The 72,089-nt window shown below is 39.3% G+C and overlaps 3 protein-coding genes and 1 long non-coding RNA gene across 8 annotated transcripts; 3 read left to right on the forward strand and 1 right to left on the reverse strand.

Moving 5' to 3' along the window:
* Positions 1–224: 224 nt before the first annotated feature.
* Positions 225–10,559, forward strand: tgoln2 (trans-golgi network protein 2). Of its 5 annotated transcripts, none has more exons than XM_028577127.1 (4): positions 225–492; positions 5,570–6,325; positions 6,434–6,831; positions 8,769–8,911. In XM_028577127.1, the coding sequence occupies exons 1-4, from the start codon at positions 438–440 to the stop codon at positions 8,892–8,894; spliced, it is 1,335 nt and encodes a 444-aa protein (XP_028432928.1). In that variant the 5' UTR covers positions 225–437; the 3' UTR covers positions 8,895–8,911. The 5 variants fall into 5 exon arrangements, with proteins under 5 accessions (XP_028432928.1, XP_028432929.1, XP_028432927.1 ...); XM_028577128.1 differs by having other exon boundaries at positions 6,464–6,831; XM_028577126.1 differs by having other exon boundaries at positions 226–492; positions 5,570–6,196; positions 6,305–6,831.
* Positions 10,560–14,914: 4,355 nt separating this feature from the next.
* On the forward strand, positions 14,915–23,984 carry LOC114555761 (zinc finger protein 239-like). The gene is made up of 3 exons (XM_028578429.1): positions 14,915–15,217; positions 17,528–17,815; positions 19,312–23,984. Exons 1-3 carry the CDS (start codon positions 15,046–15,048, stop codon positions 20,430–20,432), a joined length of 1,581 nt encoding a protein of 526 aa, XP_028434230.1. The 5' UTR covers positions 14,915–15,045; the 3' UTR covers positions 20,433–23,984.
* Positions 23,985–24,783: 799 nt separating this feature from the next.
* zgc:153044 (dual specificity protein phosphatase 18) lies at positions 24,784–27,055 on the reverse strand. The gene has a single exon (XM_028578430.1). The coding sequence runs from the start codon at positions 26,890–26,892 to the stop codon at positions 26,347–26,349; it is 546 nt and encodes a 181-aa protein (XP_028434231.1). The 5' UTR covers positions 26,893–27,055; the 3' UTR covers positions 24,784–26,346.
* Positions 27,056–29,848: 2,793 nt separating this feature from the next.
* LOC114555901 (uncharacterized) lies at positions 29,849–37,801 on the forward strand. The gene is made up of 3 exons (XR_003692604.1): positions 29,849–30,331; positions 32,358–33,245; positions 35,854–37,801. It is a non-coding gene; the product is annotated as an uncharacterized LOC114555901 (long non-coding RNA).
* Positions 37,802–72,089: the final 34,288 nt, after the last annotated feature.

Raw genomic sequence — 72,089 nt, forward strand, 5'->3', positions numbered from 1 at the left:
TGTTTTATTCATAAATTTTTGAAATAACTTCAAAAATGAACAATAATTCGGAGGCCCCCCTGCATTGACTCTGAGGACCCCCTAGGGGCCCCGGACCCCCTGTTGAAGCTCCCTGGCTTAAAATACTGACTAAAGAGTTCAAATATGTGTAGCACACATCACCCACTGCCATGGAAACCATATACCTGCAATGTCAGCACACATCCTGTAGGCGACAGTAAACCGCAACGCTGCTTGTTCTTCTGCTGAAGAAAAGAAGAGCGGGATTGTTTTTACACGGAAGCAGGAACAGTTGTTGTCCAACACCTCCACCGCCATAGTCCAGCCCACACACACAGCCAACCTGTCGACCTGTCAACGCGTATTGTGGCGTGAGCTCAGAGAACAGACAGGTTAAATTAATTTGGTTTGTGTTTTTCTATCTCTGCGCGGACACGATGAGGACGGCTTTCCTGACACTCACATTATGTGTGTGTTTCTGCCTTGTCAGAGGTGAGTAGAGTTTAGTTTCATTTGGCTATTTACGTCTTCAGGATGCTATTCAGAGAAATGTTTGCGCCACTATAATCCTTGCTAGCCAATTAAGCTAACAATAGTTGACGCTGTTGCTGTATCACTGATGGTGCGTTCCTTTTGTTCTTGAAAGTTCTAAAATGGAACGCACTAAAAGCTTTTTTTGAGGAAGAAGATGAGCTAATGTCACTTTATGTATTAGTCTACCGGATATTGCTTGGCACCAAGAAATGTTTCCTATGAAGTTTAATGATTTGAAATGGCATCTATAGGTCTTGTGGATGGAATTAAGCTTGGCTGCTAAAAGTGGGCAATTTCAGTAATTAGCATAATAAGCTAATTAAGGGTAACGTTACACTACAAGTGAATAGGGAAAATATTTTAACTAAGAGATATGGACAAGCAACTTCGCCAGTTGATTACTGACTTTAGGACAATTGTTGTTTTGTATTACAGGTTTTTTGAAATTGTATGTTTGGATATGCAAATTATACATTATCTTGTTAAATGTGTGCTAATTTGCATACATTTTCAGTACGGTAATGTGAGCATTGGATTAAAGCCAGGTTAAAAACTCTTGTTTTAAGTTGTTGACATATTAGAGTCAAAAGTTAGAAAAAGCTCCAGGATTTCTATATACCCACTTAAAAATGCCCAATGAGACCTAACAACATACTTTTCATTATATTTTTGATACATTTTGAATCGTCATCCTTGCTTTTTTCTTAACATCTATAGGCTGAATAAAGCTATTTTTTTTTTTATTGTAAATTGGTGCATAAAAGTGTATCAGAATGCAGGAAATTAAAGTCGTTGATGCTTAAAACTTTGACCGGGGTTCTTAAACAGAGACCCTTGTTTGTTCCAAAACAATAATCAATCAATCAATCAATCAATCAACATTTATTTATATAGCACTTCACAACAACCAGCAGGTATCCAAAGTGCTTAACCTCAGAAACACACATCATACAATAGAAAGAATTAACATAGAAAACAGTAAAATCAGAAAAGGTTACAAAGAAACAAAATAATTAAATTGTCACGCCACTGCTACGTATTAAAGGCCAGACGAAACAGATAAGTTTTGAGTTTAGACCTTAAAAGAGCTACATCTGTGATAGTGCGAATATCAGGAGGGGGTAACTTGTTCCAGAGTCTCGGGCAGCAACTGCAAAAGCCTGATCACCCCACTGTTTATATCTTGACCTTGGCACTTCTAAAACTCGCTGATTTGAAGAACACAATGACCGGTTGTGCTCCCGCAATAATAATAATAAAGAATCATGTTAAACAATAACATAATAATAATACTTAGATCTGACAGGTTTTGTCAAAATGTAACTCAAAACTATCCAAGGCACAGAGTTGAGAAAGAGGGGTGAGAGAGATTAGCCTCCCTAACAATTAATTAGGCTACTTAACAAAGCCTCATAAAAAATAACTAGTAACTCACACACACAACTTCTGCACCAGTCTACTGATTTTTGTTGAACGATAAGCATGTTGATGATCTGTGGTCAGACGCGACCGCATCCTGGGTTTCGGCATGTCAGTTGATCATTTGATAAGCTGATATTTGAAATTGTGTAGAGGATATTATCAACTAAAGTGGTTCCTGCATTATAAGCTTATCCTGTGATATGTCTTGCAAAGACAAATCCTAGTTTTAAAAGCTTTATTAATTCAGTTTATATTTCTCTCAAACATATTCTTAACTAAAGCGGTGTTCACTCAAATTGGTATATAAACTGAATGATTCATTAAAAATAAACTGAGACCAGTTATAAAGTACTGGTTGTCTGGGTGTGTAATGAAGCTGCTGTGTTTAGCCTGTTGTGTGCTCTGTACTAAAGGAGAACTTAGCGACAGGATGCGTAAAATACTGTTTACACACCAGCCAGTGCAAATATCAGAGCTTTTGTCTTACACTATATCTATCTATCTATCTATCTATCTATATCTCTCTCATACACCTACATACACACACACACGCTGATGAAAATACACATTACAGATCAATGTGCATGTGACAAATCTCTTATTTGTGGCCACTTCATTAAGTAAACCTTTACACAAGGGCGTAGGGTTTGTTTCAACATCGGAGGGGACACATTGTAACCGGAAGGGGGGGTCCTCCTCCCCCTTCAAATTTTTGTTTCCAAGTCGGTTTCCTGTGCTGCGGAGGCTGCTTCCTCGGCCTAAATGTTCTGGCTTTTAGGGTATCACGATATTGACAAAATGTGATATTGTGATATCGATATTAATTTCGGTATTTTTAAACGTACAGAAGTTATGGGAAAAAGCATCATAATAGATTCATAACAAATTAAACAAGTTTTCTTACCACACAAGGTTTATTTTAACTGACGTTCATATTGGACTGGTCCAACATGAATATATAAATAAGGACCACGTCTACAGAACAGGACATGTTTTACTGGTTGCACAGTATCAAATATATAAACAAAGGACACAACTTTTCTTTCACTTCTCGTTCTGTTTAGTTGTCTCTATTTCTTCACTGTCTGTCACTCTGTTGAAATATGCAAACACGTGGTACGCTCCATAGGGTTTGTCTCATAGTGGTCCAGTGCGCTGACGTGCACTAATGTGCACGTGGCACGGTAACTGGCCGATGAAACACGATCATTACAGCGTTTCAAGCTCTAAATCAAACACAACTAAGCCACACAGCCAAGGACGGGACACAGTGCTCCAATATAAACTAAATATTACATACTTATTGCAACACTTTCAATATAATTGATTCATTGATTCAATATATTGAGTCGATATATCATGCACCCCTACTGGCTTTTATTTTCTAATAACTAATATAATCTAATCATGTAATGAAATCTTCTAGGCAAATTTAATCAAATGGAGGGAAGCTGAAGAGAAGAATACAGACGACATTACTAACAAAGTGGGACAGAACAATCAATGGTGATTTGTCTGTCGATTATTTCCTGGATTAATGGATTAGTTGTTTGGTCTCTAAAAATGGTTTCTAAAATGTCAGAAAATGGTGAAAAATGTGGATCAGAGTTTCCCAAAAAGCCCAAGATGACATCCTCAAATGTCTTGTTTTGTCCCCAACTCAAAGATATTCAGTTTACTGTCACAGAGGAGAGAAGAAACTAGAACAATATTCACATTTAACAAGCTGGAATCAGAGAAAGTTTTACTTTTCTTTCAGAAAAGAACGACTCAACATAGTTTGAGATTCATTTAATAGTTGACAACTAATCGAATAATCTTTGCAGCTCTAATTTATTCTCTTTTTTTTTTTTAAGTGAGTAAATGATTGTTAGCTTCAAAATGTTAAAATCTTTATCAATCTTTGCAGCTTTAGTGGTAACTGATATTCAAAGGTTTGCAGTGGAAACAAAGAAGGAACAGTAACGAATACAAGCAAGCAGCTGTGTCTAGATTCTTGGCATTTATTATAAGTAGGGCTGGGAACTGAATTCGAGGCACCGACCAAATTGCCTCCTTTGTTTCGAGTATCGCAAAATCCCTCGTCATTCAATAGCTAAGGAGTAAATCTGATCAGCGTCAGTGAGCCAATAAGCATGCAGCATGCTTCTACCAAGATCTAATAATGTCTGTGATTGGCTGTCTTACGTTACACGTAGTAGAGACTAGGCCTGGCAATCTCGATTCCTTTTTAAGGATTAACGTTATTCCGATTCACTCACTAAACTGATCCTGGTTGTGCACTTGAGTCACTTGAGTCAGTATTGATCTATAGGCGAGCTTGCAATGTTTTGGACGGTCTGCTCGACCTAATTGCATTGTAATATACTACATTTATACACCAAACCTACCGTAGGCCTAGCTAGCCTTCGTGCAGAACATTGTAAGTTATTTCAGAAGTGAAAGAATGGCTTTCGTTGTTGATTTGCTTTACCCTGAGCTCGAGGAGAGACTTCACTCGCTCGTCTGAATCAGATCCACTCCTGACAACGTAGCCGGCTGATTCGCGGGATTGACTGTCACGAGTCATCGATAACTCACGAGTTATCTGAGAGGCGAGCTTGCTAGGTTTCCGGCTCTGAGTCTGCGGGTCGGAAAGTTCCTTCAACCTGTCTCGGACAGTGTCTCTGCTCACTCGGGCGGTTGAGTTGACTTGTGGAGTTGTGGTTGCCTACGAAATTGTAAGTTATTAGGCAGCTAAGATGGCTAGGACTAGTAGTAGCTAATGTTGCAAGAGGTTTGTGTGTGGCGCTGTTATCATTTTACATTGAATTGCAGTAGGACTCAACTGATCCGGGTTAATGATACTAGAGACTTGCGACTTGTGAGTCAATTTAAAGAGTCGGGTTAAAGATCACAGTGAATCACGACTCAAACAGGTTTAGTAGAGACACGCAGGAAAAACTCTACGTTACACAGAGACGGGACTCGTGAACGAATGATGTTGATTTTTTTAATTATGGTCTCGTTGATTTTAAAATCGGCGATAAAGCAGGGGGTGTTTTAGGGCGTGGCTATGATGTGATTGCCAGTGAATGTGTGTAACAGAGTGTAAGGGCTCCTCCCTCTCGTCTTAAATCGTCACATCCCCAACCAGGATGGCTGCGCCCGTAACGGCTAATTCGACGACAGATGGGTGACGTCACACACATCAAGTAAAAAGACTGTTAGAATAATCTACCGTTATCAAAGTCACAGTATCGGTATTAGGGCTGCACAATTAATCATAATTTTATCCAAATCACAATACGGACTACTTGCAATATCCAAATCGCAGGGGGGAAATATCGCAAGGGATGGGCGCAATGTTTGTTAAAGGCATAACGTGTCAAACACTACTCTATTAAGTATTGTGGTGCTCCAGCCTACAAATTGTATCCTACAGACTAAAGAAAAAAATCATGGTTTTGTACAGATCCTTGAAAAGAAATCTATCTATCTCGATTAGGGCTGCATGATGCTAAGAAAAGATCCCAGCCCTAATTATAAGATGGCATTATATTCTCTGATTGTGTGTTATTGTCACTATGCCCTGTGTTCTGCTGGTTACATTTTATTTTGTCTTTATTTACAGGGGCTCCAGCTACTAATGAAACGGAAGGTAAACCTAATAAAGAAATGGAGAAAACTGCCAAACCGCCAACTCCTGAAGTCAAGAAAGGTCCGGGCGAAACTGGCAAACCAGAACCAAAAAAGATAACCGACAAACCAGAGCTGGAAGTCAGTAAGCAAAGGCTAACAAAGACACCAAGTCTGAAAAGTCCTGGGGAAGATAGGGGCAAAAAATCAAAAAATGTGAATAATCCGGTTTTGCCGGGCGATCGAAAAAGTCACTCTGACAAAGAGACGAAGGATGGGCCAATCAACGGTAAGGAGCCTGTAACACTGCCAGCCGGCGCAGGGGATGCAAAAGCAAAACCTCCAGCTCCCGCGGATAACAATACAATGAGGCCCGCAGAGTCGGGAGGGAAAGACAAAGAGCCAGAAAGAGACAACGCCAAGAAGGAGACAGGAGACAAAGGCAATGAGGGCAAGACTGAAGGAGACAAAGGCATTGAGGACAAGACGGCAGGAGACAAAGGCGTTGAGGACAAGACTGAAGGAGACAAAGGCGTTGAGGACAAGACGGTAGGAGACAAAGGCGTTGAGGACAAGATTGAAGGAGACAAAGGCAATGAGGACAAGACTGAAGGAGACAAAGGCAATGAGGACAAGACTGAAGGTGACAAAGGAAATGAGGACAAGACTGAAGCAGACAATGAGGACAAGACCGAAGCAGACAATGAGGACAAGACTGAAGGTGACAAAGGCAATGAGGACAAGACTGAAGGTGACAAAGGAAATGAGGACAAGACTGAAGCAGACAATGAGGACAAGACCGAAGCAGACAATGAGGACAAGACTGAAGGTGACAAAGGCAATGAGGACAAGACTGAAGGTGACAAAGGCAATGAGGGCAAGACTGAAGGAGACAAAGGCAATGAGGGCAAGACTGAAGGAGACAAAGGAAATGAGGACAAGACTGAAGCAGACAATGAGGACAAGACTGAAGCAGACAATGAGGACAAGACTGAAGGAGACAATGAGGACAAGACAGGAGACAATGCCAAGAAGGACGAGACGGAAGGAGACAAAGGCGACGAGAACAAGACGGAAGGAGACAACACCAAGGAGTACAACCTCAAAGAAGAGGAGCCCAGAAATGGAGAAGCAAGAGGGAGAAACCCGTATGGCCCTTTAGAGGACGAGGCAGAAAGCAGTCACTTCTTTGCCTATCTGGTCTGTACGGCGGTGCTGGTAGCAGTGCTTTACATCACTTACCACAACAAGCGCAAGGTACTGAAGCGTACTTCTGTGTTTCAACTAGAGCTGGGCAATATATCGATAATATTGTGTTACGAGACTAGATATCGTCTTAGATATAGATTTTGGATATGGTAATATCGTAATATGGCATAAGTGGTGTCTTTTCCTGGTTTTAAAGGTTGCATTACAGTAAAGTGGTGTCATTTTCTGAACTTAACAGACTATTCCAGCTGTTCTATTTGCCTTTACTCAGTCATTATATCCACATTACTGATGATTATTTATCAAAGACAGGGTTTCCTTTACCAGTTTGAAAATATACAGCTGCAACACATGTAAATGAAAGTTATCTGAAATAAATAGCCTAGGATATCTTAAAAAAATATCTATCTATCCATCAAAGATCCTTCACTTGTTTTCAACAACAATAACTGACTGATTTAAAAGAGAGAACACCGGATAGCTCAGTTGGTAAATATAGAGGTCCGACCAGCGGCCCTTTCCTACATGTCTACAAGCTTTCCTATCAAAATAAAGGCCTAAATCTTAAAATAAATAACAAAAACGGACCAAAAGACAGAGGGAGACATCGGGAGAGAGGGGGAGTATGATGGACTGAAGCGTATGCTACTCGCAGAGTGACGGCTGACTCATCATGAACGTGTCCAGCACGGGTCGAATGCACTTTGGCGAGTCAGCAGCGTTACACACGTCTTGTGTAGGCTATGAGATGTCTGTATCGTCACTGCGCTGCAGTAGTAATTTTTTTTGCTGAGCTAGATCTGTTGCAGCCTTTTGTTTTATATTCAGTCAGATAGACTCTGGGCCCTAACAAGCACATGCCAACGGAGAGGAACTATCTCAGACTAGCTGGACATTTTTAGGAAAAGTGCTGATTTCTTTTTCTTACTGAGAGAGATTAATCCTCTGTGCTGTCTCTAGTTTAATTAAAGCCCACACCGTCTGACGAAAAGTTTTTCTTTTAATAACTTTTCATCGTTAAGGTGTTGGGATGGTACAGACCAAGCTTGAAGTCCATCGGATGAAATCTCTAGGGGTTTGTTAAAGTATAGCACCTTGACTTTTAGGCCTACTTCCTGTTGCTACTAGGGGGAGCTATGACTTTAAGTAAATATCGGCCTTTATTTGTCCTCAGGGTTGGACTCTTATGAATCCTGATAAGTTTCGAGGTAATCGGACAACGTACACTCGAGTTACACCCACTTCCTGTTTCGGCGGCGAAACGCACAAAATGGCCGCCCTGCCACGGCCACGCCCTATGACGAAAAGTTTTTCTTTTAACAACTTTTCATCTTTAACGTCTTAAGATGGTACAGACCGAGTTTGAAGTTGATCGGATGAAATCTTTAGGAGGAGTTCGTTAAAGTACGACATGTGGAAATGGCCAAAATCGCACTAATTTCAAACTTTGAAATCAAAATGGCGGACTTCCTGTTGGGTTTAGGGTATGGCTCTAATGAAGTTTTTTGTACATCTTGACATGTTACATATGTGTACCAAGTTTCGTGAGTCTACGTTAAACGCACTGCAGGGGCTCAATTTTCCTAACTTTCTAGGTGGCGCTAGCGAGCCATTTTTGTGCGCCTATTCCCGAACACCTTTTAAAATACGTACATTTTCACCATACTTGATGCGGCCGCCAAATTTGGTGAGTTTTTGAATATGTTAAGCCCCTCAAAAAGCCAATTCATTTGACGGGAAAATAATAGAAAGAAAGAAACAATAATTCCTTCAGTTTCAATAGGGCCTTCGCCGCTGTCGGCGCTCGGGCCCTAATTATAACCAGATTTGTTTTGAAATCAGGCTTCATACGTGTGCGTGTCTCTCTCTCTGTCTCTCTGTCTCTCTGTCTGTGTGTGTGTGTCTTTGTGTGTGTGTGTGAGAGTGTCTCTGTGTTTTTATGAATAAAATAAAAAAATGTATCTTCCCCCCCCCCCCACCCCCAGATACTTGCTTTGCTTTTGGAGGGGAAGAAATCCAAATCTACGCGTCGACCTAAATCCACAGGATACCAGAAGCTGGAGCAGCATGTAAGCTGTTGGAATGAGGAACCACCCCCCCCCGTTTTATGAAATTAAAATACATTATTATTAAATATTTTGTGAGTTTTGAATGATCTCTTTTTCTTTCAGATGTAATCTCGACTCTCTCTCTCTCTCTCGAAGCCATTGAGCCTCGCGCTGCTGACCACACTGAGAGCTTGTGTGAGAAGAGAGTGAACGGATTCTGGCGTTAGATATTTCGGCGTTGATTTCACCCTTTTGCTAAACGGACATTCTTCTCTTTTCTTTTTTTTTTCTTTGTAAATATGTTTATTGCAGAACAACATTGGGTTCAGACTGCATTTGTCCATACAAGCAACATTTTTATTATTTTTTTTTTTAACATTTACAATAACAACAATAACAATAAGCAGCAACCAAGAACAATTGTAATTATTTGGCGGGTTCTGAAAACAATCATGTTGAAGCACCATAGCAAATATCAAGACTAAGAGACCAGAAAGTAATACCGGGAGTCGAGAGATTTAAAAAAAAAAAAAATCGCTAATGCCACATTATCAATATATGGGACCCTTCATCATTCCGTTACCTCCCTCAGACCCCTTAAGTGTTCCATGACCGGTCCCCACGCATTCTCCCTCCCTGCAATCATGAATCTGATTTTCTCTAAATGGAGGGAAATCATCTGACTTCCAAAATCTCAATACAAGTTTTTTAGCCAGTACCGTATTCTTCTCTTTTCTACCCGTAGATGCTTATCATATGACTATGCAGATGACACTGTTGCCTTATTGAGGGAACTAGTGAAATTCAGTGAAGGTAGAAAATAAGCATGCTGTTTTTGGCACTTGTCGTAATTCCACTTTTAAGGCAATCTTGTAATTAGACCTGACTAAGGTCCGGACTCAGGATATTTCAGTAGCAGATGAAAATAATATAAGCGTTGTTTGTACAGTACGTTTAGTGATTGCACTGCGCACTAAATAAGCCATCTGAATCTTTGTGTACAATTACTTTGAGGTTGTTTTAAAGATGAAATATATATCAAGGGTTTAGACGTACTAAAGTATCCCAGTGGGATATATAACCATATGGTGTTTGCCAGATGAATGTAACATTTTTCCAAATAAGATGCGAGCACAGTGCTCAACCACTTTAACGTGATGAATAAACCTCTGTGCTTGAAGCAATAGTTTTGGAAAAACTAGCTTACTTGCTGAGAGTTAGACGACAAGATCAAAACCACACTCAAAATTGGGCTGCAACTAACTGTTATTTTTCTCTATTTATCGTTCCGTCTATAAAATGTCGATCCCAGTTTCTCAAAGTCCAAGGTGATGTTTTTAAATGTCTTTTGTCCAAAACCCAAAGCTATTTAGTTTAATATGATATAAAATGGATACAAAAAATCTGGAAATCTCCATATTTGAGAGGCCTAAATAAAAAAAAATAAAAAAATGTTGGGCCATTTTTGCATGAAGAATTGCCTTAACAATTTATCGATTATCAAAATGGTTGCTGATTGTTTTTCTATCAATCGACTAACCGATTAGTCGACTAATCGTTGCTCCAGCCAGATGCAGGTTAACTTGACATAAGGGCTGGAGACAGGAAACCAGCTAGCCTGGCTCTGTGCAGAGATGATAAAACCGGCCTTTCAGCACCTTTCAAAGCTCACTAATTTAAACTCTTGTCTTTTAACTCTTAGGGAGAATGTTGAACTAGCCCCTCAAAGAGTAACTACACTTTTTTTCAACCTGGACCCTATTTTCCTACGTTTTTGTGTCTAAGTGACTGATGGGAACAACAATCTCATTGGTCCAGTATTAAGCGAGATCGCTGCAGTCGGCAGCGGCGAAACAAGCTACAATGTAAGTTAATAAGACAATTGTCCAGCTTGTAGTCTGACAACATTATGGAAAGGATCCCTACAGAGATAGACCTTTAAAATCTCTTTGAGACCTTTCTGTTTAACCAGAAACAGCTCTGAAGTTGCTAGCACTGAACCCACCACACTTAAAAAGCAATACTTTTAGCGTGTATAGAGCCAACATATTTTCACGTGTAAATCGGTAAACTATGTGTTTGTTTCAACCAAAACTAGAGTTGTGATGGTTAGAAAAGTGGAAAGACAACCCAAAACGGTTTTTCATAGTTTTATTTAGTTACTGTCGACTTTGAAGTGTGTTGTATGATGCTAAAATTACTGTTATTTCACATGGAGTCTGGGGGGTTTAGTGAACGTTACTTAGACACAAAAACATAGTAAAAAATAGGGTCCAGGTTGAAAAAACCCCGGTAGTTACCCTTTAAGAAACAACTGAGTGATGTTTAAACTGCCATCAGGGTGTTGGACACATGCAAACTCCTCGTCTGCAAATGTCTTCTTTTGTCCAAAGCCAAAAGATATTCAGTTGAATATGATAGGCCTACAATAAATAAAACAAAAAAGCAGGAAATCTCCAACTTTGAGCGGCTGAAAACAACATTCTCTGACATTTTTATATCAAAGAATTACCTCAATGATTATCAGAATAGTTGCAGATTATTTTCTATCGATCTACTATTCGTTGCAGCTCTCCTCTTAAATATTTCCGGTAAATATAACATTAGCCTACAGCCAGATGCTGGTAAACTTGGCATGAGGTCTGGACAACGGGAACCAGCTAGCCAGGTTCTGTCTAAAGGTGACTCTAATTAAAACTCTTCTCATCTAACTCTTAGGGCAAATGTTGAACTATAGCCCCTTTTTAATATAAACCTAAATGATGTAACTGCTGCCAGGGTGTTGGGACACACATTTATTGTAATTATCCAGACTGAATGGCATGACAAGCATTCTGAGTTAGGACTGGTGTTAAAATGTAGATTTTTCTGGAAACTTGTCAGTCTGGTACCTGTAGCTTCCTATTTTAAGATGAACATCTCTGACTTATCCACTTGTTGCTTTGCATTGAAACCTCAGTCTGAAATGTTACCCTAAAAACAGTTTTGTTATCGAAAGCTGCAGGGAAAAAAAAGTCTTTCTGGGGAGATGTTGACCACTAATACGTCAGATTTAATCTCTGACTTTAGATTAGATTTGTGCCAAATTGTGAAAGATTTTACTGTGATTCAATGTGCGATTCTTGTATTGTGCCTGTTTCTTTAACTAACATAGTAGTTTTACTGTGTGGTAATTGGAATATAATATAATGGAAAGCCATTTCTGTAAAAACGAAAAATAAATAGAACCCAGTTGTTTCTTGGACGAAATTAAAGTCCATATAAAAAACGCAGCATTTTTATAATTAATTTGTTCCGTTCATAAGTGAAACAAGTCATCCTTTGTAGTCAGCATGCAATCTGCATGTTTTATACACTCATACGTATTTATTTCAGTTTTTTAGGAATGGCTATCCATATAAAAAAAAAAAAAAAAAAAAAAAACTGCTGTCCTTCATGTGTCTCATTGCACAAACATGCATCTTCTGAATCGACTGAGGTGAATATTGATTTTAAAATAAAAGCTTTTTGTTTTGTACTTTCTATCAAATTAGTTTTTCGATTGCCTTCAGTGTCACAGCTGCTTTAGTTCCAGGGCCAGTCGTATACAACAGGGTTTCCGCGGGGACTTAAAAAGTCTAAAATTTCAAAAATCTAAATGTTAGGCCTTAAAAAGACTTACATTCGCAATAATTGTGTTCTAGGTCTTAAAGCTATAGCGCGTAGTTTCATGAGGAATTCTAAGTAATGACAACAACACTGTCGGCGTGTCCACATGATAAAAGCCTTCCGTGATTGCACACATACCCCCCCCCACCCCTCCTCCACGCAGCTGCTAGTAGCCAAGGAGGACACGGAGGATTAAAATAACACGATTGACTCTTCAGAAGAGGTCATTATCTTCACTGGAGCTTCTGCGCGGGAAAGTCGCCGGACGCCACAATCTTCTGAACATGGTCCTACTGAGAGATCCAGAGAGAGTTGTGTGGAGCTGATAGTCTTAATCAGATTTGTAGCAACTCATTTGGCAACGGCTTGAATGTAACCGACGTTCATTAATATCAAAAAGTTACGCACTAAAGCTTTAAATCACTTTAAACGGGTCTAAACTTTTTCATTGAAATGCTCCCGCGGCACTGTACAATGTTTATTTTCAGTTCCGTGGTGTTGTAGTTCTTTCCGTCGCTAGTCCAAATATAATTCGTGGTTATTGGTCCCCTAATACTGTATCTGAAGTCTCTTTTATATAGACCTTAGTGGTCCCCTAATACTGTATCTGAAGTCTCTTTTATATTGACCTTAGTGGTCTCCTAATACTGTATCTGAAGTCTCTTTATATAGACCTTAGTGGTCCCTAATACTGTATCTGAAGTCTCTTTTATATAGACCTTAGTGGTCCCCTAATACTGTATCTGAAGTCTCTTTTATATAGACCTTAGTGGTCCCCTAATACTGTATCTGAAGTATCTTTTACAAAGACCTTAGTGGTCCCCTAATACTGTATCTGAAGTCTCTTTTATATAGACCTTAGTGGTCCCCTAATACTGTATCTGAAGTCTCTTTTATATAGACCTTAGTGGTCCCCTAATACTGTATCTGAAGTCTCTTTTATATAGACCTTAGTGGTCCCCTAATACTGTATCTGAAGTCTCTTTCCTGAAATTCAGCCTTGGTGCAGAATTCCATCCACTAGAGCCAGTCCCATTATGAGCTTTCCTTAGGATGTGCCATTTCTGTGTCTGTAGCTGTTTAGGAGCAGAGAGGGGGGTGCAAGGTGGAGGATGGGGGTGTGGTCTTGACCAACTGCCACTTTTCTCGTTTGAAAGCCATGATGTCTCTCTCTTTCTCTCTCATGGGTTGGCCAAATTCTCTGGGTGGGCAAAGCAGAGAAAGGGGAGGTAACCTTGCTTGTTATGACCTCATAAGGAGAAGATTCCAGATCGGCCAATCTGAGCTTTCATTTCCTCAAAGGCAGAGCAGGATACCCAGGGCTCGGTTTACACCTATCACCATTTCTAGCCACTGGGGGACCATAGGCAGGCTGGGGGAACTCATATTAATGTTAAAAAACCTCATAAAGTGAAATTTTCATGCCATGGGACCTTTATGAATGAAACTTAAGACCTATACCACAACATAAAAGTGCAATGAAATTCAGAGACACAAAAGTACTTGCAAAGTATATAAATGTATTCAAATTGTACATACACAGCAAATTCTATTTGGACTATCGAAGGGAAGAACTACAACACCAGAGAATTTAAAAAAACATTTCAATGAGCATTGGAAGCGTTACATGGACCTAGGAAAATGAAGACCCCTTAAAATTATTTAAGACCTAGAACACAATACTTAAGCAAATTTAGGACTTTTTAAGCCCCCCGGAAACAATGATTACACATCCATGATCTACACAAGCAAATTCACGGCCCTCTGCCAAGTAAACCCCCGCCGCTTTACAGTTTTAGAATACTAATATTGCCCCTCCTGCTATTATATTGAGACCAAAAAGATTGATTTGCACACGTTTGATCACCGCATTCTCCTCTGTTTATTATACAGTCATGTTGATTATACTATATTATACCAAAAGAAAATACACACTATAATGATTTAAATGATTACGTGGAAATAATTTTTTTTCTTTTATCATTTTTAGTTCAAAGTCTTTACAGTCAAAAAACATCTATGATCCAGTCAAGGGCGTAACTTTGAGTTCAACATTGGGGGCGGGGGGTTGAGATCTCCAACTAGGGAGGTCCCGGGACATGTATGCATGTATTGAAACAAAAGTGACAAAAATATCGAAAAAATTAGGAAAGAAAAAAAAAAAAAAAAAAAAAAAAAGAAAATAAGGGGCAACAACTTTGGAGGGAAAAAAACGTTGAAAAATTGTCCCTAAAAAATTTCAAAAAAGCAACAAAATGTCAGAAAAAGCAACCAAAAATTTAAAACGCGAAAAAAACATAAAAAGGAGCAAAAACTTCAGAGAAAACCCAGTTTAGTTCACCGCCAAGCACATCCTTACTGCTGATGTTAAACACACCCGATTGAATAAAAAACCATCAGTTGAAAGCGGAAGAGTTCTTACTTCCACCGTCGGAGTTTAGTCAGTGTGACACCCAGCGGAAGTAAACAACAGCAGCGCCCGTACCGTCATGCCGTACCGTACCGTAGCGTTAGCTGCATGTTGCTGTTGATTAAGCTGGGGTCTTTCAGCTGGAACTAAGCAACGATGTCTTCGGTTGAGAGTTTGAGAGAGTTTGTCACCGAGAGACTGACTGCTGCTGCTAAAGAAATATTCACAGCTGTTGGAAAAACTATCGTCGAGTACGAGGAAGAGCTCGCTCGGCAGCGCAGACTGTTGGATGTCGTTTGGAAACCAGAAATCAAGTTACACAGGATAGGTGAGTTTACACGCTAATTATTTTAATGACGGTTATTAACCACAGGTGTGTACGGAGTCCCTGTTGTGCCAACAGGTGATTAGTGTCTGCAGGAGCGCCCTGATTGTAACCATCCTCCTACATTGGAAATTACTTGTTGACTTAGGGTCAAATTGACCCGTTTTCAAATTCTGTCTTATATCAGAAAATATGGGACGTAGAAATAAGTGCTGAAAATGTGTAGAAGAAAAATTTAACAATTTAAAAAAGGCGTCGAAAAATAGATAAGTGAAGTGATATCCCACCCAGAACCTTTTAACTGTTGATAATATACCTTTTTAAACGAGCAATACAACCCATAAAATGCACTTTTCCACTTGTCAAAAGGTGATTGCAGCTCCTACCTTGTGTTTGAAAGGTTGTTCTGTCTCACAATGAGCTGATTTATGAATATATATATATATATATATATATTATATTATATTATATTACCCTCCTGGCTACAAGCCTTTGTTGTGTAGAACACTGAATCCCAACCAAGGGTTAGTTACGCTGTTACCAGGGGGTTTGTGGAAAGATCATAGAGCAGGTTAACTCATTTGATTTAAAAAAAATAAATACAAAATTAGTTATGATTTTGATTGAAGATTCCAGCTGTAACATGTAAATAATAGAGGTTGCAGTTATGTAGGAGTGAATGAAGACTAGTAAGCAAGCGAGCACAGAAGTTTAGCTAAAAATAATGAATAAATGGTGGAAATAAATAGCTGGTGATAAGTAGTACCAAATAGTTCTAATGAGTAGCTAAAAGAAATGGAGAAAGGGTTATAATAGTAACCTGAAAATCGACTCTCTCCCACATCTACTCCAACAGAGTGGCAAAGAGGCCCGATCCATTGCAGCTGACCCTAGGCGCGCCCCCCCCCCTTGTCCTGCCAGTTTGTTACTCCCCTCAGGCTGTAGGTACTCCATGCCCAGATGCAGGTCCAATAGACTCAGAAACTCTTTGATCCTCCATTTTACACAATTTGCCAGAACTGTTTTAAATGTATGGGTTTTATTTGCTATTGTGGTTTAGATACTGTGAGTATTTCATGTTTTGCTGTATTGTTGTGTGTCTTGTCTTTATGCCTGTCTGCTGGCTATACAAACAATTGCCCCCTCGGGGACAATACAGTTACTTTGACCTGAAAGTACTGCATAAGCATCTTAAATGTTTAGCTGAAAGAATGGATTAATGGCTAAAACATTCAGCCTCACTTTAGGTAGATATAGTAGTAGGACAAAGTTTGACAAAATAGCAATATCCACTTTTATATAATGAATAATTACACATTGGGATGGATAGATAGATAGATAGATAGATAGATAGATAGATAGCCCTTTTATTGTCAACAGCATCCTCAGTGTATACTTTGGGAATTGATGAAGGGGTACGTGAGCTCATCTGACAGGACTGTGGGGGGGGACCTCAGACCTAAAAGGTTGGGAAACGGTGGTGAAGAGTTTTAAACACGTAATCCTTTTGTTCATTAACCCTGACGACAGTGGTTCCCAAACTGGAGGGCCCCAAGTTATAACCCATCAACAACTGGTCCTTATGTTTAATAAATACATATCCATTCAGTTATAGGTCTTAGGTCCAACTAATCGTTGACCGTAAAAACATCGGGGTAGACAGAACCTGTTGTGCGTTTTCATGATTGGTTCAGGAGATGTGATGCAAAATACATCATTTGGTCACAGCGAAAAAGATAAATGGCCGCCACAAAGCATTTTAGCGATGGCGCCATTTCTGAAAATGTTCAGGGCCCCAAACTGTACAAGTGTACCATATCAATACTTTTATGAAAAAGTGAACATATCACCTGGACTATTCACTTTATCCCTGTACTGTGTGGGACAAAGCTGTTTAACATATCAGATTAAAATTTTTGATTTTATAATATTTATAATTTTACAATAATTAAAGCCTCTGTCCTGTTTGACAGGTCCTGAAACATCCCCTGCTTAATCTTTTATTTTACATAAAATAAATGGGACCAAACTAGCGATTAAGACCATAAAGTAATTATGATAATGTTTACTGAGTAATACATTAAGTGAGAAGTAGGGTCATTTTCTCATAGACTTCTATAAAACAGACTTGTTTTTGGAGCCTGCTGGAAGTTGGAGAGAATGCAGCTTTAAGGAGCTTCAGCATTGGCTTCATTTTTCTGACCTGGAAGCTCTGTCCATTATTTTTTACAGTCTATGGTCTTAGGAACAAGTCTTGTGGTCTTTTCTACAATAACCGTAGTATCCTATTTCTTTTGTTGTCTGTCCCTGCAGAGCTCCCACAGCAACAGGTCTGTAAGGAGGAGGAGGTTCTTTCTGACCAGCAGCTCAACATGCCAGTTATAACCTCTGTGGTATCAGAAGCAAACGGTGACCACCAGTTCCTCTCTCGCAACTCTCATGAAGCGGAGAGCCGAGATCAGAAAGGAGGCGAGCATGGAGACTCAGGATCAACCAGAAATGCAGAGCCAGAACCAAAGAAGAGACGACGCAAGAGCAGAAGTCACAGCAACAACGTGGACAACAGTAACGTGTCAGAGATTCACCCTAATACTCAAACAGGTAAAAAGTCGTCCATATGTAACACATGTGGGAAAGACTTACAAGTATAATTCAGGTTTGAAGAAACACCTGAGAATCCACACCGGTGAGAAGTCATATTCTTGCAAAATATGTGTAAAAGATTTCAGCCAAAATAGTGGCTTGTTGGTCCAATTGAGAACCCACACAGGTGAGAAGCTGTACATTTACAAGAACTTTTATACTTTGATATTCTGTGCTATACACTTCTCTACACTGTTCTGGTAATTGCTCAGAAACCCCCTGTATATTGTAAATATATCAAGGAAAGCCTTCTAAATCTTCTGAATGCCCCAGGTCTCTGGTTTGTTTTACCTGTGGGTAAATGCGGACCTCCGGGGAACTGCTGTTCATCAGCATGTACGAAAGTACATAGATAGAAAATCTGCAAACTTCTCCTTAAATTAACATTACCAGCTAATGCTAGCACTGGCTAGTTTGGTTGGCACGGTGCTACCGATTTCTGAACAAGACATACTTTTTCGGAGACAAAAATGTTTCCAATTAACTTTTGATGAAGTGAAAACCCAGTGAGAGGGTCAAAGTTTAAGTTGAAAACACGGACAGCACCCAAAAACAAGGTCCGGTCTATTTTAATGTACACAGTGCCATGGTTAGCATCGCTAAGCGTGCATTCAGATTACCTGTGCCCGCCGTCATACGGTGCAGCCAAAACACGGGTCTTTCCAATAACTTTTAATGATGATGCGGTGGGGGCCGCAGTGGGGAAGACGGGGGAAAAAACGCGGCGGGGTTTGGTGGAAAGTTGAGACCAACTCAACTTTTAGAGAAATGCGACCCCCGCGTCACGCCGCGGTGGCATATCATGTAAGCGGAGATCAGACTTGTCAGTCCGTTTTTGAGGCAGTGTGAGAACAGGAAACAACACTGCCTCTATCGCTGCCACAAGAAAGTTTTGAAACACTATGAGGGTCAAAAAACCCAAATCCAAGCACTGAACTGCCGAGGAGTTTGTGCGGCAGCTGACTGTTTGCCATACAACGAAGCACAGCCCGTCCTTCTCTTTCTTTCTCTGTGAAATGAAGCTGCATTGTGCGGTCTAGTCTAAACAGGTGGCTGCGTAGCCAGGCCCCAAATCATCCCCTGCTTTATTGTCTATTTCTAAATAAATAGGACCCCTAATTTACTAAATGAACCTCATGCTGCTGTATTGACGAATACTTGAAACTAGCGATTAACACCATAAACTCATTATGAAAAGGTTGTAAATTAAGTGTGAGGTAGGGTCATTTTCTCTTATGCTCTTCTAGATCAGACTTCTTTTTGGAGCCAGTGGAGTCGCCCCCTGCTGGAAGTAGGATAGAATGCAGCTTTAATGAGCTTCAGCATTGGCTTCACTTTTTAGCCGCCCGAAATTCCGTTCATCATTTCTACAGTCTATGGTCTCATAGGCTATGTTCTGTTCTTTTCTCCAATAACCGTAGTATCCTATTTCTTTTTGTTGTCTGTCCCTCCAGAGCTCCCACAGCAACCTGTCTGTAAGGAGGAGGAGGAGGTTCTCTCTGACCAGCAGCTCTGTATTCAGGAGAGGAACTCCCGTCTGGACCAAGAGGACCCAGAGCCCCCACAGATTAAAGAGGAACAGGAGGAACTGTGCACCAGTCAGGAGGGAGAGCAGCTTGTACTGAAGCAGGAGACGGATACCTTTATGTTGACTCCTACTCATGAAGAAAGGAACCACAGTGAAGGTCAGACTCTGAACTTCAATCCTGATGATGGCACTCTAAGTACAGCGGAGAAAGAGTCTGTAGCCAACATGCCAGTTATAACCTCTGTGGAATCTGAAGTAAACGGTGACCACCAGCTCCTCTCTCATGAAGCAGAGAGCCGAGATCAGAAAGGAGACAAGCGTGGAGACTCAGGATCAACTAGAAATGCAGAGCCAGAACCAAAGAAGAGACGACGCAAGAGCAGAAGTCACAGCAACAACGTAGACAACGGTAACGTGTCAGAGATTCACCCTAATACTCAAACAGGTAAAAAGTCGTCCATATGTGACCCATGTGGGAAAGACTTAAAGTTTAAATCCGCATTGCAGAGACACCGGAGAGTCCACACCGGTGAGAAGCCTTATTCTTGTAAAACGTGTGGGAAAGATTTCGGAAAAAATAGCGAGTTGTTGGTCCACGTGAGAAGAGCCCACACAGGTGAGAAGCCGTACGTTTGCAAGACCTGCGGGAAAAGATTCTGTGACGCTTCGGACTTATTAAAGCATACGAGAACTCACACAGGTGAGAAGCTATATTCTTGCAAAACCTGCGGAAAAGAGTTTGGATATAATAGTAACTTGTTGGCTCACACGAGAAGAGCCCACACAGGTGAGAAGCCGTACGTTTGCAAGACCTGCAGGAAAAGATTCTGCGTCGCTTCGGACTTATTAAAGCATATGAGAACCCACACAGGTGAGAAGCCGTATGTTTGCAAAACATGTGGAAAAGAGTTTGGGCAAAATAGTAACTTGTCGGTCCACATAAGAAGAGCCCACACAGGTGAGAAGCCGTACGTTTGCAAGACCTGCAGGAAAAGATTCTGTGACGGTTCAGACTTATTAAGGCATATGAGAACCCACAGAGGATAGAATCTAAATCTAAAATCGATCACTGTTTTTGACAATAAAGTTCTAGTGGTTCATTGTCAAAACTGACCAGAACCCTCAGACGTGAGGAGCAACATTTTTGCAGCAGTTGTGGGAAAAGTTACCTGAAGCTCAACATAGACAGGAGAAACCATGGAGCTGAAACTGTGGCAGAGACGTGTTTAACTGAATGAAATACTTTTGCAGTAGTGACGCGGGGGCGCGGCGCTGCAGCCACCTGGGCTCGTGCTACTATTGCTTTTGTTAAGTGTTTTCGTTCTAAGTGTTTCCTTTTCTCTCACAAATGCGCTTTGTTTTGTTTGTTAGCAATACAAACGTGTGCTTGTGACGGCATTGCAAACTGAGACAACTCATCTGCCAGCTATTGCGGGCAAACAATAGCCTCGAACAATAATAATAAGTTTATTTGATATATAGCACCTTTCACAGACAGAATCACAAAGTGCTTCACATGATAAAAATGTGTACAAAACATAGTAAATTATACAACAATAAAGATAAAAGACTAAAAAACAGTCATTAAAAGACAACATTTTACATAAATGAATCAAAAGCAAATTTAAACAAGTGCGTCTTCAGCTGCTTTTTAAAAGCTTCAACAGAGACTGCAGAACGTAAGGCGATAGGAAGCGCATTCCACAGGTTTGGAGCCACCGCTTCAAAGGAACGGTCACCTCTAGTCTTTAAACGGGTGCGTGGGACAACCAGTAATCCCTGGTTAGAAGACCAGAGGGGCCAATTTGTAGTGTATGAATGGAGCAGGTCCGAGATATACGCTGGAGCCTGACCGTGCAAAGCTTTATAAGTCAGAACCAACCACCAATGGCATCAAGCATACACTTGGCTGGTCTGCTGCTGGCTCTGATGATCATTAGTGATCTTTTTAGTTCCATGCCCCGCAACACAGTGGGAATATGGACTACGATATACACTGTTGTCTCTCCGGTCATTCCAATCTACACCCCAGGATCATCTGCCGTCTGTCATCCGATCCACACAGCCGCGGCGAAAGCGAGGAAAACGTCCGGCAAGAGGAGCGGAGGAGGCTCGTGCATCTATGTAAGAGACAAATGGTGCAGACAGTATACAGTAAGAGACAGCACATGCAGTCCGGATATAGAACTGCTCTGTCTATCCTTGAGACCACACTACCTCCCAAGGGAGTTTGGCAGTGTTATTATAGTTGCTGTTTATGTCGTCCCCCCCCCACTCCTTATTACTGAAACAATAACTGATTATATAAAATTTTGCTCTGACAATGTGGTAGATAAGAAAAATGTTATTGTTTACCCCAACAATAAAACTTACATTACAAAATAGATTAAAAACTGCATAAATCGGAAAAAGCAAGCCTTTAGAAACAAAGATAAGACAGCATTGTTAGTTGTTCAGAAAAGCTCAAACAGCTTCTCAGAAATACAAGAGAACAACATAGGCAAACCATGGAAAACTGTACAAACATCCAATACTAAAAAACTGTGGGCTACTATGAAATCAGTCACTAACATGAACCCTCCAAAACAAACAAAACGACACGCACACTGTCCCAGCTTTATGGAAGAAATCCATTGTAACACCAGTCCCTAAAAAGCCCTCCGCCTCAGTGAGTACTGACTTTCGTCCCATAGCTTTGACCCCTATTGTAATGAAATGCCTTGAGAAAATTGTAGTGTCCCAGCTTAAGGCAGAGGTTGAGCCGGTGTTGGACACGTGGCTATTTGCTAAAGCCTATTCTAGAATATTATTTGTTGATTTTAGTTCAGCATTTAATACTGTGCAACCCTATCTGCTTTTAAAGAAATTGAATAATATTAACCCTGCCCTGATTAAATGGTTTTATTCTTTTTTGACTAATAGGACACAACAGGTGAAAGTTAGCTGCACGCTGTCAGAGGTTAAACATAGCAATATGGGGGTACCACAAGGTTCTGTGGTATCACATACTTTTTACATTGTATACCAATGACTGTAGGACAGTACACCCAAATAACAATATTATAAAATTTGCAGATGATACTGCAATTTTGAGCCTTCTTCAGAAGGACATAAATCCGTCTGTGTACCATGATGAGATAGACACATTTATTAAGTGGTGTGACACCAATCATCTTATCTTAAATGTCACAAAAACACAGGAGATGATCCTTGACCCAAGTCAAGTGGACCATGAGCCGGTTGTCATAAGAAATCAGAAAATGATCCAGGTTGTGTCTTACAAATACTTAGGTGTCCACATAGACAATCTTCTCTGCTGGAAAACACACACTGACCATCTGTGTAATAAATTGCAGCAGAGATTATACTTTTTAAGGCGACTGAGACTGTATGGAGTAAGCAGCCAGATCATGCTCATGTTCTACAGGGCAATTCTGGAGAGCATTATTAGATCTGGAATTACAGCATGGTTTGGCAACTTAACAGTGCAGCTAAAAAGCAGGATGGTCAGTACCCACAAGGCAGCTATGAGGATAATAGGGAGGAAAGAGAACAAGCCCATACAGAGCCTGTATGAGCAAGCTGTCAGAAAACAAGCTGAAAGAATCACCGCAGACTCACTACATTCTCTCTTCCCTGAATATGAACTTCTGCCATCAGGCAGAAGAAGCATATATAATATCCTATCATATCATATATAATATCCTATCATATCATAATATCCTTCACTGGTCTCCGTCCAGAGACACGGGATCTGTTGGTCCACTTTATATACTGTCTATGCTTTAAAGCAGCGACTCAGACAGCCAGCTCGCCTCTTTGATGAAACTACAGCGGTGCATACTGGGGAGAAACTGAAACTAAAGTATCAATCTTATTACCCTGGTACTGATCAATATCAATACCAACGTTGGTATCGATATTAACAATATTTGGATCGATCCGCCCACCACTACTCTATATCAATGACGCTCCACTTCTGGGACTGCTCCGGTGCCGCCGGATGTCGCTTTTTTTATGCCGGGTGTTTGTTACCTTCTTCTTTCTTTGTGTTGGCTTTTTACAGTATAAGAAGTCCTATTGAAAAGGTAAAACTGCTTTTGGCCCTTTTTGTACACTACCTTTTTTTCTGACGAGATTCTGGCCAAACGTGCATTTTTGTTTGATAAATGATTGATTCAGTTGTATCATCAAAATGAAAGTTATAGGTTATTTGTTAAAGAAAGATCATATTCTTGAGTGTCTCATTGACCAGTGCGTATTTAAAACATGTAAAGCTAATCCTCTGTGATCCATCCCACGTTCTGACTGTTACCATCAGGCAGACGATACACCGCTCAGCGGTTCAAATTGAATCGGTTTAAGAACTCCTTTGTTTCTGTATCGGTCGGAATTTTAAACAGGAGCCTGACATAAGCAGAGGTTAGAGGCTGTACTGCAGTACAAAACCACAAACTGATTAATGCATGTGTATTTTTGTATTTGTATATTTTGCTGCTGTTGTGTGCCCATGTGTGATGATGGTTTAAGTCAAATTCAATAAAGTTTCCAGTTAATTCCAATTTATTGTAAAGAATAAAATGACAACAGTTCTAAGTGTTCAAACGCTACCTCATTTACACTTTGAGAACTCAGCAGAACAACATCCAGCTGAACTAAACGCATTGTGACAAAATGGGAAAAGTTAGCTTGATATACAGTACACTGAGAAATGGTCTAAATACTGTATACCTGCATTTGAGTAGAGCTAATACAAGCACACACACACCGGCTCGAAGCACACACCAACGCACAAGTATAAACTTCAGGCCACTCACGTAGGCCATGGCGAAAGCTCTGCGTGGAGCCTCCGACCAACCATAAATCACACTTTACTGTTAACGGGAAATAAAGGATTAGTACGACAAGCAGTGTTGTCAGATAAAGATTACGTTTCCAAGGCAAAGACACAGAAAACCGCTCAAATTTCTTGGCAGAAAACTGACCAATCTGGAAACACTGACTTGTTGCATCGTTCCTGCAGCCTGCCGATTCAGACACTTTGCTTTGTTCATCACCACATTTAAAATGTTACCCGCAGTGGTGTAGTCTACGTGATACGCAGGTATACCCACTAAGAAAGTTCCAGGATTTCCACATACCCACTTAAATTACAATACAATACATTAGACTACACCACTGGTTACCCACCAAATGCCCTGGTTAACACTATAGTTAATACTGACGCAACAACTCTTAGAAAATAGCATTTACTGTTGTAACTGGCCGAGGTGGAGCTAGTTCATCTACTTTAGTGAATATATTCCAGTGGTTCCCAACCTGGGGCTCAGGCCCCTCCAAAGGGTCACAAGATAAATCTAACAGGTTGTGAGATGATTAATGCAGGAAAGAAGAATAAACTCAAATTTGTTTTTAATAATAATAATTATAATAAAAAACAGATTTATACAGCGCTTGTCAAAGACACTACATAGTATACAAATAAAAACAAGCAGTAAACATTTGTATAAAGACAAGAGTAAAATTGCGAGATGTAGGTTTTGCGAGAGGTAGGTTTTGAGGGCCTTTGTTTTTTTCTACTCTGTGCTTTTTGTAAAGTATTGGATAGCTTTACCTTTTTGAAACTATCTTAAGAAGTCTAGTGGATATCACTCTTTTGGCTAACAACTTATAGAAATGTGACAAGGGGCCGCAACTAGTAACTTGTAACGGGCCACAAGTTTTGGTGCTGTCCTCGACTTAAGAAATTCTTACTCGATTAACCCCCGGATTTTCCACTGGGTACGCGTCTGTGCTGCGTTCCGGTTTTTTTCCGTCCTCCGCCATCGATCGATATCGAGGCATTGGGTCGAAAATATTGTGGCATTTGATTTTCTCCGTATCCCCCAGCCCTACCTGGCGCATCTCTTTAGCGGCGTGGAGAGCCGCTTCACACACTGTGTGGAATATCAAGTGTTGACTTGAATGCTCGTGGAACGTAGCGCAGAAAATAGGGGTAACGCTCTTTTTTTTGTTGACTAATCAATTAGCTAATTCAATCGAGAGATCAATGAAGAATTATGCAAAAGCTCCACTTCTGTCAGTCTTGTGTTTTACCAGAGATGTGCTTTTAGGTCACTTGGAAATAAGTAATTCAGTATGAACCAAAAAGATAAAAATAAATAAATAAAATAAAAAAAATCAAATAAGACCCAAACGACAGATTAGTTGACTAATCGGCATTGTATTTCATAAAGCGTATATATTTTGTATTGTGTTTTTAATGTAGGCTAAACTATCTTAAACTAGTAGCTGTCAGATAAATGTAGCGGAGTACAGAGTATATTATTTCTTCATGTAACTTTTTAGTAAGCACATTACACGGCGTAAAATATAAAATTATTTACGCCTTTATATTTCTCTACATGACTATACACAGGGACTATACAGTAGTAGGGTTTCCCGATGGCCCGAGGCAAGTAAATATAACATCATATTATCATATCACATCATCGTATGATAAATGAAGTTCTCATTCTCTTGTCCCATCTGAGAATGCTTGTTGAATGATTTCAATGTGCCATCAAAAATTGGAGTTGGTGCTTGACACTTTTGACGTTTTGTTAAACTTGTTTTGTATAACTTTGATGCATAAAACGCTTTAACGTTTTTGACTTTTAATATGCCTTTTTTTCAGGTTTGTTTTTGTTTACTATATTGACGTTTTTGGCCCTTTTGACAATTTTTAAACGTTCTTTTCAATTATTATTTTTTTTCCTTCTTCGAAAAAGACCATTTGTATAGGGGCTGGTAAAAGTTATCTTTGTGCAAGTTTTTTCACTTGCCCGACCGGACAAGTTTAAAAAAATTAAAAATAAAAAACGTAACGTTGACCCCTGACAGCACTATCCCTGTACATGCAACACACAAAACAGCATATTAATGCCCATAAATAGCTTCACACAGCAATGTAGTGGCTTCTTCACAGTGGCATCATATTCCTGGTTTCGTGTTCATAAATGTCTGGCAGCTCTCCCATGGAGGAGGACACCATTCGGACAGAGGTGCACCCACGGAGCTCCATCTCGTACCGGATGAGCTGTTTCCAGAAGCCGTTGTTCGGCCTCACCACGGGCCGAGAAGTCCTCACCCACCGGTGGGCTTCCAGGAGAGACACGCCGCGGTGCTTCATCAGGTAGGCCATGCACAGCGAGGCGGAGCGGCTCACTCCCGCGTTGCAGTGCACCAAAGTGCGGCCACCGCGGTCCGCAGTCTGCTGGATTTTATCCGCGACTTCGTCGAAGTGCTCGCTGAGAGGAGACACCGGGGAGTCGGCGAGCGGGATGTGGATGTACTCTACCCCGGGATGAAGAGGGCGGCGGCTCTTGGTCTCGGTCACGTTTACGATGCACGCTATCTTGCACCGAGCCACCTGGGAGGCATCATTAGCCGCTCTGCCATTACTGAGATAAAGATGGTCGGTGACTCGGCACAGGCCTGACAGACCTGCGAGACCCGACTGATGCATACACGACGAGAAATGTACCACTGCAACAGAGACGTCTTACCGAAATCTTGTGAGTACCACAGTTAAACCTCCGCGGGACAAGCTAATGAAGACAACGCAGGAAGCCAATTTTCCTTTCCTTGGATGGGGAAAGAATGTCCCGCCCTTCTCCGCCTCTGATTGGCTAATTCTCGTTACCTTCGTTGGTTGGATTGGTTAGGTTTAGGCATGAGGAGTGTGATTGGTTAGGGTTAGTGTAAATACCGGTGTAAACCAATCAGAGGCAGAGTGGGGCGGGACATTCCTTCGCCACCCTGGTGTGGTGTGAACCCACACGCACACGCTGTTGCTGTCGCCTCCTTCTGGATGGAGGTTTCAAATGTAGACATGCCAGACAGTTTATTTTAGTTTTTTTTTACTTATTATAATGAAAAACTAAAACCAAAAAGATCTTCGTATTATATATCAGCCTACTTTACAATTTTAAAGGTCCAATATGTAATATTTGTACTGTAATAAATCCAAAAATGACACCAATGCCTCATCATATATTAAGGAAACATGTTAAACTGAAATACTATCTTTTCTGACAACAATGCTAATGTCAGTATTTTTTCTTTTTGAAATTTACATTCTGTGACGGAATTTATGTTTATGTTTTGATCTGTGTGTTGTTATCAAGGGGGTAAGCTTCGCTTCAGAACTCGAACCTCCGATGGCGCCATTTTGTTGCTACAAAGCGATCACCTCCTGTTAGCATTCCACTGACCGCCATTTTTTTATTACGTCACTTGACAGCGAATAACTTTACATCTGAAGCGTTTAAAGACTATATTTGTCCGTTGTTTATTTCTAAAGAAACACAACAATGTATAAAAGGCTCCATTACCTTGTACCTCACGTTATGGCTCCGTAGCAGACGTTTTTGTAAAAATAGGCTAACGATTGTGTCATAACCAAGTGACTTACTGTCGCACAGTAGAGGAATTACCGTATAGTACAGGAGAAGCTCACAGGCAGTTTCGACTTACATTAGCTGTTTAGTTTTAATTACTAATGTTAACTAGCATGTTAGTTAGTAATAATTAGCTTGTGCTTATGTTATCTCCTTACATATACCTACACTCTCGGTCTCTGTAAGACTGGGAATGATTGAGATTTCTCTTGGCACAGCTACCAGAAGACTTCACACTTTCAGACACGTGGCTCACGTCACATATACGTTGTCTCTGTCAGTTGGAGGCTGCGCAGTAAAGCAAGAGATCACTGGAAAAGTGCTTCTAATATCCTTCACTGGTCTCCGTCCAGAGCAACGGGGTCTATTGGTCCATTATATATATGTCAATGGTTGTTATCAACGGCCCAGTTTGACAGCCAGGCCGGGTTGCCAGATATACCTGTAAAAACGTAAACCCAGCGCGCTACAGCTGTAACGGTAGTACAGCCATGAAAGCAGCAAACAAACAAACAGGATCAACGGAGATAGATTCTACATGACATAAAAAAAGAAAACAGCATGTTTCTAAAAGTTGCGTGACCAGAGACGTAACAACCCCCTGGTAAATATTGGAGATGTATTTGAAAGATGGAGACAGCTTAGATCCCAAAAGGACGCAGAGTTGGCTTATTTCCTCCTGAACAGGTAAGCATTAGCTTCAGGCTAATTTATCACAGCTACTAGGGACGGGCATTTTTTGTCATTTCAACATTTGTGTACTCACATTGAATTATATAGCTAGAGTACCCGAGTTGAAAACAATTGAGACACAGCCAGTAAAGTGATAATAATTTTAAGCCGAAAAAGTGTGTCTGTCAGTTGGTTACAGAGCTCCGCGTGAGCATGGGCTTTTATGACTGTCAATATAGCCAGCATCTACCATTAGCTACTCCGCTGTGCTGTGGAGTAATGTCTGGCTATGTGAGAAAAGCGTCTAGCAACATTGTTGTGAATGCTGCGTTCTCAGCCTGGCAACCCCCGTGAACTTCGAGTCTGGGCAGGGGCGGGCGGGGGAGACGACTCTCCAGTATTTTGAATTGGTAGTGCAGTAACTATTGTAACCCCTAGCTGCCAGTATTACATACAATATTAGATATTGCACCTTTTAAGACGTAAAGTTCCACGCAATAATGTCAAAATGTATTGTTATAACGTGAATCACACCTTACATGGTGATACTTATAAATAGTAGACTACATTGTAGCCTAATAAGGAGACCATTTTCTATAACTTGTTAAGTTTGTGTGTTGTGATTACGTTAAAAAATAACTTGTTAGAACGTATAAAATGTCTAAAACTGTTCACGTAATAACGTGATAGCCTAAGTCTACTGATGTTGGTAACACTTTACAATAAGGTACACAAAAAATAGGTAGTTAATGATTAGTTACTGTTTTTTGAAAGGGTAACGAATGACTAGTTATTGTATTTCTGAAGGGTAGTTAGGCCTACCATTTGTTACCCTTTCACAGTAGCCTAGGCCTATTTACGTTTTTTTGAAAGGGTATCCTAATGATTCATTAGTTACTAATTTTAAGAAGGGTAGTTACTGTTTTTCAGAAGGGTAACAAATGGTAGGCTAGTTACTGTTTTTTGAAAGGGTAACGAATGATTAGTTAGGCCTACTGTTTTTCAGAAGGGTAGTTAGCCTAGGCCTACTGCTTTTTGAAAGAGTAGGCTAACTAGGCTAATCATTCGTTACCCTTTCAAAAAACAGTAGCCTAACTACCCTTCTGAAAAACGGTAACTAATCATTCATTACTCTTTCAAAAAACAGTAACTAGTCATTCATTACTCTTTCAAAAAACAGTAAATAATCATTAACTACCTATTTTTTATGTATCTTATTGTAAAGTGTTACCCTGATATTCTTCCATGTCCCTTTAAGCTTTAAGTCAACTGAAAGCAGAATAGCCTACTAGCCTACTTTTGCTCTGAGGTGGTTGCTGTGTTTCTGCTCGTGCCTGCAGGCAGTCCTCGGTTGCCCGGGAAACACAGATGGTGGATGAAGGGCGCGCATACAAAGGACCGTAAACCTGTAGCGGCAGCTGGAGACCGAGCCCACCGATTAATTCAGCTGTGTGCTGCTCCAGCTTAGTCAAAGGCGTCTCTGTTCTCTTTCAATACCTACTTCATTTTCTCTTTGCACTGCGCAGCTTTCGGCTCCACTTGAGCCTGTTTTCCGTGCACCGGTCTCCCGTCAGTGCGCAGCTGTTGTCGGCACTCCCACATCTGCTTGTCTCGGTCTCGGCAGCCATGTAGACGTGCACGTCCAAGGGGGCGACGGCCAGCACTTTTACTGCGGGCTAATCACTGCTCACACACGGCGTGGAACCGGTTTACAGCGTCGGCAGCTTGTCCCGAGAATGGAAGAAGGTAAAAGGAGGAAAAAGAGGAAGGAGAAGTGATCTTTTTGCGCCGTTGGATGCTCAGCATGGCGCATATGTGGAACCTGGAAATCTGGTAGGAACAAAAATATTCTGGTTTATTTTTTGTTCCGTTTTTACAACCAACTCTTTTATTTGGCTTATCAAATTTAAATCGTATTAATCTGTTGTTAGATTATATAGACATGGAGTCATGTACTGCCCTGCGGAGGAGGGCCTACTGTAGTCTGTCTGTCTTTCATCAACCTAACAGCCCTGCAGGGTTAATAGATATTAAAATATGCTTATTTATAGAAAAGATGGTTGTGGTAGACAAATGCCAGATTAGATTGAAGATTTATATAATCACGGACAATATGTTGCTGCATGCAGTGCTACTGTATAGAGCTGCAAAGATTAATTGATTAGTTGTCAACTATTAAATGAATCGGCAACTTGTTCAATAATCGATTAATCGGTTTTTTTTCTCTCTGAAAATTCTCTGATTCCAGCTCATTGAATGTGAATATTGTTGTAGTGTCTTCTCTCCAAAGATATTCAGTTTACTGTCATGACAGTAAACTGAATATGTTTGTGGAGAAAACAAGACATTTGAGGACGTTATCTTGGGCTTTTTGGGGAAAAACTGATCCACATTTTTCACCATTGTCTGACATTTTATAGACCAAAAAACTAAATAATTTATGGAGAAAATAATCGACAGATTAATCAACAATGAAAATAATCGTTAGTTGAAGCCCTACTACAGTATACAGTGTGGTATACACTAGCTATGTTTCCATCCACACGTTTTTATGCAAATTAAGTGATGTGAAAAATTTGCATATGGAAATTAAATTAAATGAATGAAAAATGGCTTATGGAAACAGTAAAATTCGATTGAATTTCATGAATAATCGACCCAAAGTTTATACGTGAGGTCTCATCGGATTTTCTCTTGATCTATATACGGCTTATGCGATAAACGCTAACGGGAACGTTATTTGACGAATAAATAATGAATTGCAATAACGTTTTAGGTCATTTTATGGTTAAACAGATGCACCTGTACAGGTCAGAAGTGGCAAAGACCGCACGCCCAATGCGCACTACCCGGGAGTGCCGAAGCAAATGTGCCTTAAGATGCACGACCGTCTACTACAGCCTGAAGTACGATTGATAGCCAGCCCTTTCTATAAATGGATAAACTCCAATTTAGGCAGAAACCTCGAGTGTGAGGAAAAACTTCCTTTTAGGGAGAAACCTGGGACAGACCCAGGCTCTTGGTGGCAACAGTGCCTGTTGGGGTGGAACTATGACTAGAAATAGTAGTTGTAGTAGTTCATGGCGTATATAGCAGGGCACTGCCGGGTGTTACAGGGTGTAGCAGGCGTAGCAGGACATAGCAGGGCACAACTACACATATCCTATACAAGTAAGATTCCCCCACCTTCTGGAGCCCACTTTAATTCAATTCAATTACATTTTATTTATAGTATCAAATCATAACAAGAGTTATGTCAAGACACTTCACAGATAGAGTAGGTCTAGACCACACTCTATAATTTACAAAGCCCCAACAATTCTAATAATTCCCCCAAGAGCAAGCAGTGCGACAGTGGCGAGGAAAAACTCCCTATTGGGAAGAAACTTTGGACAGACCCAGGCTCTTGGTAGGAGGTGTCTGACCGTGCCGGTTGGGGATGTGATGAACAGTGGCAATAATAGTCACTTTAAAGATAATGAATAGTGACTAAAAAATGGTAGTCGTAGTAGTTCATGTCATATCAGTGCGCTGAAGGTTGTTACAGGATGTGACGCGGCACAGCAGAGCATGGATGGACGTAGCAGGAAGCTAACCCCTGTATAAAACGCAGACCTGAGTGGTCCCATACAGCAGTAGTCAATGTGCTGCATACAATAATAAATATGTTGAATACATATCAATTATTACAGAGCTTTACTTTTTGTAGCTATATGTACGAATGGTTCATGAGAACAGCCTGAGCTTTTAGGGAAATATGAAGCAAAGTGAAATCAACAAAACAAAATGAATGCAGAAACACAGTGACTCTGATGTAAAATGTTCCACACATTTATTCTGTATGTTTTTATTGTTTCAGGTAACCTCGCGTCGGTGTTTCCGGGTTCATCTACAGCGCTGCGGACATGTCGCCGGTCGGATCCAGCATCCAGATGGGAAGCAGCAGCAGGACAGGTTAAGTGTACAGGCTGTTTATTAGCTTTATTCAAATAATGGAGCATAGCTTTTAACGGCACACAATATCAGATGGAGAATTGAATAGCTTTACTGAGTCAGTTAGTTCACGTAAACTGACACAACTAGACCCCCATTTGATAGGATTTCGTCCCCCGGCGTCCCCCATCTGATAGAATTTGTGCTTTTAAATGTATTATTAAAGAAAAGGTATAAAACCCATGACCAACAGAAAAGAGCTGTAACGATAAGTGGACAAATCGGTTAGTCGGTCAATAGAAAAATAAACAACCAACTATTTAGATAGTCGATTAATCGTTAAAGTCATTTTTCATGCAAACATGGCAGTTCCACTATTTCCTTACATTTTATAGACTTAACGAGTACGAGTTACTCATGGATGGATTCACAGTTAGAATAAATAATGCCCCTTTAGCTGTGCACCCCCTGGAACCTCCCTCAAGGACTTTGGGAACCACCGAGTTAGATATCTGATACTGGGACTTCTATCTGTTAGCAGTGGCTGTATATCATTGTTTTGAAATGTGTCTTCAAGCCAAGCAGCGCTAAGGAGAAACAATAAAACCCAAGAAGCAGTTATCCCTGGGGGGAGCTTGGGAGGGACGGTTCGGTTGTATCCCCACTTTTTTTTCCTGCTGCTTTGTGTTGTGTGTTCCTCTCCAGTTCCACTGATGAGGAAGCAGACGGGGACGGGGGGGAGGGCACGCGCCGGCTGGACCTCCGGAGCGTCACCGCGACTCCATCGCGCCCCGCTGTGCCGCCTCACACACTGGTACAGGATCTGTCAGTAGATTTACACCGCTGGGACTTCTCACTCCCCTCATAGTAGGGCTGGGAAATTTTTTTTACGATTTCTTTTTAATCCAAATGCAGTATAAATAATTTGGATGTTTAACAATCTTTGTTGCACACTGCACAGTGACTTTTCACTTAGAGTAAGGGTTTGCCTTTGCAATTTTGTTTATGTTGATGCACTTTAATTAAATACAATAAGTATATATATTTAAAATATATTTACAGTTCGCAGTTATTTTGTTTTAAATGGAAGGGGGGGAAAATCAAATCGTAAATAATCGTAAATAGTTTTTTATAAAAAAATCGCAGATTTTTTTAGGGAAACAAATCGCCCAGCTCTACCTCATATTCACTTTACACTCTGCCCTGTGACTGGTTATATCGGCCTAGATGAATATAAACTGCAGAGGCAATTTTTACGGACTCTTATCTTGCCTGTTGCCCACACACAGGATGTGTCCCTCCCCACCCCCACCCCCACCCCCACCCCACCTGTGAATGTGTGTTAAGCCTCTGTGCTGGCTTAGAGTGCAGATAAACGGGGAGCAGATAGAACATGGGAGATTAGTTGAGTGTTAAATCGCTGCCATATTTTACACCGTATGCTGCTATCCCTCTCCGGGATTATGGTTGAGAGGGGGAGATAAAAAACCCACCTGAAAGTGGATCCCAAGACCAAATTAGATTTACCATTGTTGATGAAATATTACGCGGGATTATCCTGGAAAGAAAATGCTTGTTAGACCAGGACAAAAAAAATATGTCTTGTAAAAGAGGCCAACGGAAATGTGTTCAAGGTGCTGGAATTCAACAAGTCCTCCAAAACCATACGACGATATCGACCGTTTTGTTCCTGCCTTCCAATACGACCCAGAGGAGCGTTTCATAAACTAGCGCCCCTACCTAACCCGAACCCTCTAAACCAGAGACCAGTCATGGTTTTTAACACCTCTTTAACGTTTATCGCATATTGGTTAGGTTTAGACCCCAAAACGACTTAGTGAAGATGGTTTGGCTAAAAGTGCCTTGGTTGTTTGACCCATCCATCACCCCAAACTACCTCCTACTACATGAAAATTTGGCGCTCCAACCCGGTTTTGTTCCATTGTCCGCCATGCGTCGTACCACGCAGGGAGATTGCAGTAGCGGAGCGTTTTGCCTGCCCGATTGAGCACAAGCTCTTCCATTCCCTTCCCGGCCAGTTGAATGCCCTGAAAATAGACCTGGTACGTCTATTTCTTGAGTGGCGGCAGCGCTAGGGCTGGGACTGAATGAAATACTATTTAGGCACCAACCGAATTGCTGCTAAAGTATAAAACATCGAAAAATGCCTCATCATTCAATACCCAGTGTCAGTACCAAAGGAGTAAATCTCATCAGCGTCAGTGGGCCAATAAGCATGCAGCATGCTTCTACCAAGATCTAATGATGCTGCTGATTGGCTGTCTAACGTTACACGTCTTAGAGACACGCAGGAAAAACTCTACGTTACACAGAGACGGTGTCATGAAGAGGAGCTGAAAAATAAAAAAAAAGATTTGGGCCATAATGTAATTTCTTTTTGTTAAAATGGATTTTATAAAAATGGTATTGAAAAAAGTATTGTTTAGTAAACGGTATCAAAGTCACGTGATTTGTATCGGTAGCGGTATCGAACATTTTGGAACGATCCCCAGCCCTATGCTGCACAGGCACGCCCGCTGGGATTTAGCATAGACAGTATATAATGGACCACCAGATCCCGTGTCTCTGGTCTGAGACCAGTGAAGGATATCAGAAGGCACTTTTCCGGTGCTGGCTGAGCGTTACTGAGCAGCCTCCAACTGAGAGAGACGACGTAAATGTGACGTAAGCAACGTGTCTGAAAGTGTGAAGTCTTCTGGTAGCTGTGCCGAGAGAAATCTCAATCATCCCCAATCTTACAGAGACGGAGAGTGTAGATATATGTAAGGAGACAACATGGACACAGGCTAATTATTGATCACTAACATGCTAGTTAACATTAGTAATTAAACCTAAACAGCTCATGTAAGTCCAAACTGCCTGTGAGCTTCTCCTGTACTATACGGTAATTCCTCTACTGTGTGACAGTAAGTCTCGTGGTTATGACCCAATCGTTAGCCTATTTTTATAAACACGTCTGCTACGGAGCCATAACGTGAGGTACGAGGTAATGGAGCCTTTTATACATTTTCATGTTTCTTTAGAACTAAACAATGGACAAATAGAGTCTTTAAATGCTTCAGATGTAAAGTTATTTGCTGTCAAAGTGACATCAAAATGAATGCTAGTCAGTGGAATGCTAGGTGATCGCTTTGTAGCATCAAAATGGCGCCATAGGAGGTTCGAGTTCTGAAGCGAAGTACCCACTTCGGATTTAGGGCTTATACTTCATCGCTTTACTTCCTGCTTTGCTACCCTCATAATTTGTGCGGCCACTAGAGGGCGCCGCCACTATGAACGTAAATATACTGTAAGTTGCAATTGCTGCTTCAACAACCGACTTATGCGGGTGTTTTTTGGGGCTGAGGTCAGTCTCTAGGAACCATACTAATCATGAAATCTTTTCTGTATTTCTCCCTCAGTCATTGCTCCTGCAGTGATGGATGCCCGGCGCCATCACTGCTGTCCTGCGCCTTCAGAAGGAAGACGATCACCGTCAACGCGTTTCCCACGCCGAGAGACGACTTCTGCTGCTGCTGTGCGTCCGCAAAAATGGCTTAGAAGAGTTCAGAACGCCACCACTGCTTTGCAGTCAGTGTCCGCAAGATCCGATTTAGCAGGAAGGTATTTCACGTGTTTTTTTTTCGAGTCCAAAATAATCTGCTGCAGCGTTCCTTCCCGTTTCTCTCGACTGCGCGTGTTTTCCCGGCCGGCTGTGAGCAACAGGCTGCCGATATAGCTGCATCCACCCCCACTCTCACGTTTTGTCTATTGGCTGATGAGAAACACGGACACTGCAGCTGTCAAACACCTCCTCGTGCTTGTTTTCTTCAGCTGACCTGTCGAACACTTTGGCCACTTCTCCCTGTATGAGACGGTCTTTTACCTGGGTTTGTAGAGGACTTGGGTGCACATATTTTGCGGAGGGTTTTGGGGTCCTCCCTCAAGAAAATGTTACAAAAACCATATGCAGTTTCACATCATTTAAGACCATTATTGTAACCATATCTGGGTCTAAAACGTTGGAAAAGCTAGAGCAGATAATAAAAAAAACAACACTCAAAAAGCCTGCTAAATAGAAAAGTAATTTAGTTCGTGCTCACATTGATTTTACATTCATTCGGCTTAGGTGGTGCCCAAAACGGCTCGGTTCCTGCGTCAAAGCCTTATTCTGGTCTGGAAAACCCTGGTATCGGACATGTGAATTCACTCAAAAGTTGTGTTTTTTAACGTGTGTTAGTGTCTCACTGAAGCTAGCATGCATCTTGCCCAGATCCAGAACTGGGACACTCTGATATTCAAAGCCTGTGAGATCTGCTTACGTGTGTGAGAACGAGTAGTTTTTACACATGGTGACAATGTGTGATTCACATAGTATGTTCTTGGTCTTGAAAACGTCTTCATTTGGGTGTGTGATACCAACTACCTTTAATACGCACTCTTATGTATTTTTACTGTAGCGTGTGGGCGTGTGTGTGTGTGCGTGTGTATGTGTGTGTCGGTGTAAGTGCACGTTTGTGTGCATGTGCTCTATTTGTGTGTGTGTGTGTGTGTTTGTTCCTGTGTGTGTGTGTGTGTGTGTGTGTGTCTGATTAAACACATTTGTAATAGGCCTGAAGCTTCTAGCTGCTTTTCAATGGTTTTGTCATCGCTGCACAGTTTTTCAAATGCCTGAATCTCTTTCTTTTAGTGCACTGGATGTACCGGGGATAAAAAAAAAAAAAAAAAAAAAAAAAATGAGCAAAAGATTTTTAGCATTTGTTACAACCTCATTGAAGTCCCAGTTAGGTGGGGGCTCTTGCGATTTAGATGAGCACAAGAATGTCGCTGGAAATGAATGGTGTGTGGCTTTCTAAATGATCCCTGCTGGCGCTAATTAAACTGCCCCGATGCCAACAGCCCCATCATCTGATACTTCAGCAAATTACAGCAAATGCTAATAATTATGTGCAAATAGCTTCTTTTTTTTTTTTTTTTTTTTTTACCCAGGTCTGGATTCTACTAACAGTATCTGACTAATATCTAACAATACTAATGTCTGCTAACAGTGGGATGATTACTAACCTGTACTCTGAATGCTCATTGGCTGGCTTTTTTTCTATCTATCTAACCCCCCCCCCCCCTGACTAACATTCTGCTTTATTTGATGCCCCCGCAGTCTGACACACACACTCCTCTCTCATGATCCTGCAATCCTTCGGCTAGAAATCACAAACTCAGATGGATTAACAGGGTTCAACGTTTTATGTGTCCGGTCTGGCAAGTGAAAATAAATTCTACTCGCCAGAAGTCCATTTTTTACTGGCACCTAGTTTTTGAAAAAAACGTTGCAGAAAACCTCCGCCAAAAACATTGAAACAAAACATCAAAACGGTGTTAAATTTTTTTATTTTAAATTAAAAAAAGCTATTTAAAAAAACAATATTTAAAAAAATATCAGAAGTGTCAAAGACCACTGTAAAAAAGCATAATAAAAAACATCAAAGTTAAAAAAAAAAAAGAGTCAAAAACATTGAAATAATCAAATTCATTAAAGTGCCCATATTATGAAAATAATCACTTTTTCTGTGATTTGGGGTGTTATTTTGTGTCTCTGGTGCTTCCACACGCATACAAACTTGGAAAAAAAACCATCCATGCTGTTTTGAGTGAGATATGGTTATGGTGTCCTGCCTTCAGCGCTAGCATGCTAGCTCGTTCTCAATGGCAAAATACTGCTACAACACACACACATTCACCCTAATCTACAAAATAAATTGTATAGAACTACTTCCATGTAGGGTGTTTTTTGAAAATTAGACCATGTAAACCTATTCTGATACAATCTCAAATTACAATCATGAACCTGAAAATGAGCATAATATGAGCACTTTAAAAGCGTAAGAATATATATATATATATATATATATATATATATATATATATATATATATATACAAATATTATAAACATCAAAAACGTCACAAGCACCAACTCAATTCTTGATTGGCCAATGGCCCAATCAAATAATTCGACAAGAGTTCTCTGAAGTGGGAAAGTGAACGATACCATCATTGATGATACAACGACACCCGAATCGGCAACTGGGTTGTTATATTTACTTACCCGCCATGCCGTTTTACTCGCCCCGGGCCGTCGGGCAACCCTTACTGTTGAACCCTGATTTAATAACGAAGAAAAAAAAATCAATAAAAAGTGAGCACGTGGAGAAGGGTTTCAGGACTTGGGAGGGGAAATGTTATTAACCACTAGATGGAAACAGGAGCACAAACAGCTGGGTTGACCACACACACTTTAGAAGAATCCTCCCTCCTGATCTGATCCCAAACGGTACCGCCGCACTGTGTCCCACTTCACAGGCCCAAATTCCCATCTTGAGAGAGCGTCATGTCTGCGTGACTCTGCCTGCGCGCTGTGTGGTCAACCCTCGCAGGTGAGTGCCTGGCTTGTTGTTGTCACCACACGCCAAGCATAACCGCAGCTACACTAACTCCTCATGGTGTGGATACTAACAGCTGGGAGGCTCTTACTAACATCTGTGTTCTTTCTGACTGAAACATCCGGACGTCTGTAATGCAATGATCAAGTCTCTTTGTTCATCTTTGATTAAATCAAAGCATGCCTCATGGTACAAGTGATGCTTATTAAATGACATGGAAGCTTTTATGCAAAATATCTTGCTGTTCCATGACTGGATGCTTTTTAGCGAAGGGAACCAGGTCCTATGAGCTCCAATAGAAATCCTCATAAATAGGCACGTTTTGTTCTTTCCACAAGCTACTAACATCTAAAGTTAAAGTACTAACCAAAGAGCTTTAATTAGCTCTCTGCAAACTAACAAACTAACCCACTAATAAACTAATAATCTAACAATAACTAACTAAAATCACTAACTGTGTGCTGAGTGTCAGAATTAGGGAAGCACCCTGATTTTGAGGAGTCTCATCACTTATTGAATGTACTAACAGAATTAAGTTTGTAAGAGTCTAAGTGTGTGTGTGTGTGTGTGTGTGTGTGTGTGTGTGTGTGTGTGTGTGTGTGTGACAGGGAGCGAGACAGAGAGCACAACAGTGTGTGTGTGTGTGTGTGTGTGTGTGTGTGTGTGTGTGTGTGTGTTGTGTGTGAGAGAGAGAGAGCGCACAACTGTGTGTGTGTGTGAGAGAGAGAAAGAGAGAGAGCATGGGTGTGTGTGTGTGTGTGTGTTCTCATACAATAATTTAACATATCGATATATATATATATATATATATATATATATATATATATATATATATATATATTAGAGCACTTTTTAGCCAAATGTATCCACAATTACTCTTTCATACCTCTAAAACAAAGAAGAATAATGCATATAAAGAAAAATAAACTCAATGTACACTAATAACTATTTTTGTGCATTCATACATGACTTTATCACTTTACTACAAACTTTTGTAATAGACATATAAATAAAAGATGTTTTTTTTATTGTATTGTCGCTTTTCTCATTTATTTAAATGACAAATTGCAACCTACAGAGTCCAATACTGTATATAAGATTTCTTTCAGACAAGCATTCAAACAACAGCGGAAGGAACAGCAGAGTTGTGTCCAGGAACATGTTTTCTGAACCAAGCCAGGGAATTACAAGGTATTTAATTTCTATGCCAACTCCAGGAGTGAACATCATTAAAAAGTCATAGTATAGCATGTCGAGAAATCTCCTAACAAGTCATAGTATAGCATGTCGAAAAAAATCTCGTTAAAAAGTCATAGTATAGTATGTCGAAAGAAGTTCTAAAAACGTCATATTATAGTATGTCCAAAAAGTCAAAAAAATAAAAAAGTGATAGCATAGTATGTCTAAAAAGTCATAATTTAGTCTATCAAGAGAAGATCTTAGCATGTTACATCTTCCTTAGACAAACATTGCTAGCTCTTGATGGGAACCACACTCCAACCCTCATGTTCCCTAACCCATCGTCTAACAACTGAGCTAGAGTACACACAGATACACAGATACACAGAGAGTAAAAAGTCATATTTCAGTATGTTGAAAAAAGTCATAGTATAGTATGTCAAAAAAAGTCATAGTATAGTATTGCAAAAAGAAGTAAAAAAAAAAGTCATAGTATAGCATGTCGAAAAAAAGTACAAAAAGTCATAGTATAGTATGTCGAAAAATCTCATAAAAAAGTCATAGTATAGCATGATCGAAAAATCTCATAAAAAAATCATAGTAGAGCATGTTGAAAAAAATCATATGAAAGTCATAGTTTAGTATATAGAAAGAAGACCATTACATTATAGGACTTCCTCTGGACAACTGACTTCAAATCTCATAAAAGTCATAGTATAGCATGTCGAAAAAAGTAAAAAAAAAAGTCATAGGACTTACAGCGTAAAAAGTCATATTTCAGTATGTCTACAGAAGACAAGTCATAGTATAGTTTGTCACAAAAATCACCATAGTAAGTCACAAAGTCATAAAAAAGTATGTATGTTATTATGATATGTCGAAAAAGTTACATTATAGTATGTCACAAAAAGTAATAATAAAAGTCTTAGTATAGTATACCTTGACTTACAATATAGTTAACTCTTGATGGGAATCATACAAACAACCTCAGACTGCCCAACCAGTCAGCTAACAGCTGTAGTATAACTATAACTAAAGTACAGTACAGTTTATAAAATCAAAGGTCATAGTATAGTATGGTAAGGTCCATCTCTGTAGGCATTTGTTTGTCTTTTACTTGTCATTTTAATAATTATTTTAGAGTTCTAGTGTATTTTTCACCCTTGTAAAGCACTTTGCATTGCTTTGTGTCTGAATGCTGCTATATAGAGAAGATTGAATGCCTTGCATGAAATACACAAACAAAAATCAGTTTTGAGTTGACTGTGTGGATTCAGAGATGACCGGTTGGGGAACATGAGGTTGGGAGGATGATTTAGTATTTGAGTATTTGAAGTCAATTGTTGATCTTCTTTCAACATATTATACTATGACTTTTTATGAGAATTTTTGACATACTAAACTATGACTTTTTCATGAGATTTTTCGACATACTATACTATGACTTTTTATGACGTACTATACTATGACTTTTTTCGACATACTGAAATATGACTTTTTACTCTATCCGTGTACGTTGTACTCTAGCTCAGTTGTTAGATGATGGATTAGGGAACATGAGGTTTGGAGTGTGGTTCCCATCAAGAGCTAGCAATGTATTTAAAGTCAATTGTCCAGAGGAAGATGTAACATGCTAAGATCTTCTCTTGATAGACTAAATTATGACTTTTTCGACATACTATGCTATCACTTTTTTATTTTTTTACTTTTTTGACATCCTATACTATGACTTTTTTGTGACTTTTTTCGACATACTATATTATGACTTTTTTGACATGCTATACTATGACATATTTTCAACATACTATACTATGACTTTTTTATGAGATTTTTCGACATACTATACTATGACTTTTTCAACATACTATACTATGACTTTTTTCAACATACTATACTATAACATATTTTCGACATACTATATTATGACTTTTTTCAACATACTATAATATATTTTCGACATACTATACTATGATTTTTTTGACATATTATACTATGACTTTTTTATGAGGTTTTTTGACATACTATACTATGACTTTTTTATGAGTCTTTTTTGACATACTATACTATGACTTTTTTGACATACTATATTATGACTTTTTTTGACATACTATACTATGACTTTTTTCAACATACTATACTATGACACATTTTCAACATACTATACTATGACTATTTTCGACATGCTATACTGTTTTTTTTTTTTTTTTTTAAAGATTATTTTTTGGGGTCTTTTTCCCTTTATTATGAAGTGACAGTGGATAGACTTGAAGGGGGTGAGAGATGAGGGATGACATGCAGCAAAGGGCAGCAGGTCAGATTTGAACCTGTGCTGCTGCAGAACTCAGCCAACATGGGGCGAACGCTCTTACTGGGTGAGCTAGAGGCTGCCCCATACTATGATTTTATTATGAGATTTTTCGACCTACTATACTATGACTTTTTTGTGACTTTTTTCGACATGCTATACTATGACTTTTTTATGAGATTTTTCGACATCCTATACTATGACTTTTTTCAACATACTATAACATATTTTCAACATACTATACTATGACTATTTTCGACATACAATACTAAAATGTTTTTCAACATACTATACTATGACTTTTTTGTGACTTTTTTTGACATCCTATACTATGACTTTTTTCGACATGCCATACTATGACTTTTTTCAACATACTATAACATATTTTCGACATACTATACTATGACTATTTTCGACATACAATACTAAAACGTTTTTCAACATACTATACTATGATTTTTTTCAACATACTATAACATATTTTTGACATACTATACTATGACTTTTTTATGAGTTTTTTTACAGACTATACTATGACTTTTTTAGGAGTTTTTTTGACATACTATAATATGACTTTTTCAACATACTATATTATGACTTTTTTTGACATACTATACTATGACATATTTTCAACATACTACACTATGACTTTTTTCAACATACTATAACATATTTTTGACATACTATACTATGACTATTTTCGACAAACAACACAATCGTTTTTCAACATACTATACTATGACTTTTTTGTGAATTTTTTCGACATACTATACTATGACTTTTTTCAACATACTATACTATAACATATTTTCGACATACTATACTATGACTTTTTTCAACGTACTATAACATATTTTCGACATACTATACTATGACTTTTTTATGAGTTTTTTTGACATACTATAATATGACTTTTTCAACATACTATACTATGACATATTTTCAACATACTATACTATGACTATTTTCGACATACAATACTAAAATGTTTTTCAACATACTATACTATGACTTTTTTGTGACTTTTTTTTGACATCCTATACTATGACTTTTTTCAACATACTATAACATATTTTCGACATACTATACTATGACTTTTTTATGAGTTTTTTTGACATACTATAATATGACTTTTTCAACATACTATATTATGACTTTTTTTGACATACTATACTATGACTTTTTTCAACATACTATACTATGACACATTTTCAACATACTATACTATGATTTTTTTATGAGTTTTTTTGACATACTATACTATGACTTTTTTCCACATGCCATACTATGACTTTTTTCAACATACTATAACATATTTTCGACATACTATACTATGATTTTTTTTTGACATACTATACTATGACTTTTTTATGAGTTTTTTTGACATACTATACTATGACTTTTTCGACATACTATATTATGACTTTTTTTGACATACTATACTATGACTTTTTTCAACATACTATACTATGACATATTTTCAACATACTATACTATGACTATTTTCGACATGCTATACTGTGATTTTTTTTTTTTTTTTTTTTGAAGATTATTTTTTGGGGTCTTTTTCCCTTTATTATGAAGTGACAGTGGATAGACTTGAAGGGGGTGAGAGATGAGGGATGACATGCAGCAAAGGGCAGCAGGTCAGATTTGAACCTGTGCTGCTGCAGAACTCAGCCAACATGGGGGGCTTAACGCCTTACTGGGTGAGCTAGAGGCTGCCCCATACTATGATTTTTTTATGAGATTTTTCGACCTACTATACTATGACTTTTTTGTGACTTTTTTCGACATGCTATACTATGACTTTTTTATGAGATTTTTCGACATCCTATACTATGACTTTTTTCGACATGCCATACTATGACTTTTTTCAACATACTATAACATATTTTCGACATACTATACTATGACTATTTTCGACAAACAACACTAAAACGTTTTTCAACATACTATACTACGACTTTTTTTGACATACTATACTATGACTTTTTTGTCACTTTTTTCGACATACTATACTATGACTTTTTTCAACATACTATACTATAACATATTTTCGACATACTATACTATGACTTTTTTCAACGTACTATAACATATTTTCGACATACTATACTATGACTTTTTTATGAGTTTTTTTGACATACTATAATATGACTTTTTCAACATACTATACTATGACATATTTTCAACATACTATACTATGACTATTTTTGACATGCTATACTGTTTTTTTTTTTTTTTTTTGAAGATTATTTTTTGGGGGCTTTTTCCCTTTATTATGAAGTGACAGTGGATAGACTTGAAGGGGGTGAGAAATGAGGGATGACATGCAGCAAAGGGCAGCAGGTCAGATTTGAACCTGTGCTGCTGCAGAACTCAGCCAACATGGGGCGAACGCTCTTACTGGGTGAGCTAGAGGCTGCCCCATACTATGATTTTTTTATGAGATTTTTCGACCTACTATACTATGACTTTTTTGTGACTTTTTTCGACATGCTATACTATGACATTTTTATGAGATTTTTCGACATCCTATACTATGACTTTTTTCAACATACTATAACATATTTTCGACATACAATACTAAAATGTTTTTCAACATACTATACTATGACTTTTTTGTGACTTTTTTTGACATCCTATACTATGACTTTTTTCAACATACTATAACATATTTTCGACATACTATACTATGACTTTTTTATGAGTTTTTTTGACATACTATACTATGACTTTTTTATGAGTTTTTTTGACATACTATACTATGACTTTTTTATGAGTTTTTTTGACATACTATAATATGACTTTTTCAACATACTATATTATGACTTTTTTTGACATACTATAATATGACTTTTTTCAACATACTATACTATGACTATTTTCGACATGCTATACTGTGATTTTTTTTTTTTAAAGATTATTTTTTGGGGGCTTTTTCCCTTTATTATGAAGTGACAGTGGATAGACTTGAAGGGGGTGAGAGATGAGGGATGACATGCAGCAAAGGGCAGCAGGTCAGATTTGAACCTGTGCTGCTGCAGAACTCAGCCAACATGGGGCGAACGCTCTTACTGGGTGAGCTAGAGGCTGCCCCATACTATGATTTTTTTATGAGATTTTTCGACCTACTATACTATGACTTTTTTGTGTCTTTTTTCGACATGCTATACTATGACTTTTTTGTGTCTTTTTTCGACATCCTATACTATGACTTTTTTCCACATGCCATACTATGACTTTTTTCAACATACTATAACATATTTTCAACATACTATACTATGATGTTTTTATGAGTTTTTTTGACATACTATACTATGACTTTTTTCCACATGCCATACTATGACTTTTTTCAACATACTATAACATATTTTCGACATACTATACTATGATTTTTTTATGATTTTTTTTGACATACTATACTATGACTTTTTTATGAGTTTTTTTGACATACTATACTATGACTTTTTTGACATACTATATTATGACTTTTTTTGACATACTATACTATGACTTTTTTCAACATACTATACTATGACATATTTTCAACATACTATACTATGACTATTTTCGACATGCTATACTGTGAGTTTTTTTTTTTTTTTTGAAGATTATTTTTTGGGGTCTTTTTCCCTTTATTATGAAGTGACAGTGGATAGACTTGAAGGGGGTGAGAAATGAGGGATGACATGCAGCAAAGGGCAGCAGGTCAGATTTGAACCTGTGCTGCTGCAGAACTCAGCCAACATGGGGCGAACTCTCTTACTGGGTGAGCTAGAGGCTGCCCCATACTATGATTTTTTTATGAGATTTTTCGACCTACTATACTATGACTTTTTTGTGACTTTTTTCGACATGCTATACTATGACTTTTTTATGACTTTTTTCGACATCCTATACTATGACTATTTTCGACATACTATACTATGACTATTTTCGACAAACAACACTAAAACGTTTTTCAACATACTATACTACGACTTTTTTTGACATACTATACTATGACTTTTTTGTGACTTTTTTCGACATACTATACTATGACTTTTTTCAACATACTATACTATAACATATTTTCGACATACTATACTATGACTTTTTTCAACGTACTATAACATATTTTTGACATACTATACTATGACTTTTTTATGAGTTTTTTTGACATACTTTAATATGACTTTTTCAACATACTATACTATGACATATTTTCAACATACTATACTATGACTATTTTTGACATGCTATACTGTGAGTTTTTTTTTTTTTTTTTTTTTTTGAAGATTATTTTTTGGGGCTTTTTCCCTTTATTATGAAGTGACAGTGGATAGACTTGAAGGGGGTGAGAGATGAGGGATGACATGCAGCAAAGGGCAGCAGGTCAGATTTGAACCTGTGCTGCTGCAGAACTCAGCCAACATGGGGCGAACGCTCTTACTGGGTGAGCTAGAGGCTGCCCCATACTATGATTTTATTATGAGATTTTCCACCTACTATACTATGACTTTTTTGTGACTTTTTTCGACATGCTATACTATGACTTTTTTATGAGATTTTTCGACATCCTATACTATGACTTTTTTCAACATACTATAACATATTTTCGACATACTATACTATGACTATTTTCGACATACAATACTAAAATGTTTTTCAACATACTATACTATGACTTTTTTGTGACTTTTTTTGACATCCTATACTATGATTTTTTTCAACATACTATAACATATTTTCGACATACTATACTATGACTTTTTTATGAGTTTTTTTGACATACTATACTATGACTTTTTTATGAGTTTTTTTGACATACTATACTATGACTTTTTTATGAGTTTTTTTGACATACTATAATATGACTTTTTCAACATACTATATTATGACTTTTTTTGACATACTATAATATGACTTTTTTCAACATACTATACTATGACTATTTTCGACATGCTATACTGTGATTTTTTTTTTTTTTTAAAGTTTTTTTTTGGGGTCTTTTTCCCTTTATTATGAAGTGACAGTGGATAGACTTGAAGGGGGTGAGAGATGAGGGATGACATGCAGCAAAGGGCAGCAGGTCAGATTTGAACCTGTGCTGCTGCAGAACTCAGCCAACATGGGGCGAACGCTCTTACTGGGTGAGCTAGAGGCTGCCCCATGCTATGATTTTATTATGAGATTTTTCGACCTACTATACTATGACTTTTTTGTGTCTTTTTTCGACATGTTATACTATGACTTTTTTGTGTCTTTTTTCGACATCCTATACTATGACTTTTTTCCACATGCCATACTATGACTTTTTTCAACATACTATAACATATTTTCAACATACTATACTATGATTTTTTTATGAGTTTTTTTGACATACTATACTATGACTTTTTTCCACATGCCATACTATGACTTTTTTCAACATACTATAACATATTTTCGACATACTATACTATGATTTTTTTATGATTTTTTTTGACATACTATACTATGACTTTTTTATGAGTTTTTTTGACATACTATACTATGACTTTTTCGACATACTATATTATGACTTTTTTTGACATACTATACTATGACTTTTTTCAACATACTATACTATGATTATTTTCGACATGCTATACTGTTTTTTTTTTTTTTTTAAAGATTATTTTTTGGGGTCTTTTTCCCTTTATTATGAAGTGACAGTGGATAGACTTGAAGGGGGTGAGAGATGAGGGATGACATGCAGCAAAGGGCAGCAGGTCAGATTTGAACCTGTGACGCTGCAGAACTCAGCCAACATGGGGCGAACGCTCTTACTGGGTGAGCTAGAGGCTGCCCCATACTATGACTTTATTATGAGATTTTCCACCTACTATACTATGACTTTTTTGTGACTTTTTTCGACATGCTATACTATGACTTTTTTATGAGATTTTTTGACATCCTATACTATGACTTTTTTCGACATGCCATACTATGACTTTTTTCAACATACTATAACATATTTTCGACATACTATACTATGACTATTTTCGACATACAATACTAAAACGTTTTTCAACATACTATACTATAATTTTTTTCAACATACTATAACATATTTTTGACATACTATACTATGACTTTTTTATGAGTTTTTTTACATACTATACTATGACTTTTTTATGAGTTTTTTTGACATACTATAATATGACTTTTTCAACATACTATAACATATTTTTGACATACTATACTATGACTATTTTCGACAAACAACACAAACGTTTTTCAACATACTATACTACGACTTTTTTTGACATACTATACTATGACTTTTTTGTGACTTTTTTCGACATACTATACTATGACTTTTTTCAACATACTATACTATAACATATTTTCGACATACTATACTATGACTTTTTTCAACGTACTATAACATATTTTCGACATACTATACTATGACTTTTTTATGAGTTTTTTTGACATACTATACTATGACTTTTTTATGAGTTTTTTTGACATACTATAATATGACTTTTTCAACATACTATATTATGACTTTTTTTGACATACTATAATATGACTTTTTTCAACATACTATACTATGACTATTTTCGACATGCTATACTGTGATTTTTTTTTTTTTTTTTTAAAGTTTATTTTTTGGGGTCTTTTTCCCTTTATTATGAAGTGACAGTGGATAGACTTGAAGGGGGTGAGAGATGAGGGATGACATGCAGCAAAGGGCAGCAGGTCAGATTTGAACCTGTGCTGCTGCAGAACTCAGCCAACATGGGGCGAACGCTCTTACTGGGTGAGCTAGAGGCTGCCCCATACTATGATTTTATTATGAGATTTTTCGACCTACTATACTATGACTTTTTTGTGTCTTTTTTCGACATGCTATACTATGACTTTTTTGTGTCTTTTTTCGACATCCTATACTATGACTTTTTTCCACATGCCATACTATGACTTTTTTCAACATACTATAACATATTTTCAACATACTATACTATGATTTTTTTATGAGTTTTTTTGACATACTATACTATGACTTTTTTCCACATGCCATACTATGACTTTTTTCAACATACTATAACATATTTTCGACATACTATACTATGATTTTTTATGATTTTTTTTTTGACATACTATACTATGACTTTTTTATGAGTTTTTTTTGACATACTATACTATGACTTTTTCGACATACTATATTATGACTTTTTTTGACATACTATACTATGACTTTTTTCAACATACTATACTATGATTATTTTTGACATGCTATACTGTGATTTTTTTTTTTTTTTTAAAGATTATTTTTTGGGGTCTTTTTCCCTTTATTATGAAGTGACAGTGGATAGACTTGAAGGGGGTGAGAGATGAGGGATGACATGCAGCAAAGGGCAGCAGGTCAGATTTGAACCTGTGCTGCTGCAGAACTCAGCCAACATGGGGCGAACGCTCTTACTGGGTGAGCTAGAGGCTGCCCCATACTATGACTTTATTATGAGATTTTCCACCTACTATACTATGACTTTTTTGTGACTTTTTTCGACATGCTATACTATGACTTTTTTATGAGATTTTTTGACATCCTATACTATTACTTTTTTCGACATGCCATACTATGACTTTTTTCAACATATTTTCGACATACTATACTATGACTATTTTCGACATACAATACTAAAATGTTTTTCAACATACTATACTATGACTTTTTTGTGACTTTTTTTGACATCCTATACTATGACTTTTTTCGACATGCCATACTATGACTTTTTTCAACATACTATAACATATTTTCGACATACTATACTATGACTATTTTCGACATACAATACTAAAACGTTTTTCAACATACTATACTATAATTTTTTTCAACATACTATAACATATTTTTGACATACTATACTATGACTATTTTCGACAAACAACACAAACGTTTTTCAACATACTATACTACGACTTTTTTTCGACATACTATACTATGACTTTTTTGTGACTTTTTTCGACATACTATACTATGACTTTTTTCAACATACTATAACATATTTTCAACATACTATACTATGACTATTTTCGACATACAATACTAAAATGTTTTTCAACATACTATACTATGACTTTTTTGTGACTTTTTTCGACATCCTATACTATGACTTTTTTCAACATACTATAACATATTTTCGACATACTATACTATGACTTTTTTATGAGTTTTTTTGACATACTATACTATGACTTTTTTTACATACTATACTATGACTTTTTTATGAGTTTTTTTGACATACTATAATATGACTTTTTCAACATACTATATTATGACTTTTTTTGACATACTATACTATGACTTTTTTCAACATACTATACTATGACTATTTTCGACATGCTATACTGTGAATTTTTTTTTTTTTTAAAGATTATTTTTTGGGGTCTTTTTCCCTTTATTATGAAGTGACAGTGGATAAACTTGAAGGAGGTGAGAGATGACATGCAGCAAAGGGCAGCAGGTCAGATTTGAACCTGTGCTGCTGTAGAACTCAGCCAACATGGGGCGAACGCTCTTACTGGGTGAGCTAGAGGCTGCCCCATACTATGATTTTTTTATGAGATTTTTCGACCTACTATAATATGACTTTTTTGTGTCTTTTTTCGACATGCTATACTATGACTTTTTTATGAGATTTTTCGACAACCCATACTATGACTTTTTTCAACATACTATACTATGATTTTTTTATGAGTTTTTTTGACATACTATACTATGACTTTTTTCCACATGCCATACTATGACTTTTTTCAACATACTATAACATATTTTCGACATACTATACTATGACTATTTTCGACATACAATACTAAAACGTTTTTCAACATACTATAGTATGACTTTTTTGTGACTTTTTTCGACATCCTATACTATGACTTTTTTCAACATACTATAACATATTTTCAACATACTATACTATGACTTTTTTCGACATACTATACTATGACTTTTTTGTGACTTTTTTCGACATACTATACTATGACTTTTTTCAACATACTATACTATAACATATTTTCGACATACTATACTATGACTTTTTTCAACATACTATAACATATTTTCGACATACTATACTATGACTTTTTTATGAGTTTTTTGACATACTATAATATGACTTTTTCAACATACTATATTATGACTTTTTTTGACATACTATAATATGACTTTTTCAACATACTATATTATGACTTTTTTTGACATACTATACTATGACTTTTTTCAACATACTATACTATGACACATTTTCAACATACTATACTATGACTATTTTCGACATGCTATACTGTGATTTGTTTTTTTTTAAAGATTATTTTTTGGGGGCTTTTTCCCTTTATTATGAAGTGACAGTGGATAGACTTGAAGGGGGTGAGAGATGAGGGATGACATGCAGCAAAGGGCAGCAGGTCAGATTTGTTGATACTATACTATGACTTTTTTCGACATACTATACTATGACTTTTTCAACATACTATACTATGACATATTTTCGACATACTATACTATGACTTTTATGAGATTTTTCAACATACTATACTAAAACCTTTTTCAACATGCTATACTATGACTTTTTTGTGACTTTTTTCGACTATTATACTATGACTTTTTTATGAGATGACTTTTTTTTAAGAAAATGTCTTTAAAAAGACAATGAAAACAAAGCAAGCAAGCAAATACATAAATAAACAAATAGTTACAGAGTAAAATAAAGTTATGTAACCATTTCAGATTCAGAAATCAAAATAAGAACAATTGTTTATTGCCACAATAAGTACACTTACATGGAATTTGCCTCGGTGATTGGTGCAAACAAACAAACATTTTAAACATTATCATTCATAAACAATAAATACAGAAAACAAATATATAAGTACATACAAAATAAATGGTATTGAAAGCCACCTTAAACAGTAAGGTTTTGCACACAGATTTAGAAAACCTGAGCGTGTTAGCAGACTGAGGTGTTTAGAGAACCTGAAGGCTACTTCATTTCTCGTGCTTCAAATCAGACATAAATTATATTAAGGCCACAGACTTTTAGTGCTCTGTAGGGGAGTGTTTTAAAATCTATCCTCTGGCATACAGGAAGTCAGTGCAAGGATTTAAGGACCGGCATAATGTTCTGGACCTTTGAAATGTATTGAAACCTCGTAGTGTCCTCAGGTCAAGTCTTTTTTTGTGTGTGGCATTATCAGACCTTTATTAGACAGGACAGCCTAGATTTGAAAGGGGAGAGAGAGGGGGAACGACATGCAGAAAAGGATCACAGGTTGGAACCAAACCAGCGAGGACTGAGCCTCTGTACATGGGGCGCACGTTCAACCAGTTGAGCTAACCAGGCGCCCCTCCTCGGGTCAAATTTGACCCTTTTTCAAAGTTGTTTTATATCAGAAAAATGGGTTTCTTTCAACCAAATTACTCCAAAAAAATAACATATAGATGCATGGATCTACACTGTATGGAACCCTTACAACATTTTTAACAGGTAAAAATTAATTAATTTAAATTTGGGGTGTTTTATGACCATGAAAAAAAAAAAAAAAAAAAAAGCGTTGAAAAAACTGACAAAAACATTTTAAAAAGCGTCAAAAGCGTTCAAAAAATGCACCAAATACGTCGGGAAAAACGCCAAAAAAAGTTCATTTTCAACTGCGACACAAAAGGACAACAGCTTCATGGTCGACGTGAAGACAACACGAGCGTTAAGACGTAAGCTGCATCTCATGGCCCTTAAATTGCCTCCTTGAGTCCTCCACTTGCCTCCCTTCCTCGCATCTTAGTCCCTCCCACCGAGGACGCATGGGAGAGACGCGAAGCAACGAGCAAATGGGTTTTAGAGGGATGAGACGTCATATGAATACGTCAGCTGTTTGGGCGGAGTTAGCAACTCCTTCAGCTGCATGGCTTCCAGGAAGGCTGCTCTCTGGATCCTCGCCCTTTGCCTCCTCAATGATGCCTCCTCGGTGATCCCTCCTCGATGCTCGGTCCTCGGGGCAGAAATAAGAGCTTTGAGACGGCCTTCACCGAGGACGGAAAGAACAACTTCTGGTTTAGTAGAGGACCGAGAACTTGAGGAGCTATCCAATAAGGGACATGGGATGTACCCTTATTCATGTTTGTATATGTGATGCAACTATAGCCCCCATGTGCAGATTTTGATGCGTGCAGTGTTACAGCAGGGGGCAGCAACTCATCAGGTTGGAGGAGTTGATGTTTTTTGGTGCAATGAAAGCTCTGAAGCTTATATTTGGACAAATTGTTGAGAAGGTGCAATGATTTCATACGGTTTACTATCTGATTGAAGTATAGACTGTATATTTTCTGATTCAGTTTGAACCACATTTTAATTTTGTTAAACCCTCATCTTGTCCAAGGTTCAAATTTGACCCATTTTCAAAAAGTTTCTATGTCAGAAATTTGGGTTTTCTTTCAACCAAATTGTCAAAAGAAATAACGTGGATGGTTCTGTACAACACTCTTTACAAGTACAATAAATGATCAGTTCACTACTTTCATTGAATTTGGGTGTTTTATTAAATTTTATAGCATTTGAAAAAAAAAAAGAACAAAAGAATTGACAAACGTGTCTAAAAAAGCTTCAAAAACGTTGAACCCCCCCTCCGACAAAAACATCAAAAAGAGCGCAGAAAGAAGACAACACAAGGGTGAAAGAATTACAATAGGATGCTCGATTATGGAGAAAAACAAACATAATCACAATTGTTTTGGTCAGTATTGAAATAATTTTTAACAGTATTACTTGTTGACTTTTGAAAGATGTTGCATTTATTGAAGTTAAAAATCAGCGAAACAGATCAACAAATCAACAGTGAAAACACCTCGAACTGTGACATTTCCCTTCATACTTTTCCCTTTCAAACGTTTTGAATTCCCCTTAAAATAAAGAATAGAAAGGCGGAAGTGCGCGTGTCATTCAGAACACGACAGAAAAAAATAAAGAGTTTACTGTACGGTAATGTGCAAAATAACCGTTTTTCTCAATTACATTGTTTTTGTGGCCGAAATCGTGATTACGATCAAAATTCGAACAATATGAGTCATTCCATGTAACACTTCTTGAGACATATTTGGCTGTCAGTGCCACGGGCGTGTAAATCATAAAAGTGTCTCTTCTTGAGAAATATGCACAGTAAATCCTCAATTTTAAAGCTATAGTGCTTAGTTTCTGTCGCCCCTGTGTGGAATTCTAAGTAATGACAACAACACTGTCGGTGCGTCCACATGATACAAGCCTTCCGTGATCGCGCACTGCCCCCCCACCCCCTCCTCCACACAGCTGCTAGTAGCCAAGGAGGACACGGAGGATTAAAATAACATGATGGACTCTTCAGAAGAGGTCATTATCTTCACTCGAGTTTCTGCGCGGGAAAGTCACTATATATACAGAGAGAGTTGTGTGGAGCTGATAGTCTTAATTAGCTTTGTAGCAACTCATTTGGCAATGACTTGAATGTCATTGTCAAATTTGACCCATTTTCAAAGATCTGTATAAAAAATACGGGTTTCTTTGAACCAAATTGCCCAAAAATAACATGGATGGTTCCATACATGAAACAGGCTGTAATTACGCATTAACATACGTTCCTCTGATCTTAACTATTAGCTAAAGTAATTCATCATTTCTGGTGGTTTTTAACTCAAAATTATGAATGAGGTTTATTGACCATGAATTCCAAACATAAGTGTAAAACTAGCGATGATGAGTTGGAATGAAGTTGGCTTAGAAGATGTAACACAGACTTGGAAAATGTATACTTTATGCTTTATCAAAACAGGAAATTTTGACCTGGGAAGACAACACGTAAAGGGTTAATATAAAAAACGTAAGCACTAAAGCTTTAAAGCAGTGAAATCATTGTTCAATCATCATTAAACACCTTTTCACCTTAAAACAGAAGACAGCACTGAAAATCCCGTTTTGCAGCAATACAATTGAAGTGAGATGAACAAACAGAGAAATGTGTCTTTTTAGATAAAACAGATGTTGACAAAGTTTCATCATTTCATCATTCTGAAAAAATTTGAAAAATGTAAAGTTGGAAACAAAGGTAATAAATTGCGATACATTGCAGAATATCGCAATGTTAAAAATCTCAATGTGACATAAGTATTGTGATGATATTGTATTGTGAGGCCTCTGCTGATTCCCATACCACCTCTAATGACCAATGTGACCAATTGTGATTAATTCATAATAAATAATTTGGATTACCCTGGTGGTGTTATACTCCACCTAAATGACTTACAGGTTTATGACACACACACACACACACACACACACACACACACACACACACACACACACACACACACACACACACACACACACACACACACACACACCTTATGCCTGTGTCAGACTGAAGGGGAAGGGGGGGCTCCGCTCTGTCCCCCCATTTGAGCCCGATGTGATCCAGATGACGGGGGTCAGAGAGCAGAGTCCTACACACACACAACAAAACCTCTCACAGAATCGCTGGGCTCCACTTAAAGTCTTGAATATCACACAAACTCCAGTTCAAAGGCAGGTATGTTGGGATGAAAAACAGGAATCGGCTTAATGTGGTCCTCCAGCCAATGGGTAGTTTAGCCAGAGACACACCGGTGCTCCAGTTTACAGGGCACATGGATGCCACAGAGGCATTTGTGGCCCAGAAAGAGAGACAGAGAGAGAGAGAGAGAGAGAGAGAGAGAGAGAGAGAGAGAGAGAGAGAGAGAGAGAGAGAGAGAGAGAGAGAGAGAGAGAGAGAGAGAGAGAGAGAGGTGGAGAAGAAACAGTGCGGGCTGGCAAGAAATAATTCCAGTTATCTCATCGTTTTAGAATTTCTGGAGATTTTACCGACTCTATTTTCCTAAAAAAGTAGGAATGTCTGTGCACTGTGTGTGTGTGTGTGTGTGTGTGTGTGTGTGTGTGTGTGTGAGTGTGTGTGTGTGTGTGTGTGTGTGTGTGTGTGAATTTAGCAGCTCTCTGTAACCGGAGCCTCCATCACAGGGAGGATGTCTGCTGAAATAACAGCTCGCTGCCTCCAACGGAATTTGTCTGTAAGCTGTAAAAGATGGCGAGGGAGAAGGAGAAAAAGTGAGCTCGGGAAGTATTTCTCTCTGTGGCGCTGTAATCAGCAGCGCCCGGCCCTGCGGAGTTTAAAATAGTAAATCCGCTCAAAGACAGTTCAAGGGCTGAACAGAGATTGCTCCCGCTGCAGGTAGGTGTGTTTGTGTCTGCTTGGAGTGGGAATGAAGATGTGTGAATCTGGTTCCTATGTGGTGTGTAAGTCTTCTTTAGGCCTGCTCTAAATTCATACTTGTTAAATGGGTTTTACAGGCTTTAAGAGTCCATACTGTGTATATAGTGTATGTTTGCAAATGTACACAAATGTATTGGTGAGATCCTTTATTGTAAATGGAGAGAGCACAATACAAATCATACAAATACGTCCTTCAAAAATGTCAAACACCATTATAAACTCCACTGAAACAATCCCCCCTCCAAAAAATTGCTTATAAAGTCGGGTTCAATGCCTGAGTTGAATTTCACCAAACATGCATTTTACACGCAAAAAAAGTAAACAAACTCCACTGAAACAAACCCCCCAAAAAGCGCTTATGAAGTCGGGTTTAATGCCAGAGTTGCATTACACAAAACCAAAAACATTTTACGTGTTCAGTTCAGTAAAGAAACGTATACGGAAGAGGATAAGGGCCAGATGTGAAACAATGTATTTGAGCTCTCAGTGTAAACTTGGTTAGACATTTCTTTTAGGCGCCATTTCCAAAAAACTACATTTAAAACAAAGCCACATTTCATTTGCATTTTTCTTATTATTGACATTTGGCCATTTCTTCATGCATCATAAAGTCGGCCCTTGCAATCTGCTACGTTTAGCAGATACAGACAGACCTCAGAGCCCATGGCTGGAGCTCTTATTGTTTTGGGCCCCAATACAAGTATTGGAAAGCAGGAATGGAAATGGAGAGCAGCAGAATTTGGGTCAGGGGTTGCAGGTCTTTAAATGTACAATAGGGGCTTTAACACAAGTGCAGGGGGAGTTCACGCAAATGGTTAGCAGACTTGTAAAACATTTGAAAAAGAGTCAAATCCAGCTAATCTCTACGAACAGGGCCATCTCTGTTTGAACAGGCTGCAGGCTATGCAGAACATCCGAGGACTGACCCCGTGTCTGCAGAAGCACAAAACATAATGTGGTTCAAGTATTTTTGGAAAATCTGGGAGCACAGATTCTTTTTTCTGCTTTATGCTGATGCAGAATTATTTCCATATTTGAGTTTTCTGCATCTAAACCAAGCGGCAACTTCCAGGTCTGAAAAGTGAAGCCAATGCTGAAGCTCCTTAAAGCTGCGTTCTCTCTAATTTCCAGCAGGGGGCGACTCCACTGGCTCCAGAAAGAAGTCTGTTTCTATAGAAGTCTGTGAGAAAATGAGCCTACTTCTCACTTGATTTATTACCTCAGTAGTTTTCATAATGAGTTTGTGGGCTCAATCGCTAGTTTCAAGTCTTCTTCAATACAGCATGATGTTCATTTAGTAAATGATGGTCCCATTTATTTTAAAATAGACGATAAAGCAGGGGATGCTTTAGGACCTGTCAGTCAGGACAGAGGCTTAGCGATGCTAACCATGCTAACACTGTGGACATTCAAATAACTCAACTTGTTTTTGGCTGTTGTCCGTGTTTACATCTTAGACTTTGACCCTCTCACTGTGTGTTTTCACTTTCAAAGTTAACTGGAACATTTAGGTCGCCTAAAAATGTCTTGTTCAGCGTTCTGCCAACCAAGCTAGCTAGCAAGCACTAGTCTTAGCTGGTAACTTATAGGGAAAGTTTGCAGATGTTCTGTTATGTCGTACTTTAGCGTTTAGCTTAGTGCAGCGCCATTGCAACCACAAACAACACTCAAGATGGCGACAGCCAAAATGCAAACTCAAGGCTTCAAAATGGCAGTCCACAAACCAACGGGTGATATCGCCGATGCTACGTTCATTATATACATGTTCTAAACTTTGAAATCATCTTCCATTAAAGTATTTGACACATGATCTACCTGGTCACGCCGTATCCTCCTCCCTTCCTCGTCTGTCTTCCACACACTAAGTGTTGTTAATAGTGTGAAAACGGTGATATTAAGTCAGAGACCCGGTGCTTCCTAAATGTCTTTCTTTCCCCGCCTGCAGCCAACATTCTCACACCAGATAAGGCGGACAGTCGAAGAGGGGGGGCCTATCTGTCCTGCTGGCTGCTGAATGATGGACAGTAATTAAAAGTTAGCTAATAACCTCTTCACACCTGACATTTCAACAGGGAGGTCCTGGACACCATTATCTACATATAGATTAAACAGCGTAATTGGCAGGGAGATAGGGTTAGGGGGTTCGCGAAGGGAAAAAAAGAGGCCAGGCCATCGCCAAACCATTAAGCAGAATATCTGAGTGACACTCTGATTTTGCTCCCCTTGCTAATGCGACGGGAATTGAGCTGAACTAAAACGCTAAATGAATGAAGCCTATCTCGGTGTGGTTATTACCGGGGCAAACATCGGCCACGGAAAATAGCTTTAATTTCATAATAATTGCTAGATGGACGTGACTCGTTAGAGACACAATACGAGGGTGGAAGGAGAGGGGGAGAGAGGGGGAAGGGGACTCTTCTGAGGATGAATGCAAATGTTCACCGGGCTGCACCACTCGTGCTCCCACATACTGCAATTTGCACAAAACTCATTGATAAGTGATACTGTGGACTGATGAGATGGAAATGGAAAGGAATTAGTTGCACTGTCATTAGCATTGTGGAAATGTAAAAGTACTTCATTTAGAAAGTAAAACACCCCCGAATGAGATTCCACACAGGTTAACACTTTTATACCTCCCACAGGTTTGTGTTTGACACTAATAGGCTATTACACATGCATCACATCGTAGCATTCAACATTTCTGATGGCTTTACTAATGAATGTGACATGTAGGTTAGAACTACTCACTTTCTCAAGCCTGTGGCTGCTGCTGTCGTCCGGTGTCTCCATTAAGTCTTTTTTATTTTATTTATTTAACACTTTGCCACGTTAAAAAGGAATAGTGTGACATTTTGGGAAATGCACTTATTCTTGCTCAAGCTGATAATTAGATGAGAAGATCTCGTCTCACCACCCAGGTCACTATGTTTCATACGCATTCTCCCTCGAAAAACGGCCACATATGTCGTTTGTTCAAGCTGCTATTACGACTTATTTTTACGTTTATAGTAGCGGCGCACTCTAGTGACCATATTAGTTATGATGGGAATAGTCTCCCATTGCCAGACATTTTTCCTCCACAGCGCTGCAGAGGAGGGTCTGGCTAGTCCACACAATATTTCAGGATGGGAGAAAACGTGCTCTGGTTTATTGGCATTTCTTTAAACCAATCACAATCGTCTTGGGCGGTGCTAAGCGCCAGACGGAGCCCCGGTGCCTCTACAAAATAGCCTCTGGAAGGAACTTGTTTTGGTGGAATGTGTACGTTCAAAGGTTAATGTTGCTCGGGAAAGGGAAGTTTGGGGTCCCCTGCTGGAGCTGCTCCCCCCGCGACCCGACACCGGATAAGCGGACGAAGATGGATGGATGGATGGTGTACGTTCAAAAGTTGTTTTAGTCGTGCAACAGAAAACTCAAGTGCGCTAAATTCAGCGTACGGAGGAGGTACGTTAGGGTGGTGGATGCATCAAACAAACCAACGCATTTTCATGAACGGGTTCGTATGATATAGTGTGAATACTTATGCACAACAATTTGTATGATACAAAATTAGACGACCGCCCGGCCGGTCATTTGACATTTAAATTTAGCGGTCTTTACAGTTAAATTTAGCCGACAAAAGGTCCCCTTATGCAGTTCTCCCGGGACATGAACACCCGTTGTTCAAGCAGCAATTACGACTAATTTTGCATTCATAGTGGCGGCGCCCTCTAGTGGCCGTAGTAATCATGACGACAGCAAAGCGGGAAGTAAGGTGATGAAGTAGTAGGAGCGCCAAATTCCAACGCGTCAAACAAACTCAGGACTTTTACCCAGGCGACCGGGTCTTGTGTCCCATTTGAAAATGAAAGTAAACAGCAAGTTTTATTTTTTTACTTACTTTTTACGTTCTGCGTCACCGTAATGGAAGTAACGTCTGATTTTAAAACGAACCACAATCTTTTACATAACATCAACCAAACTGCGAGCGTTCCACAACGTTGTAAACTTGTAAAAGTGTTTAAAACCGTTGCATTCTAGATATCAGGACGGAAAATGCTCCCGTGGGCTGTATTAGAGGGCAGGAATACACAACCTGTATCGTCGACTAGTTAGGAGGCTTTTTTGATTGGAGCCTTGTTATTAAGTTGTTAATTGTTAATAAGTTCCATTATTAATGTGACTATTATTGCCACTGTTCATCACACCCCCAACCGGCCCGTCAGACACCGCCTACCAAGAGCCTGGGTCTGTCCGAGGTTTCTTCCCAAGAGGGAGTTTTTCCTCGCCACTGTCGCACTGCTTGCTCTTGAGGGAATTACTGTAATTGTTGGAATTGTTGGGGCTTTGTAAATTATAGAGTGTGGTCTAGACCTACTCTATCTGTAAAGTGTCTCGAGATAACTCTTGTTATGATTTGATACTATAAATAAAATTGAATTGAATTGAATTGAAGTTGTTATTCTAGCAATTTTCCACCCCAGATTTATTTAAAACGTTGTGACTTTATGTTGAAATAACCGAAAGATGGAATACATCTTTCACAATATGATGAGTTGGACAGATGGAAAGCAGCAGATAAACAGAGAGGAAGTAAGTCTGTGAGTCCCAAAGCTGTAATATGCAGTTGCAAGTCTCCTCACGTGTGTTGTTAAGTCTGCAGACAGTATGTAAAACTGTAGCTGAAAAGAACTCGCTGAAAAACAGCCATGTAAACAGCCTTATTTGCTTCCTCCAAAATAAATCAAGTTGACAGTGAAGCCTGAGCAATAATGACAAAAGCATGCAGCTAGCTGCCGTCCCTAAAGCTATCAAATAGGTAATGGTTGCCCTGAAACCTGCCAGGTCACTGCTCAGTGTTTTTCTGACCCTTATTACCCAGTGATGAATATAAACCCTCACTCCCTCTTTATAGGAGGGTAATTTATTCAAATTTCCGAAAGCTTTTGATTTTTTGGCCTATTATTTTCCCCGTCTGAGAAAGGGCAATTAGTCTACTGCTTGACGCAATTGCTTTTACCCAATAGTTGTTCTTTTCATTTTTTCCACACGAGCCATTCATCGAGGCATAATACTAATAATACCCCCGCGAAAAACTCTACATAAAAATTGCCTTGACAATTGTCCTGAATAACCATACGTTTCAAAGCTGAGTGGTCTTCTTTGTTTGAGTAAATGCAGATAAACTATGTGATTGGCTGCGGCGTAAAAACCTCTTTTTCTGTCGTGGATTTTGAGTTTGGAGAAAAGAATGGAAGAAAATTACTGAAAATGTTGTATATAAAGCATATATATATCGGCATATTTTAAAAATGAAAATCAGTGTTGATTGTTCATAAACCCTCTCTAAACAAAGCGTCTACGTGTTGTTGTTTTTTTTGTGTGTCTTTGATCTACGTCTTTCTCCTGAAACTGAGGACTGATTCCAACAAATGAAGACGATCACATAGAGCGTATTTGGCTCTCTAATTATACTGTAAGTGTTAACACATTGCTGTGAATAACTCAGCCAAAGACAATTACATATACACTCTACCCTCCCAACAGCAACCCCCCCCACACACACACACTGTATATTCTTCCCATTTTAATCAATTATTTGAATTCTGTAAACGAATATGAATTGTCTAAATTCACTTTCTGACATTTGTTCTTTTTTGCCCTCCAGAAAGTTCAGGTACTTTCCCCATTTTCTAGTAAAGACATCCAAGCTAGCAAACCGTTTTTAAGACATTTTATCAAACTCCACCCCCCCTAGCCATCTCATTGACTAGGGTGACCAGACGTCCTGGTTTGACCGGGACAGTCCCGATTTGACCGGGACATAAAAGTCCATCCAAAGGAGAATAAATAGTTGAAAGCAATACAGAATGCCTGACAGCCTTACTGCAATATATTCCATTATGGTTTTTATATTTGGATTGTAATCTGTTTCTCTTTAAATAAAGATATTTGCAGCATACATTGATTCAGAAAAATGTAGAAATAGGTGCATAAAAATTCACCATAATGCAGGAAATTAAGTGTTTAATGCTCAAAATTTTCAATAAATCATTTTAATTACTTTTCTGTTATTGGAATAAATAACACTTCAAAAAATATTTTTTGGAAAAAAACAACATAAATCTCACACTAAACTGAAAAAGGCTGTTACTGCAATTTTGTTAATTTCACAGGAAAAAACACTTATTATTAGACGAGGAGCCTAGGATCAAAATAATGAAGTTACTGTCTGTGTCTGTGTCTGAACAGGGCTGGCACATGTTCACTTTAAAAAGCGTGTGCGTGCACAAACACACTATGGTCACGCGCAAAGTGTCCCGGTTTTAGTTCTGGGAAATCTGGTCACCCTAGGATTGACGGCACCACTTCATTCTTCCATCCTTTTATAAATAATCTGTCTGGCTATCATTAGACTAGTCTGGATCCATCTTCTTATGTGTTTACCTATTCTGTTTAGGATTGAATAAATAATCTCAGGCTGAATGGAACCTGGCTCCGTTATCACAGGACCATAGGACACTGAGCTATTGGCTGTCCTCTGTCTTACAGTTCCTACAATTTGGTGTCTCTTAATCCAAGTCTAAACAATCCGGAGGGAGTCCACTTTATGACATTTGTTAGGATGCCAGCTTTTTGCATTTGAAAGTCTTTTCCGAGTACTAGTTTCATTGCGTTGCATTAAGGTTAACAGATAAAACATTTTAAAACACGTTGACACACTCACCAACCTCTCTTTGTTGTGCCTAGTATCTTTAAATACATTGGGAGACGTTATTTTAAGTTTAAAGTACCATTAACTGCTACAACCATGTGGCAAAGAATTAGCAATAGGAAAACATAATGGGAAACTCCATTGACGTGATTAAGGAATTAGCATCACAATTGCAATAAAATAGCATCTTAATCTTAAAACTACTCAATTTACTAAACATGCTTGGCTTCCTGAACAACATGAAGAGTGAATACTTACAGGCTTATGTTTCCTGTGCTCTGTGGAAAAGGAAAAGAGCTGCTAGAGTTAGTTAGCTCACTGTGCTAACAATAAACTTCAGCACGCCACACTGACTGGCTACAGCATCCCTAATGGGTCAAACTGAAAACTTAAAATTCCTAGTGACTTAAGAATACAATTACCAGCAGGTGGAGATATTGCATGCCATTTAAAGGGCTGCACACCAATGATTTCCTGAATGCATTTGATGCCAATAATAATAAAAGAGAGCCTTAGAGAAAACTGTACAAGTTCTATCTTTAAAGGTCTTGCACCACGCAGTGCAAAGTAGGTATTACAGCTATGATAGCCTTCACGCTTCAAAAAGCCGGTCTCTTGCTCTTTTCAATCTCCTTTTTCTTTTTCTGGGCGAAGAAGAAGTTTACTCCTGTTCCTAAAATTTGGATTTTGAATACGTGTGGTCCTCCATGTTTCCTTCTTCAAACCTGCCGGGGCCGGGAAGCTACAATACCCGTTAGCAGCGGTAGCAGCAGCTGTGAGTTTATCATGTGACAGAGAAAAACGTGAAAGGTGGAGCAGTATGTCCTGTATGTCCCTTACACACACACACACACACACACACACACACACACACACACACACACACACACACACACACATAAAGGTGGAGCAGTATGCTAACGTATTTCAAGATGGAGCATGGATATGGAGCGTCTACCCCAGTTCATGCAAGTGCAAATGTAAAATTTCAAGCCAATAGGAATACTTGGAATTGATGGTGGAGGTAAATATTCATGAAAAAGGACAAGTTGGTGAACGGGCAACACTGATTTTGATAATGAACAACTTCGTTATCATCTGTTTGCAGACGGTGTTGTGCAAACGGATGGTTTATCCATCCATTCATCCATCTTCGTCCGCTTATCCGGTGTTGGATCGCGGGGGGAGCAGCTCCAGCAGGGGACCCCAAACTTGGTTTACATTTGTGAAAATGGCCCTGCCAGTTTTTTCCCTCGACAAAATGTAACCTAACTTTGATGCATTATTTAGCCCTCTTCCTGGCAAGCTAGAAATGTAATGGTTGCCAGATGCATGCCTTAAGTTGTCTAGTTTCATATGATACCAAGAGTTTCTCTCCAGCTTTAAAACGGAGCCAGCGACAGCCTATTAAAAAGGGTAACGTCGGCAGTCGCTTGCGGGTCTCTTACAGTGTTAAAAGACAGATCTTGGGAATTTATGAATCTATCTATAATCTATATCGTTCTAATAAAGATCGATTTGAATCGAAAAATCTATTTTTAAAACCCAGCCATCCTTATGTGTGTATACCCTTGTAGATGTTCCCATGTTTCTTGTTTTGTATTGTTGGATTGTTGATTTTGAGATTGTGCATTTCACGTGGGTTTAAATATAACATATACAGGTTTGAAACTTGACATTTGAAAAAATGTGTCTGAGATTGTTGGACCAATCTTCCACTAGTACAGGAAGGAGGAGGAGGAGGAACATGGTGGAGTTAAACCCTCGGCCACTAGATGTCCCTCTTGCTTCAGTCTGGAGCTGCTGTGTTGTGATCCGAGTGTGTCTGAGCCATCTGTCCATGACTTGTCTCTCCAGACCCCGGGTTCATCCATCATGTCCGGGGGTGCTAGTCTCTCTAAAACCAAACAAGAAAACATTTCTTTATTCCTCCGCTTCATCTCTCCTCCCCGGCTCTCTCCTTCTTCTTCTTCTTCTTCTTCTCTCGGCATTCTCCGCATTCTCTCCCCGTCTGTCTCTTCCCGTCTGCCTGCCTACGATAAAAGGATCACTTTCCTGTTTATACAAGGGGATTGGTGTTGTTAACAGGTGTAGGGTAATGGGATCCCTACTGGCAGCCAGGCACGGAGAGGGTCGCGCACCCTCCTCTTCCCCACGCTCACTCACACCGGCGATACTCTTCTGATGGATTGCACCCACCCATTCATCTAAATTATGTCACTGGCAATGAGCTATCAGTTCAATCTGGCCCAAACGAAGCACAGGGTTGGTTTCTGTTGACACTTCCTCAGCATTCACTTCTCCTCCTGATTACTGTCAGGGCCGCTAGAAGGGACGCAGCTCGGCCAAGCTTGCGGCCGAGCCCCCACTCAGCCGCACATTTTTATTCTCTGTGTGCGTGTGTGTGTTTGTGTGGGGCCCTATTTTCACCGCCACTTTACAGCTGTTGAGAAGCTGCTATCAGGAAGAGGATGAGGACGCTGAATTTGCATTCAACAACTACACGTAGCTGTGCAGGCTGTTGTCATGAACCAATCGCACATATAGCTACAAAAGGTCATGCACTGTAAATGGTATGTATTCTACGTATTTATTATTATTATTATCTAGATGCACCCTAGTGGCAGCAAATTTAATTTGCAGCTGGGGGGGGGGCGGGGGGCGGGGTCTAGGCACTCTCCATTGGCTTACGAGCTGGAAAAACCAAACTCTGGTCAGGCCAATCACATCGTGTATAGAGCCGGTGGGCGGGGCTTATGGCTGCTGCTGCTGCTGCTGGGAACAGCGGTCTTCTGGAAGACTTGGAGTTCAGCTTTTCTTTGAGAAAAGAACAAAGAACGGCACTGAAGTCCTTCTTTAAAAAGGAAGATGTGTTCGGATACGGCAAAAGTTTAATCTATCAACTAGCTCCGCTACCTTCTTCGTTGCTCTGGTTGGTTGTAGCGCTATCCTATTGCGTGCAGAGGGAAGATGAAAGACAACCGTTTATCCTGCCCCTCGGATTGAGCCCAGCCAATGGTGAGTTCCCAGACCCAACATCTGGATGTGGGTCTGGCTTGTCAGGCTACGTATTTATAGCTTTATGCACCACATTGACTGCTGCTGTATGAGAGTGCAAAGAACTGCGTAAGGAGGTGGTCAGGCTGGCTGTTTGGCTCCTAAAACACAGGGCTTTTAAGCAAGGGAGCAGAGTTCATGTCTCGGAAGAAATTAAGGTGCCGTAGGTAGGATTGTGAAAAAATTTGAACATCGACAACTTCTCAGTCCCCCGCTTTTTGCTAAAGCCCAAAACGACCAAAAAGACCCTCCCCCCACAAGGGCGAATGAATGCAGTGATTGACAAGCACTTAGACACCCCCCCCTGATTGGTGCATCTGAACAGGGAGCAATGGATTTTTGCAAATCGCACTACAGGCTGTAGATTTTCTTTTTTATATTACCTGCTTCATGTAGTTCTACTGGAACATAGGGTCAGTTTCAGCAAATATGACTTTCACCGAGGAAACGGGAGGTGATACTGTGACCATATTGGGTCTTGGTAGAAGCATGCTGCGTGCTGATTGGCTCACTGGTGCTGATGAGATTTACTCCTTAGGTATTGAAACTGGGTAATGAATGATGAGGCATTTTTTTGATACTCAATACTTTAGAGGCAATTCGGTCCGTGCCTAAAAAGTATCGATTCAGCACCCAGCCCTCCCCTGACATACTGTACATTTACTGCTATTATAGGCGGAACCTTACTCAAGGTGCAAATTGCCTCACGTACTGTATATCCTAAAAAGAGGTTTTACTTTAAGATAAAGGTCAGCCTGCACATCTAATTCTCAACTTCCAAAGTTCATCACGGCAGAGAGATCAGTCCTGTTACAACCAGGCAGGTAAATAGAAAGATGTTTCTTCACTCCTGCCATCTTAATCCAGTCCAGCCATTTTGGATCCCGTGTTTCTCTTCTCCCCCAGCCTTCCCCGAGCATCCCCTCCTCCTCCGCCTCTGTGTGTTTAATTTCCTTTTCTCCCGGCGTCTCTTTAGAAATACTCCCAGCTGCATAACAGATGTCACATATCTCTCTTTCTTTTTCGTTTTGGATCCTCCTTTCCCTTTATCTATAGAAGTCCCCAATGGCCGTGACGATGACTGAATTCACAATTCTGACCACACAGCCACACGCGAGATACCATCGACGCTGTGATTGCCATAGAGGCTGCAACATCGTTTACATTCATTACGGTTTTGCCTTTCTCTTCGCCGGCTTTTCTTATTTTTTTTCTCTTTTTATATTTCACTCGATCTGTCTCAAACTTGCAGTTTGCCTGGAGGAATTCCATCCTCCTCCAGCCTCCAGTTGATGCTTTTGGCGAGGCGGGTGACAAAGTGAGAGGGCCCAGAGTGCAAACTGTGAGAACTTACTCTCTGGTCTTTTCCACTCATTGAGTACAATTATAGAGTTGGATTCACTGAGCAAATTCCTGAAGCTGATTTAGTCAAGCCATTGTACTCATTCATCATGTGAAGCTCGATAATGCGAGGTATAAAGTCTTCCCCTTTTTCCTCAAGGTTTAGACTTTTAAAAATAAGAAAAAAGTGTCGCCCACTCAGGCTAGTTTCGGCCCTCAGGCCTTCTCCAAATCAACAGATTAGACTTCTTAGCCCTCGAGGATGAAAGACGCACCGATGTAGGAGTGATGGACAACACTCCTACTCAAAAAGCGATTGATTTTAGACATTTATTTACAATTTTACTCATATATTACACTACTTTTGTGAACCTAAGACTTTAGTGAACTCATTTCAAGCACCAAAACAATTCCCCAACACATGAGTGTAGGTATGTTTTCACAAGAGATTTGTGGGATTTTAAAAATCAACTTTTCAGCTTTCGGGCCAAATGATCTCTTTACACATCGCCCTGGAACAAATTTGGGCCCCCGCTATACAGAAAGCTGAGTTTGTTCTGAACATTTTGATATGAAACACATGGGGGAATAAATGGAAATACCCTAAAAAGGTGAATTTAAGAATGATGTGTGAAAATGCCCTTAGATCTCAGAGGATTAACTAAAAACAAGCAGAAATTAAGCAGAAATTAAGTAAGTAAGAGTGTGCGCCCCATGTAGGCTGAGTCCTCTGCAGCGGCCTGGGTTTGAATCCAACCTGTGGCCCTTTGCTGCTTGTCATCCCCTCTCTTTCTCTCCCCCCTTTCCTGTCTATCCACTGTCACTACAGAATAAAGGGAAAATATAATCTTAAAAAAGAATTGAGGAAATGAGGAGAAGACACCGGCATTACGCTGGCTTCGTGATGTGCTGGTTAATTGAGCCTATCTAACACATTGTTAGCTTGTTATTTCAAACAAACAACCCAATAAATGTTCCCCAGATTACATTATTACAGTTGTAAAATGCACCCAGGGAACCAGTTCCTCCATATAAATAGAAGAAAAAAAAAACTCGTGATCACGCCTCCCCGGATTACATTATTACAGTTGTAAAATGCAACCAGAGAACCAGTTCCTCCATATATAAAAAGAAAAAAAAACTTGTGATCATGCCTCCCCCATACTCATTGTTTTTTATTGAGTTCTTCACCCACAGGAGCCAAATATAGAACCAAAGCCGCGCTGTTATAGAAATAATGTGCAATACTTTGAATCTACACTCCCACGGTTTAAAGCGCACGTTTTACCGATGCCTGACAGCGAGTTCATAAGACCTACAAAAGAAAGCCCTTTCACAACATTTGCGTCATTCCTTTGATGCTTCAACATTATATCTTTCTTTCTTTTTGAATAATAAAAAAAAAAAAAAAAAAAACTACATCTGACGGGCTAGTGTGTCATCTCCTAAGAGAGAGCTCCTTGACTTGAAGTCACTGTGTAGACAGTACAAAGCTTCCACACGGGTCCATATTCATGAAGGTGTAGCTATTACTGACATATTTTCTTATGGGAACAAATCACCAGAAGGGTGTGAAGAAGCTGCAGCCTCAGACTCTCTGGAGCTTTGTCACATTCAGCTGATCTGAGTCCGGTCTTCGTGTGTCGCGTATACGGGAAGTTCCCATGGGCGAGGCAGTTCCCCCCCTCCCTCGTTTATCGGGCTGAGAGAGGGAGGGATTAAGGTGACAGAAGGTGACGATCAAGGAGGTTCAACAGCAAAAGTCAAAGAGAACTTAAAGAGACAGAACGAGCGAGCATCTGCTGCATCGTGTGTGCTCAGCACTTTGGGTTGGGCCTCCAGTCTTTTAGGGTTCAACCTGGAGCTGAGGATCGTTTTTTATTTAAAATTTCATTTCATATTTATTTGAATAGGGACAGATGCTAAGACATAGACATTTGTGCAGTAAATCTCCACAATGTACAGCATCAAAGCCTGTATAACTATTGCTAATGTCCAATGCCTGTCCCTAAAAGGGCTTTTAAACAATCATAAAAAAAATGAAATAAAACATTTCCACATTAAAATACATAAAGCATATAAACATACAAGTCACATCAATTGGTACACCCCCCCCCCCCCTCAAAGCATGTGATATATATATTTTTTTGTATATTCAAGATGCAGTCCTCGCTCTCCCTTGTGCTGCTGGAGAAACTACAAATGGTGACAACAGGATGACAAAAGTATTGCATCAGAAAATCTCCAGAGAGGAGACGAGCACACTCCGTGAGCAATCTCTACGATCGCTTTTAGATTACAGAGTCATTGTCCATAGAAGAAGAAGAAGCAGTACGTGTTTCCTTTTCATGCCAGCAATTAGTCAGTACCAGTGGGTGTAAACATGATATTTCTCTATTCCCAGTGCCAGAAATGGGCCAGTACTCACCAGCTCTTCTGATTTTTGTCCAGATGAGCATACATGTACCCTTACTTCTAATTGTTATTAACAGTATTATTATTAGACTGATATACACAGTCTATGGCTGATATCTATAGTAAAAATAGGCTATATTTCAAACTCTCTTATATGCACTATGTATTTGTATTTTTATCTCTACCTTTATTCGTTAGTAGTTCTTTTCCGGTTTTACATGGTATGCTTTAATTGTGTTTCTATGTAACAAATTTTTTATACATACAGAATAATAATTGTAATTTTACTTTCACTGTTCTAGAAAAAATGAATGAGCACTGATTTGACTAATTCATTGTCTGTACAATACTCTGTAGCTCAATAAAAAAATAAAAAATAAAATAAAAAAATAGGCTGTTTCATGATTCATTGGGGAAAACCAATCAGACATGCATCACCCTCATATAGCCGAATGGAATAATCCGTTGTAGAGATGCAGCTATTAATCGATTAGTTGTCAACTACTGAATGAATCACCAACTATTTTAATAATAATCTCTGATTCCAGCTTTCTTAAATGTGAACATGTTCTAGTGTCTTCTCTCCTCTGTGACAGTAAATTGAATATATTTGAGTTGGGGACACAACAAGACATTTGAGGACGTCGTCTTGGGCTTTTTGGGAAACACTGATCAACGTTGTGATCGATCGACGGACAAACTAATTGATTTATCGAGAAAATGAGCGACAGATTCATTGATCATGATGATACTTTCATTACCACATTTTCAGACGGTGGAGGGGACTCGACTGTGAGAGGAGAAGTGGAATCAAGCTCCTTAGGCTACATTTACACCGCTACGTTTTGGTTTTTAAGGGGAATTTTGATCCAAAAGCCATCTCTCTGCACACACGTGTTTTTAGCTCCAGTAGAAGAACTAATCTCCGTTTAAACTAACACGCCCAAACCAAAATATCTCACCAACATTCTGGTATACTGGGCATCAACGGGAGGCAGTGTGTAGACTCTGCCCGTTGCTGGTAGTTGCCAGGTAACATTAGTAGCTTTAGTGTCAGAGACCGAGACGTCATGACCCAATCAGGCGGAGAAACGTTGGCGTCAGTGTCGGTGTTGCCAAAGGTCTCCGTTTGCAGCCGTCGAGACTGCAACACGACCTCGCAGATACGAGCAGGGGGAATGAGAGGTGTAAATGTAGCAAAAGATCCATCCATCCATCCATCCATCCATCCATTTTCGTCCACTTATCCGGTGTTGGGTCGCGGGGGGAGCAGCTCCAGCAGGGGACCCCAAACTTCCCTTTCCCGAGCCACATTAACCAGCTTCGACTGGGGGGTCCCGAGGCGTTCCCAGGCCAGGTTGGAGATATAATCCCTCCACCTAGTCCTGGGTCTTCCCCAAGGCCTCCTCCCAGCTGGACCTCCCTCCACCTAGTCCTGGGTCTTCCTCAAGGCCTCCTCCCAGCTGGACCTCCCTCCACCTAGTCCTGGGTCTTCCCCGAGGCCTCCTCCCAGCTGGACCTCCCTCCACCTAGTCCTGGGTCTTCCCCGAGGCCTCCTCCCAGCTGGACCTCCCTCCACCTAGTCCTGGGTCTTCCCCGAGGCCTCCTCCCAGCTGGACCTTCCTCCACCTAGTCCTGGGTCTTCCCCGAGGCCTCCTCCCAGCTGGACCTCCCTCCACCTAGTCCTGGGTCTTCCCCGAGGCCTCCTCCCAGCTGGACGTGCCTCCACCTAGTCCTGGGTCTTCCCTGAGGCCTCCTCCCAGCTGGACCTCCCTCCACCTAGTCCTGGGTCTTCCCTGAGGCCTCCTCCCAGCTGGACGTGCCTCCACCTAGTCCTGGGTCTTCCCTGAGGCCTCCTCCCAGCTGGACATGCCTGGAACATCTCCCTAGGGAGGCGCCCAGGGGGCATCCTTACCAGATGCCCGAACCACCTCAACTG

The sequence above is a fragment of the Perca flavescens genome, chromosome 5, assembly GCF_004354835.1.
Source record: "Perca flavescens isolate YP-PL-M2 chromosome 5, PFLA_1.0, whole genome shotgun sequence".
In the NCBI taxonomy this organism is placed as follows: Eukaryota; Metazoa; Chordata; class Actinopteri; order Perciformes; family Percidae; genus Perca; species Perca flavescens.

Excerpts from the sequence above, each read along its gene's own strand:
- tgoln2 (XM_028577124.1), top strand. The coding sequence starts at position 438 with ATGAGGACGGCTTTCCTGACACTCACATTATGTGTGTGTTTCTGCCTT. Across the intron at positions 493-5,569 it reads GTGTTTCTGCCTTGTCAGAG|GGGCTCCAGCTACTAATGAA; the intron begins GTGAGTAGAGTT and ends CTTTATTTACAG. Across the intron at positions 6,832-8,768 it reads CTTACCACAACAAGCGCAAG|ATACTTGCTTTGCTTTTGGA; the intron begins GTACTGAAGCGT and ends CCCCACCCCCAG.
- LOC114555761 (XM_028578429.1), top strand. The coding sequence starts at position 15,046 with ATGTCTTCGGTTGAGAGTTTGAGAGAGTTTGTCACCGAGAGACTGACT. Across the intron at positions 15,218-17,527 it reads AATCAAGTTACACAGGATAG|AGCTCCCACAGCAACAGGTC; the intron begins GTGAGTTTACAC and ends CTGTCCCTGCAG. Across the intron at positions 17,816-19,311 it reads TCACCCTAATACTCAAACAG|AGCTCCCACAGCAACCTGTC; the intron begins GTAAAAAGTCGT and ends CTGTCCCTCCAG.
- zgc:153044 (XM_028578430.1), bottom strand. The coding sequence starts at position 26,892 with ATGCATCAGTCGGGTCTCGCAGGTCTGTCAGGCCTGTGCCGAGTCACC.